Raw genomic sequence first — 57,892 nt, 5'->3', positions numbered from 1 at the left:
GTTATTTATCTTTTCCTATTGTTGTCAGGTCCTTCAAGGCTATGCTTCTGACTTCTGGTATATAATGTAACAAAAAGTCACATTTTCCCTTTATTTCACTTTAATTAGGAGTCTATCCTATTTTATGGGTAACTAGAGTAACAACTTTGTTGATTAGATGACCATTGTATAATAAAAATCAGAAATGGAAATGTAACATCCAAATTCCATACGCATAATAGAAACAGAGATATGTTAAGGAAAATGATTTAAAAAAATAATCATAGGAAACAATAAGATCCTCAGCACAGAAAACAAATATACATAGAGTAAGCATAGCTAGACAAGCATCATAATACAAAAAACTCCATCAGACATGAGAAATAGATACTTGAAGCCAGGTTTTGAAATTTAATCATCACATCCACTCAGTTGTAGCCGGTCCAATAAATGCTCTAGATGCTTTGGGGACTGGCTAAAATAGTTATATTAAAGAACACTAGTTCAGATTCAGCCAATGACTTAAGAACTTGTCCACAGGCTGAAAGTAGAAAAAAAGTCATTTGGGAACTTTTTAACTTGCTTCATCAAAGATGCTTATCTCCAGCTTAAGCTGCCTTTTTTTTTTTTTTAAGGTTTGATATGTTCAACAGGCATTGACTTTTGGTATATGTCATTCTGTTCTACTATACTGACAAGTCCAGGATCCCATTTGATAAGGGCTGAATGGATGGAGAAAATATCTCTTAATGTTTCAGCTTCCTTATAAATCAAATAACTTCCCAGGAGTGAACCATAATAAATCCTAAAGAATGACAAAAACAATTTAAAAACAGCTAGAAGAAAGGTGACAAACTATACTGCAAATATAAAACAGGATATTTTAATGTTCTTAATAAATATTTATAAAAATATGTACATATAATAAACAGGTCATTTTATAATGCTAGTTAAAACAATGAAGAGCTGTGATATCAGGTTTATCAATATCCAGGCTTCAAATTAATTTATAGAAATATTGTCAACTAAATTTTAATAAATACACTGGAGGTATCAAACATAATGAGAAAAACAATAGTTGCAAGTTTTCTTTTTTTATCAACATCATGTTTTATTGGTTAATGATGAACTTACATAATCAGCCAAACTAAATTTAAAAAGGATTTTTGTAAAAAAAAAAAAAAAAGTATTTGTTTTTTGAAAATAAATAAATTCAGATCTGTACAATTAGAAAAACCAGGAAAGCTGCAAATAACAAAATAGGAAGATAATAAATCCTGGGTTCAAAATGAAATCAAAGAAGAAAGTTAAAGATATTTTCAGATTCCTTACTGAGAAGTTATATAATCTACACCACTCTTCAAGGTCTTCAACTGGGCACTAGAATAATATTGATCTAAAATCTTCTCAAATAGTTCCTCTGCTTCACTTTTGCATGAGATGGGAGAACAAAACAAAATAAAAACAAAATTGTAAGCTCCTTCAGATGGAATTAAAACAGTTAAGTCTTTTGGCGTTCTAGCAATCAAACTGAAATCAAGGTTTTTTTTATACAGTATTCTCAGAGCTTTCAAGAATAGAGCCAAGTGGTATTTAAAAATACAAAAACATTTTCTACTTTTTGTAAATACCCAAGAAATTTTAAAAATCAACATCTAGAAAGAAAAAAAAGCAAGACATAAACTGATCAGCACCAAGTAGAAGTGATCTCTAGGAGGAGCAGGTTTCATATTGTGTTGATGAGCAGAAAAATTCACAGTACCAAAGGTTAATACCTTTAAGCAATAGGAACGGTAAAACTCAACAAATTAAATTTTGAATCATCCCAACGAAGATTTCAAGGGTTTGGTGCTACTTTAAACATTTTCCAGAGTAGATATGGTTTCAAATTAAACTGTCTTCCTTCCCTCCTCCATTTGCTAAAGTAGAAAGTATGAAATTTAACTTTATAATTAATAATTCTTTAGCTATAATTCCAAAAGTTGCATTTATTCATAATATAACATTTAACCTTTAAATAAGACTTTGGATATAGTTAAAATTCAAAGGGGATCATTATCAAAATCTTAGTTGTCTTTCTTGCCTATCAAGGTTTATGAATATATTGTTGGTGGCTAGAACTCAAATCACATACAGTCAACCACATTACTGGATCCATGACCCACATCTCGAATTTGGCTAGTTAAACAGGCACACACAGCTACTCCTGCTCCAGCTCGGCAGTGAGACACAGATCCAACAAGTTCCCACCTGAAAAGACAGAGAAAGAATGTTATATTGAAACAAAGTATAATTTTCTTTGTTCAAAATACCAAAGACAAAAACTTCCTATGGGCTGGGGATATAGCTCAGTTGGTAGAGTGCTTGCCTTGCATGTACAAAGCCCTGGGTTCAGTCTCCAGTACCACCACCACCACAACAACAAAAACTTCCTATTGTGGAACTGATTTTAAAAGATAGCAAGCTTCCAGATAAGATATCTCAAAGTTTTGTGTTAACAACTATACCTAGCAGGAAAATAAGTCTCCCCTTATGTGAAGTTTTACTTTCCACTATGGTTACCTACAGTCAACCACAGTCTGAAAATATTAAATGGAAAGTTCCAGAATTAAACAATTCACAAGTTTTAAATTGGACATGTTTTGACTATATAATGAATCTTACATGGTCCCACTCTGTCCTAACTGGGTCATGCATCAGCCCTTTGTCCAGCACATCCTCTATAGACATTACCTATCCATTAGTCACTTAGTAGCTACCTCAGTTATCAGATTAAAATTAAATGTGGTGATATCAAAGTGCTTGTATTTAAGTAACCTTCATTTACTTAATAATGGTCCCAAAGTACAAAAACAGTGGTGCTGGCAATTTTATTATAGAACACTGTTAAAACTGTTCTATTATTATTATTATTATTAGTTATTGTTTGTATTTTCTGTGCCTAGTTTATAAATTAAACTATCATGATATGTTTAGGAGAAAACAATACATATATAGTTTGGTCGTATCTGTGGTTGTAGGCACCCATCTGGAACATTACCCATGTTTCGAGGAAGGACTACACTATAAATGGAGTAGGGAAGGAAGAAAGTTTAACTTGAAACCATACACATTGTTATAACACTACAGTGTTATAACACTCGAGAGTCATCTGTTATTGGACTATACCATTGAGAAAAAAATGTAAATTACCTATTCAGCACTGGATCAAATGCTTCTACTGTATTTAAGTATGCATTGCCATTATGACCACCGACTGCAAAGATTTTTCCCATCACTGTTGCGATCCCCACTCCACCCCTGGGAGTAGTAAGTGCTGCTACATAATCCCACTTGTTGCTTCGAGGGTCATATCGCTCAACTGAACTCAGAGGAGAATTATCATCAAAACCACCTACATAAAAAATATTTTAAAATAGCATTACCATTCATAGAAATTAACTACTAAATCTTAATTCAATAGCTTCTATAGCCCAATCTTTTAAAACTATATAGAATAGTTTAAAGAAAACTAGAAAAAAATTTATCCCAATACCCATTTACCACCAAAAACTATTACTAGACATTTTCTACAAGTCAACTTATAATAATTTAATTAGTATTTTCACCTCAATACTAGAATTAAAAATCTAAAAGTGGGTAAAATTGGAGTCCCCTTATTTAAGCAATTTGGAAATCAAGAAAAAAAGTAATCATTCATATAACTTGTCCTGAGCTTTCTTGAAGCAGGCAAGACTAAGATTCTTTCTCTGTTTATTATATTTTTAAAACAGTAAGAAGGCTTGAGAAGAAATAAACTACATTAGGTCATATGGTTAATCCAGATATAAGCTGAAGTTTTTCAGTTGTTCTCCTACATACTATTATTGCCAGCACAATTAGATGGTAGACTACGAATTCTCACCAATTTATGTCAAAACCACATCTTCCTCCTATATATTCCAAATGATGACTTTTTTTCTATAGATCAGTTTAACAATGTGTTAATATATTTCTGAGGGTTAAATACAGACTATTATTTTAACAGTGTTCTATTTTTTTTGGCTTCCTCTAAATCTAAATGAATAATCTCTCTCTCTGGTGATTCCACCTACTTTCCTGAGAACAGGAGTGTTGATATTATCTTCATAAACAAAGTCAGTTTAAAAAGGAAAAAGAAAAAAATGAAGTGCTCTTCTCTAATAGGTTTTATTAAATCAACTGAATTGAAATAAAATCTTCCAGTTTTTGAGAGTGATCTGACTTTGATCAACATATAATAATATCATTATAAAATTTTCACTGTAATCATTTAGTTTTAATTATTGCTCATGCTAACATAAAAAAGTTTTTAATAGTTATGTTTTCCATAGCCTTCTTTCACTGATTGCATATCATTTCTCTAGATTATGTACATAAATTGATAATAATAAAAAATTCGGGCTGGGGTTATGGCTCAGCGGTAGAGTACTCACCTAGCACATGTGAGGCCCCGGGTTCAATCCTTAGCACCGTGTAAAAATAAATAAAATAAAGGTATTGTGTCCAACTACAACTGAAAAATAAATATTAAAAAAAAATTCAAGGCAGGGCTGGAGATATAGCTCAGTGGTAGAGCACAGGCCTAAAATGCACAAGGCTCTGGGTTTGAGCCCCAGCAATGCCAAAAAAAAAAAAGAAAAAAAAAGTAAAAATAATGTAGAGCAGAAGAAGAGACAAAGCAGAATGCTAAATAGGACATAAGTGATCACTAAGGGTTTTTTTAATGTCCAACCTGAGTAATTCTTAAATGTTTACCATGTCTATTCTAACTATAAAGGCCCAGAAGATTCAGTAAGTAAACATGACAAAATCCTGTTGATGTGTAATGTACCAATATCTAGGGAAACAGGGAGCTGAGGATGGTGGCAACAGTGCAAGAATTTCAGATTCAAACAGAACCAAGTTCAAATTTCATCTCTTGTTTAGCCATGTGACTTTAAATTCGTCACTGTGTTTGAGTCTCTGACTTCCTTATAGAGCCCCTATGATAATCAGGTGAGATCTAAAGGTAAATTGTGCTATTTCCTGTTTCTTGAACACATATGAGCAATTAAAGAGTCAGTATAATGTCTATTTGCATATATTTAAACATTAAGAATATTCCATTCTTTTATTAAGAACTATAAGTTATACTGGGTTCAATAGTCTGTGCCTATAACCCTACCAATTTGGGAGGCTGAGGTACACGGATTGTAAATTCTCACTGTTAGCCTGGGCAACACACAGTGAAACCCCATTTTTAAAAAAGGAAAGAAAACAACACTATAAATTACATAATACAAACAATGCACACAGTTAAGTGTGACATATGTTAGTGATAAACTCTGAACTCATTTCCTCATCTGTAAAGGAAGGGATTACTAATCACAACACAACTACTCATTTGTTGGTAATTACAAAGTGCCAGACAGTTTGAGATACTTAACATACATTGCCTCTAATTCTTAGACTAAAACATATATTACCTTTAATAATTAAAATAATTCTGAAAGATGGGCATTATTATTTCCATTTCATAATCATTTAAAGCCTTGCTACTGAATGTGAATGAAGCTGACCTTCATTTGGGAGCTGTCAGAAATACAGAAACTATAGGACCCCTCATTTCCAGATTACTTGAATGCATAGTAAGTTTTTTTTTTGGGGGGGGGATGGGGACAGATACAGGGGATTGAACTCAGGGGCACTTGATCACTGAGCCACATACCCAGTACCATTTTGTTTTTATTTAGAGATAAGGTCTAATTGAGTTGCTTAGAGCCTCACTTTTGCTAAAGCTGGCTTAGAACTCATGATCCTCCTGCCTTAGCCTCCAGAGCCACTGGGATTACAGGTGTATGCTACTGTGCCTGGCATAGGAGGGTTTAAAAAAGTACTGACTGATATTCTTCCAATTCAGTGTTTTAGTAAGTCAAAAAGCAAAACAAAACATTGCACAGCTGTTATTCATGACATATCTATATGTTTACTTAAAAGTTTCAACATAATTTCCTTTGAAATGCAATAGAGAAAAACAAGCCTTAGAAGTATATATATCTACATATAATCCCCTAGTTTAGGTATATTTCTATTACTAGAAAAAGAAGTTTTAAATGTGAAAGATGAAGATTTACATAAAAAAACATGAATATGAAACTTAAGAATTCAAAAACACATCTCAGGACTGATTCTAAAGGTTAAATATAATTTGTTACTGCATTATTTCATGATATGTGTTGTTGTATATCCTGCTACATTTAGAGAAATACAATCCACTCACCAACAACATATAAGCAACCATGAAGCTCACTAACTCCATTGCCTGCTCTTCGTTGACCCATTTCTTTAACTTCTATCCACTTATCCAGATGTGGATCATATCTCTCTACACTAGATAAAGAAGCCACTCCATCATTGCCTCCTACAGCATAAACATAGTTCTAAATGGAGAAAAACAAATATAACATATGACATTAGATTTGAATTGATTTACATATGGTCCTATAGCAGAACACAATGTGCAAGAAAGAAGTATTTCATAAAATAATATGGCATAAAATCAATAACTGTGTACTAGTGATATGACTGTATCAGACCTTTCTTTATTTGATTATGGATGTGATTCAATGCAATTCAATGGGCAAGTTGCCACATTAACTTACTATTAGAGCCACAGAGCCAACTCCTCCACGGGGAGAGTTCATTGGTGCCACTGTACTCCACTGATCAGATTCTATGTCATATCTCTCCACATCATTGAAGCATGTATTGTCATCTAATCCTCCAATTGCATAAATTGGTCCTCCTAAGGAAGCTAAGGCAATTCCTCGCCTGCAAAAGCAATAAAATATACCTTGGCATCTGGGTTGTTTCCAGGAAAACAAAATAGCAAAAAAAATGTGCTAATGCAAGTCATTTATCAAAAGTATGGTTGTTTCCATTATTTTGATTTATCAAAGCTTCTAAACAGATAGCTCCAGAGTGCAACTCCAAGAATGTGTAGCCTACATAGGCTACTTTAAACTCATATCAAATAATGAAGTAAAACCCAACAAAATAGTATAAAAAGAGTCCAAAATAATCAATTTTTTAGTAAAACATACAATTGTAAAATTGAGGGGCTAATGGGATGACAGAGTTTGCTATGGAGATCAAAAACCAAATTCTCATTTCTGCATCCATGTTATTACAGAGCTCATTTTATTACAGAGTATCATCACACCATCACACAAAATAATATTCATTTTTTATATTACAAGCTTTATGTCACAATGCTCTATCTACTTATTTTATTTTTTTGCAGTACTAGGGACTGAACCCAGGGGCACTCCACCACTGAGCCACATTCCCTAGCCTTTTTTGAGACAGGGTTTCACTAAATTTCCCAGGCTGACCTCAAAATTATGATTCTCCTGCCTCAGCCTCCCAGTCACTGGGATTAAAGGCATGTGTTACTGTGCCTGGCACAATGCTTTATTTTTTTAAGAGCATTCATTCATTCATTCATTCATTTATGGGAAGGAAGAGACTCAGCTCCTTTTAAGACTAATTTATTATAATCATGATCAGAAAAATGTTATTTTCTTTTTGCTATACTGGAGATTGAATCCAGAGATGAACATGATAGGTAAGCACCTTATCACTGAACTATATGCCAAGTTCCCTTTTTAAGAAATATTACTTTGAGGGGCTGGGGATGTGGCTCAAGCGGTAGCGCGCTCGCCTGGCATGCATGCGGCCCGGGTTCGATCCTCAGCACCACATACAAACAAAGATGTTGTGTCCACCAAAAACTAAAAAATAAATATTAAAATTCTCTCTCTCTCTTAAAAAAAAAAACCCTCCAGGTCTTTTTAAAAAAAAAAGAAAGAAATATTACTTTGAGACAGGGTCTCACTAAGTTCATGAGGCTGGCCTGAAATTTCTGATCATCCTGCCTTAGCCACCTGATCTGTTGGTCTTATAAGCCTGAGCCACCATGCCAAGCTTCAATTTCTTAATACACTGTACCAATAAAAAATTGGAATATTCTAAAACTATTATCTGTCACTAAAGCTGAAAATAAAGTAGTGTTGTAATTTATTTATTTGCAGGACTGGGAATTGAACCTAGGGCCTTGCAGATGCTAGGCATGTACTCTAACTCTGAGCTACATCCCCAACAGTAGAGAATTTCATAAACCTCAATTATCTTGCTTCTTTATCTGAGACACATCTGTTATTAATGAATTAATATGGGTAAAGCACTTAGAATACTGCCTGGCCCATTTTTAGTGCTCTGTATTATTACAGGTTGAACACCCCTCATCTGAAATTTGTGAGACCAGAAGTATATCAGCTTTTGGAATATCAACATAGACTTTACAGGTGTAACATCCCTAATATGAAAATTAAAAATAAAATATACCTCAAAATTAAAGACTTTTTGAGTGCTGCTTTAAAAGTCTCAGATTTTAGAGCATATTTAATTTCAGACTTTCAGAACAGCAATGCTCAACCGCACCAAAGTGGCTACTCCAGATTCTAACTCTACGTTTACCAAAGAGTATCCCTAGGAAAGAATTATTAAGGATAATGTTATCTCATTCATTTTTAGTCTCCTTTGCTTCTTTCCACTGAGGTATAATGCTGTGACTTACAAAATACTGCATATCTGTATGAACATGTGCATGTTTACATTATTAAGTTACAAAGTCCATCATTAAGTTAGAAAGTTCCCTAAGGCTCTGGTTCTAAGCCCTCATAGCACCCTATACTACCTTTCCTCAGCAATCTCATTCTTTCCATGGATTATGTTAGATGACTCAATATACATTCAGACATATTTTCACTTTAAACCTCACATCTGTCTTTTTGGCTCTTCAACCTTAACTTTAATCTGAAACGAAACCCACTGTCCATCTCCCTGCTGGAGGCAGAATTTCAAGATGCTCCCCCATGATCTTCAGTTCCTGGTGTTACCCAGTGATTATGCTACATTATATGGCAAAAGGAATATTGCCAGAGTGGGCCTAGTCTTGTGATTATACAAGCCCTTTAAAGCAGAGAGATCCTCCAGTTTGTAGTCAGAAACTCAAGGAACAATGTGGGGTCAGCATGCTGATGCTTTACTGAAGATACAGGGGAACATGTGGGAAAGATCTCCTCACCCTGGCCAACTGCCAGTAAAAATAAGTAGTTCAGTCCTATAACTACCAGAAGTCAAATTCTATCAATAAACTGAATAACCTTGGAAGAAGCTTCTTTCACTTGAGACTCCAGATAAAAGTCTAGCCCCACCAACACATTGGTTTGGTCTTCTAAAAGCCCAAGCAAACCTGCAGGACTTCTGAACTATGAGCTAATAAATGGATGTTATTTAAAGCTAATTTTGTAGTAATTTGTTATATGGCAACAGAAAACTAACATAACTCCATGAAAAGACAAACAAAAATTTTATGTGGTTGACTAACTTGCTTAATCCAGTCAGAAGTAGCACTACTGCCTGTAATCCTAGTGGCTCCGGAGTCTGAAGCAGGAGGATCACAAATTCAAAGCCAGCCTCAGCAACTTAGTGAGACCCTATCTCTTAATAAAATACAAAAAAAGGGCTGGGGAAGTGACTTAGTGGTTGAGTGCCACTGGGTTTGATCCCCAGTACAAAAATTAAATTAAATTAAATTAAATACTAAAAATAGCACCACTGTCTATGTAATTGCTTAAGTCAGAAACTGAATTATTTTTACCTGTTTTTCCCACTGCCATATCTAATTGTCATAAAGTTTGTTGACTGTATACTTTTGAACTATTCTTTCTCAAGCATCCTTTTTTCTGTTTCAATTTTTATCACTTTATTCCAAACTACCATTATTTCTTGACTAAACTGTTACAATAACTCTTTTTTAATCTGTCAGACTCTTTTTACATTAGGCATTCTCATAACCCTTCTCCCTTTTATATGTAGAGAATCTCTGAAAACAGAAATCTATCACTTACCTACTAATTAAATGTATTTTATATAAATTTATATTATAAATATAAGCATACATATATGTTTATCTACTCCCATCCAAAGGTTGAACAGGCTAGAGTACTAAATCATATACCTTTAGACTACTTAATATATTTTAATTTATTGTAGGTGAATCTCATGTTAAAATCAGTAAAGAAAACATACACTGGGGGATATCTTATTAACATGACAAAATATATGTGCCTCAGTTTTAAAGTCAGCATCTTATTTTACAAAGAGAAACACTAAGACATTTCCAGTAAGATAAGGAACAAGATAAAAAATACCTACTGTCTGTTTCTATTCATATTTGTTGAATTATCAGCAAATAAAATGACAAGGAAAATCAATTAGAAGTTTAATCAGGTGTGGACAAAGTTGGCGAAAGCTGAATAGAGTCTGTAGATTAATTAATAGCACTGTATCAATGTTAATTTCAATTATATTGTGGTTGTGTAAGATGTTAACATTATGGAAAGTTTGGTGAAGGGAATACAGTAAGGTGTATCCTCTAACTTTGGCACTACTAGCATTTGGAGCTAGAAAATTCTTTGCTACAGGGGACTACTGAACATTTGTAGGACTGTTAGCAGCATCCCTGACCTATTCCCACTAGATGCTAGTAGCAACTTGCCCACCCTCAAACTAATAACCCAAACTCTGGAGATACTGTCAAGTGTTGCATAGAAGGGGCAAAATTATTTTTAGGTGAGAAACAGTGATACATATAAACTCTACTATTTTTGCATCTTTTCTGAAAAATCTAAAAGTATTTCTAACAAAAATGTTTTTTTTAAAAAAGCAATGTTCAGATATAAGTGAAAACCATGATTATAGTATGCTAAAATGTGAGTTCATTCTTAAAAAATATAAAAGTTATAACAAAGCATCACTTGGGATGCTTTAATAAAATGTATTTAAGAAGGTAAAGTATGTAAAAATAGAAATTTAAAATAGATCTTTCAACTTTAGAAACTTTATTTTCTGTCAATTCAAAGGAAATTTCCATGCTGATCTACCTCTTTGTGTGCATTGATGCCTTCATCATCCATTTATTAGTGAGAGGATCAAACATCTCCATGCTACCTAAATGTTCATTTCCATCATGTCCACCTACTGCATACACTTTACCTGTCAAATAAAGAAGTATTTTCATTTGATTCCAAATAAATAGATATTAATGCTATTTTATATAAACAATATAATTAGAATGTCATAATATATATATTCAACAACTGCGGTTCACATCAACATCATGATCATTATGATCATGTTTCAGTACTCAAATGAAAACTAATGTATACTTTCGCTAAACATGTTATTCTTTATGAAGTTATTAAACACTCAAACACTACCCTCTTGGGTTTAGTAAATGCAATCACTGTCATGCTCTCAAATAATGCTTAATAAAATTAAAAAGCACTCTAAATATGTTGTTTAAAGAAAGTATAAAACTGCCAAAACAATATGATCAATTTTTTTTCCTAAATGAAACACAGAAAAAAGGGAAAGACCATATACTAATATGTTAACTGGTTATGTACAGGTGCTTGGGATGATTACTAATTTTTATTAAATGTTTTTATGTTTTCCCCAAAAAGTATTCATACTATATAATCAGGGGGAAAACTACTTTTTAAAAGTTTGTAACAATTTATCCATGCAATTAATTCATTTTCAGTATGAGTTAAAAAATCTGATTTCAGTAATAATAATTAGTTATGGAAAGAAGCTGATACACATTCATAATTACTTCAATAAACATTTTTCCTTAGTTTAATTTTTTGCAAATATAACTCAGATAGTTTATTTTAATTCATTATCTCCCTTTTCCCAGATATTCATCTCATCTCAACATTATACACCTATATGCAACAGATTTTATACTGAGCATCTGGAACACAAAGTAAACAATCACTACCAAAATATTTTATTGATATATTAAAAATATCTGACAAAAAGAAAGAAGTTCTCAAAGTTCACAAATTTTTAAAAAGAATACTGTGATCCTGTGATGTGATGTTAGGCAATAGTAGGCCCACCTTCCACAGAGATTACACCCACATGTCGCCTTCGGCTATTCATTTCTGGTCCAAAGAACCAACTGTTTTTGTTGATGGAATAGCATTCAATACTTCGAAAGGGGTCACCAGATCCACCTCGACCACCTACACAAAACAGCACACCTACAGATAAAGCCACAAGATAGAGATTAAAATCACAGCTTCCAAATTTTTTTAAATTAGTGTGAGAAAATATTTTAAAAAGTCCAAATTTTGAAGACTGGTTAAAAAAAAAGATGAATTATTTGGATAATATTCAATGTAATGTTACTAGAAATCAAATCTAATTGTCCTCCCTCATTTGAACTTCTGAAAAAATAGGAACATTAGCTATTTCTGCTTACTAACATCCTATTACAGTATGGTTTATACCCTCATCCACTCTGTAAAACTTCTTTCTAAGGTCATAACAAAATCAACCAACTCCTAAGTTAATTTCTTCTTAATGGGCACAAATGCAACATTTGATACACTAATCATCCTATTTTTTAAATTATTTGCTTTCTTGATATCTGTAATACCAAAGTCTCTCTTTGTCTCCTAACTTTTCTTTCCTTCTATTTTCCAGGATCCATCTTGGCCCATTTCTCACATACTTTATGTTCACACAGGAAAAGTTCATCCCTTTAACTTCCAACTGTATCCTAATAACTTCCAATCCACATTTCATTTTTTCTTTTTTCAGTATCGTGGACTGAGACCAGGGGTGCTTTACCACTGAGCAATACATCCCTAGTTCTTCTTTAAAATTGTTTACTTTTATTTTAAGATAGGGTCTTGCTAAATTACTTAGGCCTTACTAAATTGCTGAGGCTGGCTTTGAGTTTAATAATCCTCCTGCCTTGGCCTCCAGAGTCACTGGGATTACAGGCGTGTGCCACCGTGCTCAGCCCAATCCACATTTCTAAGCCACATTTCTGGTTATTGTTCTACAAGAACTTCAAAACCCAGTGTGTTCAAAAGTCTCTCCCCTTTTTGTCTACCTTAACAACTTCTTCCTTGATTAGAATGTCCTACTCCTCTCTCTCTATTCCTTCTGCCACTGTCTTACTTCAGGCCCTCATCAAATACTACCCAATTAGAGAATAATGAAATTCTGTCCTCTCTTACTACTTAAAAGCCATTTTGCTTTCAGATTGTCAGCAGAATAAATAAAAGATTCTTTCAACAACTTCCCATTATCTCCATAAAACTTCAATAAATGCCACTGAATTGTACACTTAATGATGGTTAAAATGACAAATATATGCTATATACCTTCACAATTAAAAAAACAACAACACAAATTTAGTATGAATCACAATCATCTAATGAACTTAAAAAAAGATGGCTAGGCTTGACCACCCCCCAGAGTTTCTGATTCATTAGCCTTGAGGTGGGTTCAAGAGTTTATATTTTTAACAAGTTCCTAACTGACTGCTAATGTTGCTGCTGCACAGTGACCACTTCTTTCACACTTTGAGAAGCACTAACTGCCTTATAGGGTAAAACCTTGGCTCAGCATGAAGGCCCCCCAGGATCAACCCTTTCTCTTCCTTTTTTTTTTTAAATACTTCATGTTCCTGCAACATATTTATACTATCATTACTTAGCATACAATAATTTAAAATAATCTATTATGCCACTAGTCTTAAGATAGGTTAAAGGAGTACATTAAGCATCCCCCCCACCATCACTGTGGTATTGGGGATTAAACACAGAGGTGCTCTACCACTGAAATATATCCTTACCCTTTTTATTTTGATACAGGATCTTACTAAGTTGCTGAGGCTGGCCTTGAACTTGTGATCCTCATGCCTCAGCCTCAGCCTCCCAACTCACTGGGATTATAGTGCCACTGTAACTAAGCATTTATGCACTAACAGGTACTAGCACAATGTGAGGTATAGACCAGGCATTCTGTAAATATAAATGAATTGAACATCTTTTCCTTAACTGGCACCCAGAAGACTATCTATTTATTATTCAAAACCAGGAGTGATATTTACTTTCTCTTTAAAGCCTTTTCTGACCTTTCCAAGGTAAAAATAACCATTCTTTATGTGTCTCACTATACTTTGTGATAATATCAAAGTACTTGTAATACTTTATTGAATTTGTTTATTCAAATGTTTTTTCCCTAGACCAGACCACAGGTTTCCCCAGAAATGAACTGCTTATATTCTATTTGTACTTCTAAAGCCTAAGCACAACCTGCCACATGATAGACAGTCAATGTTTGCTTAATGATTACATAAATGAATGACTAGAACAGCTTGTGCTATCTTTTCCAATTGATGCAACAGTTTACAGAATTGTAATCATTTTGCAGTGCTGGGGATTGAACTCAAGGCTTTGTACATTCAAGGCAAATGCTCTAAACACTGAGCAAGACACCCAGCCCCAATATAATACTTTAAAGTCAGAGAAATTTAAAGTTAGAAGAGACTTTAAAGATCATGGAGTCAAATTGTTTATAAATAAAACTGAAGCCTTGAAAGATTAACAAGTTTGCCCCAGATTACAAATGTTTAATGATATTCCTGGGATTATAAACCCAGAATGTAATTATAATCTTTGTTTTATATTTTCTTGAAGTAGAAACTAGTATTTTAGCTATACAAGTCACCTGAGAACATGACATGAAAGGGGGGAAAAACTAAAATAGAAGTAAAAATATCTATTTTTGTGTGGTCTTAGCATATTTTTAACCTAATTCTTAGTCTTATCCATAAAATGAAATAATACCATCTATCTCATATTTAAAGACTGAATCCTTCACTAAAATCTATGACATAAAGTTTGTGCAATCATGTGAGATCACATATGTGATGTTGAATTCAAACCTAGATTTGAATAGTACTTGCCTAGCATGTACAAGGCCCTGGGTTAGATTCCCAGCAGCATCCCCATCCAAAGAAAAAAAAACTGGATAAGAATTTTATCAACTTGAATTTATGAAATAGGATTGAAAGTAAAACTCTGAAAATTAATTCTCTCCATTAATATATTAAAAAGGAGAATAAATAACAATCCTTTTCATATTAAACTAATTATTTTTAAAATTTTTTAAATACATATATATTTTTAGTTGTAAATGAACACACAGTATCTTTACTGATTTTTTTAAAATATTTATTTATTTTTTAGGTGTAGATGGACACAACACAATGCCTTTATTTTTATGTGGTGCTGAGAATCAAACTCAATGCCTCAAGTATGAGAGGCAAGCACTTTACCACTGAGCTACAGCCCCAGCTCCTAAACTAATTATTTAAAATGGGGCAGGTATATGACTTTCAGCCGTTCTATATACTACCTAGATAAATTCATAATCAAATATTGCCTTTTGCTGTTGTTAGTTAGGTCATCTCATAAGATCTCACTATTTGATAATTCTATATTAGGTAGCAGCAAATACAGTGAAAATCTCTATTCCGGGATCTTCCTGAATAATTAAATTTATAGCTTGGATTTGAAATATGTCCCCCAACTGCTCATGTGCTGAAAGCTTAGTCCCTAGAACAGCAATGTTCAGAGGTGGAGATCTTGGGAAGTGATTGGATAATGAAGGCTCAGGCTCAGTAGATTAATACATTGAGGTATTCATAGCTGGACTACTGGGAGGCGGTGAAAACTGTAGAAAGTGAAACCTAGTTGGAGGGACTGTGTTCTTGTGGGAGGGCCCTTGTGAACTTGTTTTTCTACCCCTCTCACTTCAATAAGGTGAGAGGCTTTCTTCCCCCAAAACAATAGAGCTGGCCAACCATGGACTGAAACCTGAAACCATAAGCCAAGATAAATATTTCCTCCTTTTAAGTTGTTATTCTTTGGTATTTGGTCATAGTGACAAAAAGCTAACACAGTGTACCTCACTTACATTCTCTCATCTCTCAAACAAGCTCCTTTTTATAAAATAAAAAATATAAGGAAACATAAATTATTTTCTTGGGAAAATTTAAAGTCTAAAAGTTGTGGCAAATAAAGGTAAAGTTATATGCCTCCTAAAATGTAAGAGCTTTAGATTTTAATATGGTCCATTACACAAATGTCAGACGTTTAGTGCCTTTCTTTTGATAGAATGCAAAAACAAATATTGAAATACGATACAAACTTAAATAAGATACCCATCTTTGAAGAACTCTAAACATGTCAAATAAATAGATTACAATGCAACATAAAAAAACAAGTTCAAAGTGCTCTAAAGGCCTAGTAAAGTAGCAAATTCTGCCTAGAACAATAAGGGAAGACTTCAAAAACAGAGATATTTTAGTAGATCTTCAGTATGTATAAGACTTGTTATGACTTTTTTTAATGGCTTATTGGTAAAAGTAAATCATGTACCGTAAGAATTATGAAAAAAAAAAATATATATATATAAACGTATTTGCCAATTATTACTTTAAGGCAATCAGATACTAATTATCTTATAGTTAATTTTGAGCACACATAAATAATGCTCAAATACATCAAGGATTTTTCCAGGAAACATGATAAAATAAGGAACTTAATTACCAGCAGTATGCTTCCTTGGGGTAGTCCGAACTGAGTATTCAAAGTCAGGTACTGCTCTGCTACTCAAATGAAGGTGGTAGTTTCTTGCTTCATCCAATAAATCTCTACATTTTAGATTCTGCTTGACAATCTGCTCTTTCGCCACAACACCCATAAGAAAATCAATTGGTAATAATGGCAGACGAACCTAAGATTATGAATAGTTGCAATATAAAATTTAATAGTAATAGAATAACCTTTTCTCTACTTTCTTTAAAATATGTTCTCTTTTTAAAACTTATATAGGGGCTGATGGTGTGCTCAGTGGTACAGTGATTGCATAGCGTGTGCAAGGCCTTGGGTTCAATCCCCAAAACCACAAAAACAAAAACCAAAAAAACAATACTGCCTTAAATGCTTAAAAAACAAAAAAAAAATCAATCTAATTATAATCACACTTTGAAAGGTTTACTTCTCTTCCTATAAATATTTAAACACTGGTAATTATAAGCAATTTTGTTCTTAATATCTGTTAAAATTTTGGGGGGGAGGTGGGACTGGGGATTTACTCAGGGGCGCCGAGCCACATCCCCAGCCCTATTTTGTATTTTATTTAGAGACAGGTTCTCACTGAGTTGCTTAGCATCTCACTTTTTCTGAGACTGGCTTTGAACTTCAGATCCTCCTGCCTCAGCCTTCAGAGTCACTGGGATTACAGGCGTGCGCCACCAGCACTCCGCCTGTTAAAATTTTTGATAATACTAGTAAGAATTTTTTAGTAAAAAGTGGCATAATTATCACAGATAATCTAATATTTTAATCTGGCACAAAATTTTAATAAAGCATCTAACTTTGAAAAAAGTAAATAAAACTATTCCTCTTTTAAAAGCAATATCATTTTACTTCTTAGGAATAAATGAAAGGAGGACTGAAAGAAAGGAAAAAGAGAAGAGGGAGAAAGAATTAGGAAGCAGAGGGAAGGGGACACAGAGAGAGAAAATAAAGGAAAAGACACAGATACCGAAGGGCCTATATATTAGTTCCCTATTTGAATAACCCCTGTTGACAGTTTTTTAAATAACAATAACAACAGACACATTTCTGTGGTGGAAAAAAGTCTCAAAACTGTGGTAAGGAAAGAAAATGGAAAGTGATGTATGATGTTTTTTTCCAGAATAAATATGCATTAGGAATAACTGTATTTTCATCAGTAAAATAAATCATTATAATTTTTGCATTATAATAAGTTATAAATGATATTACTTTAGAGCTATTTCCTCAGAATCATTTTCTATTAACATAAACATATTCATTACTGTGATCTTGAAAGACTGTTTTAAATATTCAGACTACAAATCATTCAAATGTGACAGACTTATCCTAAAACAGTACAGGAAATGAACTGAAAACAAGAGAGTCTGGGCTGGGGTTGTACCTCAGTGGTGGAGTGCTTGCCTCTCAAGCATGAGGTACTGGGTTCAATCCTCAGCACCACATAAAAAAATAAATAAATAAAAGTAAAGATATTGTGTCCATCTACAATTAAAACATTAAAAAACAAGAGAATTGGGCTGCGGATGTGGCTCAAGCGGTAGCGCGCTCGCCTGGCATGCGTGCGGCGCAGGGTTCGATCCTCACCACCACATACAAATAAAGATGTTGTGTCCGCCGAAAACTAAAAAAAATAAATATTAAATTCTCTCTCTCTCTTAAAAAAAACAAACGAGAATTTAAGCTATTTTCATCATTGTATTACATCAGTGGTTTCTGTATTCCCTCAAATAAAGTATATTTTCATAATGAATAAAACCTGTTGATCTGCTTCCATAGTACTTCATTTACATACACAATCAGCCCTACCTGTGCCAGTGTTTCATCCAACCATTTAGAATGATGCTGAGGATTGGCAAGAAGCCACTTGATGGCAGCACTATAAACCTGCTTTTCATTCTCAATATTTAAATCGCTGGAGGACAAAAGCTTATGGAGGTGCTGGGGTGACACACTTACAAAGTCTTCACACTCCACAACTTCAGTAAAATGTTCACAGGCATACTGATCTGCCATATCCATTAAGTCTATTCGATTGTGACTTTCAGCAAAGGCTCTTACTGCCAGGCAATTGGAGGGATGAAAATGTAATTTCATGTATTCACAACAAGCTCTAGCCACCAGTTCCACCTGAAGAATACATGCTGCATATAAGAGAGGCTGGACATTGTCAACAGTCAAAGTGATCCGTGAAGAATAGACAAACTTTACCAAGTCTTCTATTGCATCACCATCAAAATCTCTAATCTCAATCAGAGTTTGTTTGGCTTCAGCCATTTCAGAGAGAAACATGGCTCTGAAATAGGGAATAACACAAGCCAATACCAGCTTGTGACAAGAGATGAGCTTTGAGCCAACCTGTTCAAAACAAATAAAAAAAATTAATCAAAATTAGCTTCAGATAAGCACAGAGCATGTATTATAGTACAAAATCTCCAGACAATTTGGATTATTATATTAATAATGTAATTCTCTGGTCACTTACATTCATTTGAGGCCAATTTCTTAAAGCCAGGCAATTTTCACCTCCCAAATTACCCACTTAAATTGTATCTACAACAAACTGATTTTTTTTTTTCTTTTTTGTGGTGCTAGGGATTGAACCCAGGGCTTGTGCATGCAAGGCAAGCACTCTACCAACTGAGCTATAGCCCCAGCCCCTATATTATCTCATCTTTTAAGAACATTTTGACAAAAAACATCATTTGTCACTTATACCAAGCATTTTTAAAGTGCTTTTCACATATTAACTCACTTAATCGTCCCAACACCAAGATGAGAAGGTACAATTATTGTCCACAACTTATTAATCAGAAAACTGAACCACACAGTAAATAAAGCATATTAAAGTAGTATTTATTATGAGCTCAACTGAGCTCATTTTCTATTTAAATTATTTTGATATGATGTATTTCATATAAAAGCAGTAAAGATAAAATATTGAAATCTTAGTACCTTCTTAAAAATATTAAAGATTGCTTCCAATAGTGTGTCATTACACTTGTAACTGAATCTTTAGTTCACATTCTCTTTATTTCCCACAAAAACTCCTATAAAGAGAAATACTGCTTCAAAGGATAGGTATAATGTGGATACACACCACTAAATTGTACATTTCTGAGCTACTTAAAATATTTGTTCTATATTCTGGGTATTGTTAAGAAATTGTTGCTAATCTGATTACTGAAAATATTACTCATCTCTTTTTATAAGATTAAATTATCAATAAATTTGAGGCTATTTGTATTCTATGAACTATGAATTTTTTTTCTTATTTGTAAGAACTCATACATTTAGAATATTAGGCATTTGTCAAATATATTTCAAATTTTTTCCTTTTACAGATTGTATAAAAATGTATACTGTGGGGACTGGGGTTATGGCTCAGCAATGCTCACCTAGCATTTGTGAGGCGCTAGGTTCAATCCTCAGCACCACATAAAAATAAATAAATAAAATAAAGGTATTGTGTCCAACTACAACTGAAAAAAATATATTAAGTTATAATATCCTGGCACATTATAATAAATAACCAATGAAGAAAATGTAATAACAAAAGCAATTTTCTTTTTTTGTGTTGGTTATTATATCATAAACTTATAGTTTTGTCTCATTTTTTGAAAGTTAATACTAAAATAAGACCTTTTAAGTAAAGAGGCTACAGGAGCATTGTAATGAACAGTTTTGCTTATAAATGTTCCTTGCCCAATCTTTTTTTCACTAATATGAAAACAGAACAAATATCACTTATTTTAACAAATACAAGATGATAATTTCTGTCTGTTATACCATATTTAATTTTTAAACAGAATTCATCAGGCACAATTTAGATTTGGGACTCAAGTTACAACACAGGCTACTACATAAAGTTTAGCATGCTTTCAAATTAAACTCAGCCCTAAAATGGAATCTGAAATCTGATATTTAAAAAAATAGTCTAAAATATCCTTTTAAAAATTATCTGAATATGCCACCACTGAGATTCAGATTCATAGAATAAGTTTTTGTAATATGACATACTTAACTAAATGACTTGCCAACACCTGATTACATGATAGTACTATAAAATAAGATTCTACCATTATTTAAACACTTCCCACCTTACCTGTATAAGTCAATGGTCAAGTTATTTTCATACTAATTTTAGTAAGACCCTGTCCCTTTACAACTCTATTTTAATCTCTTGCTTTAAATAAACAAAAATGTGGCTTTCCCCCCGTACATCTTAATGTATGCTTTTGTAATAAATATCCACTTTACCTTAAAAAAATATGTGAGCTATACATATGAAATATGTACATCTAAGGATGTATGGTTTTTGTTTTTTGCTACCACGGATTGAACTCAGGGGCACTCAACCACTGAGCAACATCTGCAGCCCTATTTTGTATTTTATTTAGAGACAGGGTCTTACTGAGTTGCTTAACACCTCACTTTTGCTCAGGCTGGCTTTGAACTTCAAATCCTCTTGCCTCAGCCTCCCAAGCTGCTAAAGTTACAGGCGTGCACACGGCTGAATTAGTAGTATTTATTGTGAAATATTTATTAGAAATAAATAGTATTTATTAGAAATAAATCAAAATCTAAAGATGAAAAATATACAAACCTGGTGTTTAAAACTAGATGAATAAGAAGCTATAAAATACTACAAATTACTGTATAATTTTAAATTATAATACTATACCTGTATGTGTCCTCAATATGAGTGAATTTCCTAACTTACAATTCTTTTTTCTTGGATCAGTGAAATATGAATAATTCAAGGTAGCTTAAAATTTAAGTAATAAAATGTCGAATATCAACATTAATAACATGATTCCTTATTTTTTTTTAAAAAAAAACTTGAAACATAATAAATCAAAATCCTGAGTAATTTTTCATAATAAAACAAAGACCTTTAGATTATTAAAGCATCCTGCTTTCACCATGGAGATGCAGAGAAAGGAGGAAATTAGGCATCCTTCATTTTTAGTGCTGATTCACATTTAGGTCCAACCAGAAAAATAACATGACAAACTAAGCAGAACTCTGATCAAGATAATTGATCTGCTCAAATATAAAGCGAACTAAAAAGGACATAAAAGAACATTAAAAATTCCATTAACATTGTTCTGACTTACAATATGAACCTACCTATTGGCCTACAGTAAATGTCATTTATTTCTCTTCCTGACTCAAATACATGTTTAACGTGTGAAATCAAGAAAGCACAAAAAAACTCAAGGGAAACTGTCAATCAGTTGGTGTATTTATATCCAACTTTTTCTACACATTTTGAAATGTAACTGAGATTTTCCTGAAATGTGTAATTTTTTCCTAAGTGTCTAATACCTTTTGTAACCCTCCTGTTTATTGGTGTATTTTTTCTATTCAGTGGACATAACATTATTGGTCATGTGGACAACACTAACCATTTTAACCACTACGTTTAATTTTTCCCACATTTTAAACACAAACGTTATCTTAGAAAGTTTTTTTTTTTTTGGGGGGGGGGGGTATATCAGAATATTTCCTTGGGATAAGATATGAAAATCAAAATTTATGAATCAAAGAAATTAGTGTTTTGTAGCTTGATATATGCTGCTAAATTGCTCTGACAAAAATACTGGACCAATTTACACATTCAGCAGCAATATTGGGAAAACCCCATGAAAATTTGAAAAGCAATAAAAACATGTTTTAAAAATTCAATGTTGAAAGTGAATATTTTTTATTTAATTTTATTTCTCAGCTATTCAATACTTTTCAAAAATGTCACTGTGAACTACTCTTTTGTGTTGTGGTTATTCTCACATAGTTCACTTCATTTCTAGGTATCAGTTTTATAATTCCATTAAGATTGTTAAAATCATACACAAACACACTAAAACGTTTAAATCATTGAAAAAACAAAAACAAAGGTATATTATGCTAAAATGTTTATATTATGCTATCTAACAGCCACTGAAGTCACCTGTATTACAGGAACTACATTGAAATGACAGTGTCCTTTTGGTACCAGAAATTTAACCCAAGGGCACTTTACCACTAAGCCACATCCCCAACCCTTTTTATTTTTTTATTTTTGAGACATGGTCTTGCTAAATTTCTTGGGGCCTCGCTAAATTGCTGAGACCTCTACCTTTCGATCCTCCTGCCTCAGTCTCCTGAGTTGCTGGGATTACAGGTATGTTCTACCATGCCAGACAAAGTAGAACAGAAATAAATACTAAAAATAAAATTTAAAAACCCTCTATATCCAAACCTTCTGTATACCATTATAAACTAAACTATATTCTAATCTTTCAATTTAATCCCTAGTAATTTTGCTCTATAACTACTTTTTCCAATAGTACACCAATTGGCCAAATGTGTCTAAATGCCAAGGCCTAAAAGAGAAGGGGTTAAATAATGGTACCAGACTCAAGGTCTTAACTTGTATTACATCACAACATCTAGCTTCTATAACAACTAGCTCTATAACTAACATATACTACATCTTGACTAATCTTATATTGCATTCACTTCTTTATGTTTTTGTCTTTTTGGTTGGTTGTGGGGTTTTTTTTTTTTTTTGGGGGGGGGGGTTACCGTCAACTGACCCCAGGGTCACTTGACCACTGAGCCACATCCTGTCTCAACTTATGCTGTCAAGTGGAAGAAATAAAGAATCTCCACACACTTCTGCTCTTTTCAATGCTTTATTCACGCAAGTCACTCAATACAATTTCACCCTATAGGTTCTTAATCAAGAAAACGACAATCTTTAATTCTAGGCACTGCAATAGACATAATCAATTCACAGCAAAAAAATTTCTAGATTAATTCTAAGCACTGCAAACACATGACAGGCTCATGACAGACATTCCCTCTGCATGCTAAGCTCAAGTGTCAGATCAAAAGTCTCAAGCCTTAGGCTTTAAGTCCAGCAGATGCACACTTGCTCAGACTGGTGATCAGATCAGAAGCCAAGGCAGGTTTCTCCTGGGGTGGAGCTGACCATTGGCAGAGGAGGTGGTCACAGGGAGAAATCCTTTTTCCACCAAAGTCAAGAGGCTGCTATAGAGTTTGAGAGCAGTGAGAACAACGAGGATCAGACAGATGAGAAGAGTTAGGATATCAATTTAGGTTTCATCAGGCTCTCAGGCTTATGTGTGCAGTGTCGGCTAGCTGCATGTCTGTTCATTTGCTCCATCATTTATACTAAATTTGGGGAGCTTCAATCCCTATCAGTGCTACCAGATTTCTCAGTGACGTCACTGTCTTGAAGTTAAAGCATCTGGTCTGGTGGTCCCCACCCTGATTCTTCCTTCTCGCTCTTATCTGGGCAACATGGCAACATGCCAGAGATTTCACTCTGAGTTTGTCAGGCTGGGAAGAAGTGACTTATTTGTGGCTGAGGGTCATACTGGAGGGTTCCGTAGGTGTGCCTGGTGAGACTGCAGGTTTCAAAGTGGAATTTTTAAAATGGAGTTGCTTAGGCTAAGGCCTGAGACCATCCTTACACATCCCCAGAGAAAGGGTCTCACTGAGTTGCTTATCACCTCCCTACAAGGTCCCTGCTTAGCATCTGGATGGCCTTCTTAAGTGCTGGTCACCATTTTAAGGAAAAAGTTTCCCTTTCCTGCTCAAGGGCATTTCTGAGAAAGGCTCACCACTCCCTCATATCACCCCACCCTTAGCCACTAGCATTAGGACCTACCTGGTTCTGATTCCTGAGCCTCCCCCATAAAAGTCCCAGAAATCCTATAGAGAAATGGCCTTTATTTCTCAGCTCTGACAAATAAACTCTCTGCTCTCTGCGTCTTTCAGTCTTTCATTTCTTGTTCCTCCCTTTCCCTTCACTCCCTAAATTGCTAAGGCTGGCTTTGAACTTGTGATCCTCTTGCCTCTGCCGCCCTAGTTGCTGGGATCACAGGGTGTGCACCACTGTGCCCAGCCTTCCTTATGTTTTAAAACCTACATAATGGTCCTGGCATGATGGCACACTGTGCATGCCTTTAAACCCTGGAAATATGTGCATGCCTATAATCCTGGGATTGGGAGGCTGAGGCAGGATGATCACAAATTTGAGGCCAGCCTGAACAACCTTGCAAGACCCTGTTTCCCAAATAAAAAGGGCAATGAATATAGCTCAGTGGCAGAGCTGTTCAACTCCCAGTACGGGGTGGTCAGGTGGTCATAAACCTACATTTACATAATGGAAATGCGCTTAGATAGCATTTGGGAGATCAAATAAACAAGGATCTAGGAATATTAATATTTAAATACACTCAACCTGCATAATAAAAACAGCAATTTAGGTAGCATTTGAATGTCAAACAAATAAGGACCTAGAAATATTTAAATATCCCCTTTTGAGAAAAATGAAAAGTTAAAAATACTTATTTAATAAATGAATGGACAAAAGTAAAGGTTAACACAGAACATTAAAAACTTACCATTTTTAAGGACTTCTTAACAGTTAATGCTTAAATGTTAAAAACAGGATCACTTTACATTACATTATTATTTCTATTTTATTAGATTGTATCTGTGCTGAGGTCTGAAAGATCCCCAGTATTCATGTATTAAAACTTAATAATCCCCATTGTGGTAGTATTAAGAGGTGGGACCTTTGGGAAAGTGATAAGATGACAAGGGCTCTGCAGTCAAGAATGGATCAGTGTCAACAAAGGGGCTAGAGGAAACTAAGTTAGGCCCTTTCCACCCTTCTGCCTTCTACTATGTGAGGACAGAGCATTCATCCCCATAAGAGGTGCAGCAGCAAGACGTCATCTTGGAAGCAGAGAATAGACCTCACTAGACACTAATGTGGCTTCATCTTGGACTTTCCAGTCTTCAGAACTGTGGGAAATAAATTTCTAATTTTTATAAATTACATGACCTATGGATTAAGGACTCCTGCTTTTGGGTCAGGAGTTACGAGTTAATAATTTCATCCATTTTATTTTGTTTCCCTGCACTCTGAATTTCAGAATACTTATTCTTACCTGGTCAGTTACAAGCTTAATTCCCTCAAGGAAAATACAGTATAATTTACATTAGAATTAAGAAAAAAGTTAAACAACAGACCTGTTGAATAATTAAACTGTAATTCTTTTTTTCTAATGAATAGGAACAGACTGAGCAACAGCAGAATTACTTAATACTCTCGAAATAATTAATTATATATATAAAATGATCATAATAATAACTGATATTATTAAATCTATGCCAAGAACTGTTGTAAATACTCTACATACATTAATTTATTTATTTCTCACAGAAATCTAATCATACTTCTCATTTTGCAGCTGTGGATATAAAAATGATGGTCAATCTCTAGTGAAGCATTTCTCATTTCTAAATAACTTCTGTCACTACTTCAAATACAGTATACTCAAGTCTTCCACTAGATTCTCCTGAAGTATACATGTTAGCCTATTACTGACACTACTACCCAACTGTCCCCTAAACTGCTATTCCTTATTTTTCACTTAAAAGTTTATGTACAGTAATTTGTAAGACTATTCTAAAACCAAGCTGGGTGAAGTGGTGTACACCTGTACACCAATAATTCAAGAGGCTGAGGCAGAAGAATCTCAAATTCAGGACCAGCCTTGGCAACTTAGTGAGACTCTGTCTCAAAATAAATAAAAAGGGGTGGGAACGTAGCTCAATGCTCCTGAATTCAATCCCACAACCAGAAAAAGATTATTCTAAAGCCCAATTTTAAAAGATATTTTTTAAAAAATCAATATTTTATTTAAATGTTTCCATGCCATCACGGACATGTTGAACTAATAACTGATTATATTCAAATAATCTATTTTGATTCTTTTATTTTTGCCAAAGCCAGTGTAGGTTACTGAATTTCACATTAGAGTTGAAAATCAGAAAAATGACATGAGAATAAACATAATGTATCATGTGGATCAAAAAGCTTAAATGGGGGCTGGGCTTATGGCTAGGTAGTAAAGCGCTTCCCCAGCATGTTATGAGGCACTGGGTTCAATTCTCAGCACTGCATGTAAATAAATAAAATAAAGGTCCATTGACAGCTAAAAAAAAATAAAAAATAAAAAGTTTGAATTTTCCTCCATTAAAATATATACATAATTAAATTTTATATAGAACTAGTAGAATTATCTAATTTTTTTCTTCTCTTTATCTTTGAACCTAGAAATATTTAGGGACACTGAGAACCTAAGGAAAAAAGACTATAGATCAGTTATATCCACAGTGTAACATTACATTCCTTCATATTCTGAGCCTGAAACTCAAAGCCTGTATTCTCAGTTTATGGATTTTTGCTGAAATTTGATCTGATTCAAATTATACTCAACTAATTACTATACCACTCTGAGTTCTAACAACTTGTGTGATCAGGAGCAGAAAGCAAAATCTAAAAGATCTCAAAGTGGTAAATCTCACATAGAAAATGCTGCTTGAATATACATGAATCATAAAGCAAAAATTAATATCAGACAGAGATAAGAATAATTAAGTACTTTAAATGTGTAATGAAGGGGGGACTAAGGGTATAGCTGACTAGTAAAGCAATTGCCTAACATGCATGAGGCCCCGGGTAAGATTTCCCAGCACTGAAAAGAAAAAACAAAATTATGACATGTGTAACAGGAAACAATCCAAACATAATGCTTTATCACTTTCCTAATTTTATTAAGACTATTTAGCAAAACAACATGATCCTATAGAACATAGACTTAAAAGTCACTCAAGATTCTTCATCAAAGTCTAAATAAACTCTATTTCATTATCAGAAAGAGTTAATTTCACTTAGCAGATGTTAAGAGTAAAGTCCAGGTTAAATTATTAGAATAGGAACATACAGTGTAGTGCAGCTCAGTGAACAACCAAGAATTGACTTTTTAAAAAATAATTTGTGGGGCTGGGGATGTGGCTCAAGCGGTAGCGGGCTCGCCTGGCATGCGTGCGGCCCGGGTTCAGTCCTCAGCACCACATACAAAGATGTTGTGTCCGCCGAAAACTAAAAAATAAATATTAAAATTCTCTCTCTAAAAAAAAAAAATAAATAAATAAATAATTTGTTCCAATTAGTTATAAATGACAGCAGAATGCATTTTGACACATTGTATACAAATGAAGCACAACTTCTCATTCCTCTGGTTGTACACAATGCAGAATCACACCATTCATGCAATCATACATGTACACAGGGTAATGATGGCCGAAGAGCTGACTTTTAATCAAGTAAAAAAAAAAAATCAAGATGTTCAAATTCATAAATTAAAAGTTCATCTGGTGGGGCTGACCTGGTGGCTCAGTGGTGGAGTGCTCACCTGGCATCCTTAAGGCACTGAGTTCAATCGTCAGTACCACGTAAAATGTAAAATAAAGATATTGTGTCCTCTTAAAACTAAAAAATAAATATTAAAAAAAAGTTCATCTGGTAACCAGGGACAGTGGCACATGCCTGTAATTCCAGTGACTTGGTTGGTTGAGGTAGGATAGCAAGTTCAAGGCAAGCCTCAGCAACTTAGTGACAGCCTGTCTGAAAATAAAAGGAACTGGGGATGTAGCTCAGTGGTGGAGTACCCCTGGTTCAATCCCCAGCACTATTTAAAAAAAAAAAAAAAAAAAAAAAAAAGCTTACCTGGAAAATATTAATTTCACCAATAACTATTTGCTATTCTAAGGTTTCAGAACTCTCAGCAAGTAAATTAACTAAGAATCAATGAATATAAATGTTAAATTAAAATAATAATTTCATCTTTATGCTAACTTTCTTCATTTACACTCCCTTATGGCCTTTTTACTTCAATTAAAAAAAATGGCTGAGATTAAAATCATTTTACTCATAACATAAAGTATAGAACCAAAAGTCTGCCTTGTACAATTATAGAAACCCTCATTTTTCAGAATGCAACAAAAAGGTTGAATAAAGAAAGAACAAAGGCAGTCAGTCTCACCTTTAGTGTTACATCACAGAGTTCTCCATTTTCATAAAATTGAAGGAGAGAACCATGAAAATCTTTCCAAGCTTCATTTGCTTCAAAGATAAAGGAGTCTTCTCCATCACAATCACTAATTGAAGATCTATTCTTCATTTGCTGGTGCTGCTGCCTTTTCCCCTTAGTGAAGTGATTCTTAGTTTGCTTCCCATTCATAGATTCTGAAGCCATTTGCAACACTCTTTTAATATAGCTCTCTTCTCAAACGTGTCATTTATCTTTTTTTTTTTTAAGGTAAGAAGACAGACAATAGATGCAGCCACTAAACTTCAAACATTTTCCAAAATTTACTCAATTGCCGTTGTACGGTTTGCTGAGATTGGGAAAAAAGAGGAAGACAAACCAAAAGGAAAAAACCTTAAATTAGTAACTATAATTAAAACTATATATAAAATAACCATATCAATCATTACTAAAACAGTAACATTGAAGTTTTTATGCTAAATGGCATGAGGCCCTGGGTTTGATCTCAGCACCATATACACAAAAAAATTTAATAAAAAAATTCAAGGGCTGGGAATATAGCTCAGTTGGTAGAGTGCTTGTCTCACATGCACAAATCCCTGGGGTTCAATCCCCAGCACCACAAAAAAAAAAAAAAAAAGAGAGAGAGAGAATATTCAAAAGCGCATGACTTTGAGATGTGGAAAGTATCATCTTCAAAGGGAGAGACCATGAACTAAAAATTTTAAGTTTAGAAATTGCTCAGGGATGCAAGGAGAAAAAAAACAGATGGCTGTTTTGATTCAATAAGGTTCATCCTAGATTCTGAGGTCAGACCATGGTTTTACCACTTACCAACTATCTAACCCTGGGAAACTGACAACCTGCTTAAACCTCAGTTATCTTTTCTGTGAAATGGAAATACCACTTGCAGGAATATCTTGAGGATTAGTGATATTAAGTGGCCAGGTGTTAGAAACTGCTACATTATAATATAAAGACTTCATTTTATTCCTATGTAAAATGTATTAGTATTCACATGTAAAATCAAACTTACCTATCACCAAAGTATGTTTAATGAGTATTCACAAGATCAGCAGTACTATGCCCTAATTCTATTTTGGTGACAAAAACAAAGCAACTATTCAACCACTTATGGGTTGGCATGATCATTTTTGAAGGCTTTATCTAATCCTCAGTTTTTTCATCTATAAGCAAAGATACCTACCCATTCACAGGATTATCCTAAGAATTACTTGAAATGCAATAATAGATTTACAAGTGCATATAATCTATAAATCATGGTACAAATATTCATATTATTAGAGTGGAAAACTTTAGATATTATGAAACTTCAGAAAATTATAAATACTTTAACCAAAACTTTAGTTGCATCAGCTTCTTTATTGTTAATCTCTCAGTTTCCAGCTTTTGAAGAAACCAAAATAGTCTATGCTAAATTACAGACTGTAGTTCTTAAAGTTTTTGTGGTAGACCCCAATGAGTCATGTCTTCATGTAATCCTGCTGCATGCCGGAAGAACCTATGACTTGCTTCTAATTAGTGGAATATGGGAAAGTGATGAAATATCATGCTCTTAATTATTGTTAGTCACCTTTTCACTGCTGTGTCTGAAATACCTGACAAGAACAACTTAGAGGAGGAAAGGTTTATTTTGGGTTCACAGGTTCAGTCCTTGGTGGGCCAACTCCACTGCTGTAGGCCCAAGAAGTGGCAGAACATAATGACAGAAGGGTGTAACAGAGAAAAGTGGCTCTGTTCATGGAAGCCAAGAAAGAGAGAGGGAGTAGGAAAAGAGAGAAAAGCACTAGGGACAAAATAAAATTCCCAGGACACCGCCCCTGCCCCAGTGATCCACTTCTTCCAGCTATATCTCACCTGCCTACAATTATTACCTAGTAATCCATTCAAATTATTAATCCTTCAAGTGGATCAACCCATTGATTAGGTGATAGCTTTGATAATCTGATCATTTCACCTCTGAACATTCCTGCATTGTTACATGAGCTTTTGGGGAGATACCTCATATCCAAACCATAACAGTTATACTACATTATATAATAGCTGTATGAGCAGACTGGAGTGAGAGGCTCTCTGGCAGGCCTCAAAAAGCGAACTACTATGTGGAGAGCCATATAAGCAGTAAACTACAGGCATTCCCAGGACCTGAAGGAGGCCTCTACCTTAGTAAAAAGTTAAGGACTCATTCATTCAGCTCTGAAGAAATAAATTCTACCAATGACTAGAATGAGAGTCAAAGAAGATTTTCCCATAGTTGAGCATCAACATGGAATGCAGCCTAACACTTCACTGCAGATTTGTGAAATGCTAAGCATAAAAAACAACTAAACTATACCAAGAATTCTGGCCCACAGAAAGTTGGAGATATTAATTGTGCATTAAGTCACACTAAGTTTTGTGTAATTTTTTACACACCATAGATAGTGCTACAGTTTGGATCTTGAATGTTTACCCAAAGGCCCTTAAAGACTTGGCCAACAGCCTGTGGCACTACTGAGAAGTGATGAAACCTTTCAAAGGTGGGTCCCTACTGGGAGGAAGTTAGGTTTCTTGGGGCATGCTCTTAAAATGGATATCAGGACTCCAGTCCTTCCTTTCTCCCTTTTTGCTTCCGGGCTACCATGAGGTGAAGGGCTTCCTCTATTATGCTCTTTCACCATGATTAACTGCCTCTTCACAGGCCCAAAAGCAACAGGACCAAGTGAACCACAGATAAAACTATGAGTCGAAATATGTTTCCTCTTATAAGTGGATCCTCTTGGGTATTTCATTACAGTGAAGTAAAGCTATGGTTTGGATATGAGGTATCCACCCCAAAAGGTCATGTGAGAATGCCAGAATGTTCAGATTAAATGATTCAATTATGGGAGCTATAAACTAATTAGTAGATTAATTAATTTGATCTATTAGCAATTTGAATGGATAAACTAGATGGTTAACTAGGCAGGTGTGTCATGGCTGAAGGAGGTGGACTAGTGGGACATGCTCTTGGGAATTATATCTTGTTCCCCTGGCTCTGCCTGCGCTCTCTCTCTCTCTCTCTCTCTCTCTCTCTCGCTCTCTCTCTCTCTCTCTCTCCTTCCTGGATGCCACAAACAGCTTTCCTCTGCCATACCCTTCTGTCATGATGTTCTGCAGCACCTCAGGTCCACAGCAATGGAGTCTGCCAACACAGGCTGAACCTCTGAAACTATGAGCCAAAATAAACTCTTCCTCCTCTAAGTTGTTCATGCTATGTATTTTGGTGCATTGATGAAAAGCTAAGGCCCTAACTAAAACATCTGTTAGGTCTAATATTTTATCTGACAAAGGCATTTATAGATATTCTAATAGCCATCAACTACCATAACAAGTGTTTAAAGTTCACATTTCTGCTTCAAAATTAAGAGCTTGGGGGTGCAGCTCAGTGATAAAGCATTAGTGTAGCATGTACTAAGACTTGGGTTCAGTCTCCAATACCACACACACATACACAAAAGATACAGACTGGCTAAATGGACTAAAAAATATGCTTCCTATAAGAAACAAATTTCTAGTAAAGATACTGATTAAAAGAATGGAAAGGTAATATCCAAAGCAAATGGCAGAATAGCTATATTGATATCTGATAACAGAATAAACTTCAATATAAATGATAAGTCACTTCATAATGGTTAGGGGATCAATTTTAAAAGAGGATATAATGACTATTTGATTTATATACCCAACAATAGTGTTGTTACAAAACAAACACTGTTATGTCTGGGGACTAGGAGTGTAGTTCAGTGGTAGAACACTTGCTTGCCTGACATTGATGTGTATATGAGACACTGGGTTCAAGCCCCAGTGTCACACACATAAAGTCTCCCAACAAAGAAAAGCAATGCAGGACCAGATGACTTTGCTGATGAATTTTACCAAAGACTGTAGAGAAAAACTAACACTAATTTTTCTCAAACTATTCCATGGAATTCAGAGAGAACACACTTCCAAACTCATTATTTAACGGACAGTATTACCCAATTACCAAAATCAGACAAGGACATAACCAACAAACAAAACAAACAATTACAGAATAATACTTCTGAGCAACACAGATGAAAAAACTCAATAAAACACCAGCAAATAGAATTCAACAGCACATCAAAAATACCATTTACCATGACCAAGTTTGTTTTATTCCAGTTAGTCAGCTTTCCATCACTTTGACAAAACACTTAAGAAAATCAAATTAAAGAGAAAAGATTTATTTTGGCTCACAGTTTCAAAGATTTCTGTACAAGTTTGTCTGGCTCCTTGTCTTGGACCTGAGACACAGAATATCATGGCAGTGGAAGTATGTGGCAGAGAAGGCTGTTCATTCCATCCTAGCAGGAAGCAAAGAGAGAGGAAGTATCCAGGGGCAAAATATAGCCTTCAAAGGCATGCCCTCAATGACCCACCTCTTCCAAGGAACGAGGCTCCATCTATTAAAGTTTCTATTACTTCCCAACAACATTGTCAACTGGGAGCCAAGCCTTCAATACATGATCCTTTGAGTAACATTGAAAATACAAATCATAATACCAGAGACGCAAGGATGGTTCAACATTGCAAATCAATAAACATAATACACCACTTCAACAGAATGAAGAATAAAAACCTTGATAGAAGCCAAGAAAGCATTTGATAAAATTCAACATCCCTTCATGCTAAAAGACCTGAACAATTAGATATGGAAGGATTATATAGTGGGTTATGAATGCAGATCAATGGTAGAGTGCTTGAGTGGCATCTTTGAGGCCCTGGGTTAAGTCCCCAGTATCTCTCTCTCTCTCTCTCTCTCTCTCTCTCTCTCTCTCTCTCTCTCTCACACACACACACACACACACACAGGCAGCTGTATATGGCAAACCCATAGCCAACATCATACTTTATGGGGAAAAGCTGAAAACATTTCCTCTAAGATCAAGATGAAAACAAGGGTGTCCACTCTCTCACCACTATTATTCAATATAGTACCGGAAGTTTTAGACAAAGCAATTATGCAAAGTAAAGAAACAAAAGGTATTCCAATAATACAGGAAGAAGTCAAACTATCCCAGAAAAATCTAAAAAGAGTTCACCAAAAAATTATTAGAACTAACAGTTCAGTTAAGTAGCAGGATACAAAATCAACATACAAAAATCTGTAGGTTTGGCTGGGAATGTAGCTCAATGGTAGAATGTTTGGCTGGGAATGTAGGCTCTGGATTTAAATCTCCAACAAAGAAGAAAACAAAATCAGTAGCTTTTAAAAATGAATTTGCTAAGATAGAAATCATGAAAGCAATCCCACTTATAATAGCTAACATAATTGTATATACATATAATTATATATACATATATATTGTATTTTTATATTTATATGTAAGTTATTTTATCTTATAAATTATTATTTATATATCTAAATTATTACATATAAAATATTATATATACATATACACGGGTCTCTGTATAAAGATATACACATATACACACACATATACATACATGAATAAACTTAAACAAAGAAGTGAAAGATCTCTACAATGAAAATCAAAAAACACTGATGAAACAAAGACACAAAAAGATGGAAAGACCTTCCACGTTCATGGGGTGGAAAATAGTTAATATTTTACACAATGCCCATTAAATACCCATGACATTCTTCATACAACCAGAAAAAATAATCCTAAAATTCATATGGAAGCAAAAAGACCCTAAATAGTCAAAACAATCTTGAGCAAAAAGAACAAAGCTGAAGGAATCACAATACCCGATTAGAAGGAGGTATACCACAGAACCATAATAACCCAAACAATACATTAGCATAAAATTAGACACATGGGCCAACAGAACAGAGATTCCAACACACACACACACACACACACACACACACACACACACACCTATAGCCAATTGCTTCTTTACAAAAGTGACAAAAACGTGCCGGAGAAACGCCAGCCTCTTCAATAATGGATATCCACACATAGAAGACTAAAATTTGACCCCTATCTCTCACCTTGTACAAAAGTGAACTTAAGTTGGGCATGATGCTACACACTTTATTCCCAGCTACTCAGGAGGCTGAGGCAAGAGGACTGCAAGTTCAAGGTCTTCCTGGGCTACTGAGCAAGATCCTGTCTTATTATTAATTAAATAATAATAATAATTATTATTATTATTGGCAGGAGACACAGCTCAATGGTACACACCAATGGGTTCAATTCCTAGGACTACAAAACTTTAAAAAAGTCAATTCAAAATTGATCAAAGACCTAACTATAAGACCTGAAACACTCAACAGAGTGAAGACACCATGTACAAAATGGGTGAAGATATTTGGTAACTATTCATCTGAGAGAGGGTTAATATTAATATCTAGAATATAGAGCGGGGAGCAGTGGTGCATGCCTGTAATCCCAGCGGCTAAGGAGGATGAGACAGGAGGATCTTGAGTTTGAAGCCAGCCTCAGCAAAGGCAAGGTGTTAAACAACTCAATGAGACCCTGTCTCTAAATAAAATATAAAATAGCCCTGGGGATGTGGTTTAGTAGCCAAGTGCTCCTGAGTTCAATCTCCAGCAACCACCCACCCCCCCAAAAAAAGAAAAAGGAAAACCAGAACATATAAGGAATTTAAAAAATGTTTAACAAGAAAAACCCAAATAATCCAATTAAAAATAGAAAATGATCTAAGCAGACAATTCTCTAAAGAATACAGATAGAGTGGCTGTGGCTGTGGCTGTGGCTCAGCAGTAGTGCACTTACCTGGTATGTGTGAGGCACTGGGTTCGATTCTCAGCACCACATATAATAAAATGAAGGTCTATCAACAATAAAAAAAAAATACAGATGGACAACAAATAAAGAAAAAATGTTCACTAGCCATCAGGGAAACGAAAATCAAAACTACAATGAAATAAAGAAAAAGGGGGGGAAAAGCATAATGAGATATTCCCTCACCCCAGTTGTAAGAGCTATTATCAAAAATACAAAAAATAATATGCTAGCAAAGGCATGGAGAAAATGGTGGAAATGTAGTGAGTGGATCCATTATGAAGGACAGTATGGAGGTTCCCAAATAACTAAAAATAAATTTTTTTAAGTTAAAAAAAAGGAAAATAGATTTAATCATATAATCCAGCTATTCCACGTCTGAGTATACACCCAAAGGAAATGAAGTCAACATACCAAAGAGATAACTGCACTATTCTCAATACCTAAGATAAGGAACCAGCCAAGGTGCCCATCAACAGTTGAGTGGACAAAGAAAATGTGGTACATACACATAATGAAGTATTATTTAGCCATAAAATCATGTCATTTGCAGCTTTGAAACCTATGCATACAAAAAAACTATATAATGTTACCTCTACTAAAGAGATAAACAAAGTATTAAAAAATACTAGCAAATATAATTCAGCAGAATACAGACAATTATCACAATAACCAAGTAGATCTTATCTTATCAAAGAGAGTTGATCCTGAGACTGCATGGCTGCTTCAATATTAAAAAATAAATAACATCTATTCACAGCATATTAAACCCATAACAACCATAACTACACCACTATAACAACACACTGATAACAACATATTGAAGAAGAAAAATACCACATAAAAAATGTAAGATCTCTCCAGTCAACAATGCATAAAAAGAAGAAAAAAGCACACACTGGAAAGAATTAAAATTTTACCTTTTTGTAGACATAATTATCTATGTAAAACATTCCCAAGGAACACAAGAGAACTAATAAATTTAGATAGGTCATAAAATATAAGGAAAACATACAAAACTATTATATTATTATATTATATTATATTATTATATTATATTTCTAAATGCTTAAATTGCATAATTGAAAACTGAAATTTAAAAATTCACCATTTCCAGTGGTTCAAGAAAATAAAACATACAGGTATAAATCTAACAAGACATATAGAACCTGTATGTTGAAAAGTATTGTTAAAACAAATCAGAGAAAACTAAATAAATGGACATCTACAGGTTCATAGCCTATTAGAAAACATAATAAACGTTAATTTTCTGAAAACTGAAGTTCTGATGTAAAACAATTAAAACCAAAATCACAAAAAGTTTTTTTCTGAGACACAGATGAGCTAAGTCTAAAATTTACAATAGAAAGTAACCAAAATACATAAAACAATTTTAAGCTGGGCAAGGTGGTGCACGCCTATAATTCCAGTATCTCGGGAGGCTAAGAAAGGAGAATAGAGTGTTCAAAACCAGCCCCAGCAACTTAGTGAGGCTCTAAGCAACGCAAACCCTGTCTCAAAACAACATATAGGGGCTAGGGTTGTGGTTCACAACGTCGCATGTGCGAGGCCCTGGGTTTTATCATCAGTACTACATATAAATAAATAAATAAAGGTATTGTGTCCAACTACAACAAATAAATAAATAGATAAATAAATTTTTAAAAAGGGCTGAGCGTGTGTCTCAGTGGTTAAGCACCCCTGGGTTCAATCCCTAGTATAAATAAATAAATAATAATTTTAAAACAGAATAAAATGTAAGAAATCACACCTGATTTTAAAACAACATATATGCCTTCAGCAACATAAATATAATAGTATTGGGTTATCAAAGTATAAGAGAAATATAATTTAGTCCATGCCATACTGCTATAAATAAATGATGGAATTAGTAAATAAATAGGAAAGAACAAATTTCCCATGAAAAAGAATCTCAAGGGTGTAGCTCAGTAGTAGAACACTGGCCTGACATGAATGAGGACCTGGGTTTAATTCATAGCATCACAGGGAGAAAAAGCAGGATTCCAAGTAAATTATGTAGATACTTAACACTTGAGATGTGGTCTGCATATTATGACATTCTTCTAAGGAATACAGTGTGAAAAGAAGCAAAAAAAGACTAACTTTATAGTGAAGAAACTTGACAAGCACTACCACAGACAAGTGATTAAGGTTAGCATTAACATTAGTATGTCACACTGATAATATGTAGCCTTGATTTAATATAATGTGATGAGAATGGCATTTTATCTCTATGGTATCTACCTCTTCAAAGTGCATAACGGCAGTCTAATCATGAGAAAAAAATCAGACAAATCCTACTTAAGAGGCACTCTATAAAACATCTGACAAGGTGATGAAAAACAAGGGAAAATCTGATTATTGAGAGTCAAGAGGAATCCAAAGAGAAATGACAACTAACTTAAAAACAGCATACTCCAGAGACACAGCCACATCAATGTTTATAGCAGCACAATTCACAATAGCTAAACTGTAGAACCAACATAGATGCCTTTCAATAGATGGATGGATTAAAAAAAATGTGGTATATATATACACAATGGAATATTACTCAGCAATAAAAGAGAATAAAATCATGGCATTTGCAGGTAAATGGATGGAGATAGAGAAGATAATGCTAAATGAAGTTAGTCAATCCCAGAAAACCAAATGCCAAAAGTTTTCTCTGATAGAAGGAGGATGATTCATAGTGGGATAGGGAAAGGTAGCAGGGGAGGAATAGACGAACTCTAGATAGGGCAGACGGGTTGGAGGGGAATGGAATGGGATTAGAAATGATGGTGGAATGTGATGGTCATTATTATTCAAAGTACATGTATGAAGACATGAATTGTTTTGAATATACTTTGTATACAAGCAGAGATATGAAAAATTGTGCTCTATGTGTAATAAGAATTGTAATGCATTCAGCTGTCATATATAAATAAAAAAGTGGCCTTTAGTTAATAAAAATGCATTAGTATTAGCTCCTTAATTGGTACAAATGTATCATCTAATGTAAGATGTTAATACTAGGAGAAAAGTAGTTGAGGGGGTAAATGGCAATTCTCTGTGCTAGCTTCACAATTTTTCTCTAATTCTAAAATCATTCTAAAATATGGGCTGGGGGTGTAGCTCAGTTGTAGAACACTTTCCTAGCATAGAGGAACAAACTATTTTAAAATTTAAAGAAGCTTATTTTTTTTTAAAAAAGACAAGATAAGAATGATAAGCAGAGATATATCAATTACTCAGAAGGGAAAGTTCTGAAATAGACCTAAAGAAATATGGCTAACTGATTTTTGACAAAGTCCAAAGCAATTCAATGGGGTAAAGAATTCTTTCAACAAATGATATTAGAATAAGAGGGTGAACATCCATTTTTTAAAAAAATCAGACTCTTGGCAATTAACTTAAATGAAAATTTAGGTTTGCACAAAAACTTGTATATAAAAATTTATAGTAGCTCTACTCAAAATTGATAAAACCTGGGCACAATCTGTTATGGTTTGGATGTGAGGTGGCCCCCAAAAGCTCATGTGTGAGACAATGCATGTGTGAGAAATGATTGGGGTATGAGAGCCTTAACCCAAACAGTGAAATAATCACCTGATAAACTGGGTCTGACATGGAGTCTAATAGAGAAAAATGGAGTTGAGTCTAATAAAGAAAATGGAGTCTGATCTGAGTCTGGGAAATCAGAAACTACACCTAGGAGATTGAAATGTTAAGGTTCCCAAGGTCCCGGCCCATCCTAAAGAACTATTAATGAAGCAGCTCCCAAGCAGATAGGGAGGTGCTAATCAATTCACCCTAGGCCTTTATGACCTGGATCACTCTTCCCCTGTCCCAATGGCCCATGTTTTCCACCTTTTCCTTTTCGCAAACCCACTTGCATCCCCCATCACATGCAGGATAAAAGGGTAATGCCAGATTCATGGGACCCCAATAGAGCTGCAGAAGCCAAATCCGATGCAATCACACAAGAGTCTTTATTGCAAGCTCGAGCTTTTTACCCCTTTTTAAATAAATCCTGCTTTATATGCTTGCCTCACGTGCTTCTGGAACATTATACTTCAACATGTGAGGAAGCAGAACTCTCATCACTGGTAACCGGTGGTATCAACATTTCCAGTAAAGCCCCTCAGAACAGAGAAAATAGACTTAAAAAAAAATCTAATGGATCATATTTTATTGTAGACATATCTTGACATGAGTAAACAAAAGTTAATAAATTTAAAATATTTGATTTCCTCTTGCTTCACTGGTTAACATAAAACACATGTTTTTTTCCCAGAAAGTATTATTATGCTAGTATGGAGATTCCTCAAAAAACTAAGATGGAACCACATGACCTAGCTAGACCAAAAGACATACTATAGCATACTATAGGGATGCACCCACAGCAATGTTTATAGCAACACAACTCACAATAGCCAAGCTAAGGAACCAAACAATGTGCCCTTCAACAGATGAACAGATAAAGAAAATGTGGTAAACATATACAATAGAGTATTAGTCATAATTTGTTAGTAAATGGATGGAACTGAAGACCACCATACTAAATAGAAAGAAAAAAAGGACCCAGAAAGTCAAAGCCCAAATGTTTTATCTGATATGCAGAAGCTAATCCAAAATAAGAAAGGGGGATGGTCCATCAAAATAGAAAAAAAGATAAGGGGAGTAAAGAGGATTCAAAGGGGAAGGAGGAGGGACAGGGATAAGGGAATAAATCTGACCTAAATTTCTTGTGTGTGTGTGTGTGTGTGTGTGTGTGTCTGTGTGTGTGAGAGAGAGAGAGAGAAAGAATATATATCACATGAATCTCACCATTTTGTATATCCACAAGGCCTAATTTTTTAAAAAGATTATTGTGTTAGTGAGTTTTAGCACTGAAAAATGACATTTTGTTATTCCATGAAACATTTCCTTTCCCTCATCTTTTTAGGATTTTTTGTTTGATGGGGATTAAATCCAGGAATTCCTGTACTCTAGGCAAGTGCTCTATCTCTGAGAGACACCTTCAACCCTACTTTTAAATTTTATTTTGAGAGAAGATCTCACTAAATTGCCCTGCTTGCCTTCAACTTGTGATCCTTTTGCCTGAACCTCCTGAGTAGCTGGGATTATAGTCATGCTCAATAACATACCTGGCTACTACCCCCCCACACACACATTTTTAATTGGTGCATTACAGTTAGTTGTACATAATGATGGGATTTGTAGTTACATATTCATACATGCACACAACATAACAGTATCATTTGACCAATATCACTCTCCAGACTTTTTTTAAAATATTTTTTTAATTGTCAATAGACCTTTATTTTTTTACTTATTTATATGTAATGCTGAGGACTGAACCCAGTGCCTATCCTGTGCCAGGCAAGCACTCTGCCACTGAGCTATAGTCCCAGCACCCCCCCACACACACTTCTTAATATACAAAAATAAATGATTCTGTGTTGAAAATTCAAAATAAGAAACCAAAAGTGATTTTTAAAACATGGAAGCTACTTGAAATTAAGACATTAAAATACTCCATTTATTTATTTTTAATTACAGTGCCGGGGGTTAACACAGGGCCTCTGGCTTGCTCTACTGAGCTACAACCCTAGCCTTCTTTAATCTTTTTTTTTTTTTTAAGTTGTAGATGGACACAATACCTTTATTTATTTATTTATTTATTTATGTGGTGCTGAGGATCAAATCCAGTGCCTCACACTAGCACTCCATCACTGAGCTATAACCCAGGCCCTCCTTTAATCTTTTGTTAAATGGCAATACCCATTTTAGTTCTCTACATCTCTCAAAAGTTCTTGATAAAACACAAAAGTCATTTGTCAAAACCCACAGAAAGTCTAACACCCAGAGTGAACCCAATGTAAACTATGGACTTTAGAAGATAATAATGTCAATATAAGTTCATCAATTGTAACAAATGTTACAACTGATAAGGGCTTCTGACTTAGGGAAAAGTTGTTTCTGTGGTGGCAGTAGGCATATGGGAAATTATAATTTCTGCTCAACTTTGCTGTGAACTTATAACTGCTCTAAAAATAAAATGTAATTTTAAAAAGGGTGGTGGATCAAAATTTATCTACTCCTCATTTTTTTTTTTTTTTTCCCAGTGCTAGGGACCAAACCCTAGCCACCCACATTCCTCTCGAAAAGTTTTATTTGAATTTCTGACTGTGAATTGAGTTTTCTATTACAGAATTCGCAATTATTACAAAATATATTTAAAAACCAGTATCAATATGTTAATCAAATGCTAAAAAGAATTAGTAGCCTTAAATGTAAAAATTAGGGCTTGAGATGTAGCTCAGTGGGAAGAGCACTTGTCTAGCATGCACAGGCCCTAGGGTCCATCCCAAGCACTGCATAAAAAATGAAAATGATAAGTGTGTAGAGTTAAATACTGCATCTTGAGATTTCTTTTTATATTTAAGTTTACATCATTTGGTATTTTAAAGGTAATGTATAAAGTGACAACAAGTTTTAAGTGGGTCATTCAGATTGACTGACAAACTAAAGGTGACAGGAGGCAGTAGGAAGAAAAGCAGTAGCTAATGCCAAAACTAACTCCGAAAAACTTTCCAGGCACCAGCAATAAAAGCAGCTTACCCAAGTGTACCCACCCTGTGGCAGAAGCAGGATACCGAGAAGGAGGAGGAAGAGAGCAAAGATGATGAACACAAGAGTCAAGCAATTATCAATTTATATAGGAGAAAGACAATGCAAAGGGGGAAAAGCGCATCCAACAGATAAAATATTTATCAACCTGGTTCGAAGGACTTTTCCCCAAAGTATTTTCCTGAAGTTAGTTGTAAGTAATATTAGCTTAAGGGAAGAGCTCAAACCTAAAGAAATGCAATCAAAACAGTTTAAAAGAAATACTGCAAAGTCTTTCTCATAAAAATCAGAAATAAACACTGACAAAAGAAACAATATAAAAAGCTTTCCAAACCCGAGACGCTAGGACTGTGCAAGTCCAGTAAGGACGAGGCTCGGGTTAGTAAATACAAACTGGGTGGAGAAGTCGCTCTCCTTGAAGAAACCAGCAAGCTAATTATAAAACCAGAACTGAGGGATAAAGAGCTGTCATCCGTGGGAGTCAAACAACAAGGAGCTGTGACGTGCTTTGAAACAGCCTGCAGTTTCTGGTGTCACACCAGGAGGCACTCTTCCATAGGGTCTGCACCACCGCGATGGAGAAGATACCCCTAGCGCAGGAGCCGGCACCTTCTGAAGGCAAGTCGCCAACCGGTGGCTACGACCCCGCACCGGGGCGCGCGGCGAACACCGGGGGGCCGGCGAGTCCCGGACTACCCGGGTGGGCTGCAAGTCCCCGCGCCGCGTGGCCCCGAGCCCGCCCCCTCTCGCCCACCCCCGCAGGCCGCTAACCCCGCGCCTGCCCCCGCCCTGGACCCGCAAAGCACCTGCCTGCCCTCTGTTCTACCAAGGAAAGAAGCCCCCCCGCGAGGCTGACCAAACCAGAGGCTGGGGTTCCCCAGAGGAGAACAGCAGGATCCCGTTCCTCCCGCCAACGAGGGCGACAGAAGCAGCACTGGGAAGCAATAGGAGCGGGAGTTCTCGCCGCCCGGGCCCCAAACCCTCTCAGCTGTGGAGTTTTGGTTGCTGCTTGAGGGCTCGAGTTTCGAGCTGCGCGACGACTAGAAGGGAGCGCTCGAAGTAAGCGGACGGCATCGCACGAAGGAAGAGGGGCGTGAGGGAAGCCGCGTGTCGGTTACCTCAGTCGTCGTTCCTCCACTCCGGTCTCCCCGATACCGCCGAGGCTGCAGCCACGGCACCCAGCTCCGGAGCCTGGCGCCTCCCGGCCGCCCCCGGCGGCGTGCTCCAGTCCCGCCCGAGCACTCAGCGGACGCGCGCCTCTCCTGCGCGGCCCCGCGGAGCCCCAGCCGGCGCCTGGCGTCCTCTCGCTTCAGCCTTTAAGAGCCCCGGCCGACGAGGCGGGGCGCGCGAGGGCTGCGCGCGGCACGCTGGGAAGTGTGGTTTTCGGTTACCCCTCGCGGAGTCCATCCCCGCCTCCTGGCCACTGCGGCTGGGTCCCCCCCACCGCGGCCACGCGCTGCTGGGGGCCGGCGCTGATGCCCTGCGGGGGGGAAGCACCCCTGGGCCCAGAGGACGTGCCCCCAACACGTTCTTAGATAGGACACTTAGTACCGCTGCAGTTATCCACTGTTTCTCTTCGATGGCAGTAGAAAATTTGATTTTTTTATGTGTCCAACAAATCCCTTCCTGAACGATATGAATGTTCTTAGGATTTATATCTTTAAAAATGAGAAGGGTAAAAAGGCTTGTTGCTTCTATTTCTATCTCACTTTCACACATTTTCTCAAAGGATATACAAAACAGCTTATGTTTGTAAATAATAACCACAGTTTATAGTAAGGAAGCAGTTGACTGAATTAAGCACTAGCTGCTAAAACCATTAAGTGTAAAAAAAAAAAAAAAAAAAAAGAAAAAGAAAAAACGATGTTGAAATGTTTTTCAATTAAGTGGATTGTCGAGGGGGGATCAAGAAAGCAAACAATTTTTAGAAAGATATTCTAAAAAACAACTTTTAGAAGGACAGAACAACCTCATGTTTCACAATCCTAGAAATTTATTTCATGATAAATTTAATCCCAGGACATTTATCAGTGTTAGCATATAACTTTGCATTGAGTTTTCTAGGAACACACACATTTTGCAGCGTATGTAAAAAAACCCCAAAGGACGATTTGAATTTGAAATTTCACTTCTAGAAAAATACTGCTTTTTCTTTTCACATAGAAGCAATTCTTAATGTTTCCAGGTATTCCTCTTCGGAGCAAATTTTACAAATTTACTGTAAATGCCCTTAGAAAAAAAGAGGAAGATCAGTTTTAAAGAAGTGTGCACTGAAGAAAAAAAATTTGTTTATGTGATATAATAATCTATATTTAATAAGACCGTATTTTAATAGAGAACTGCCTTTTTCTCTGTTTTTTATTATTATTATTATTATTATTATTGGTTGTTCAAAACATTACAAAGCTCATGACATATCATCTTTCATACATTTGACTCAAATGGGTTATGAACTCCCATTTTTACCCTAAATACAAATTGCAGAATCACATCGGTTACACATTCACATTTTTACAAAATGGCATATTAGTGACTGTTGTATTCTGCTACCTTTCCTATCCCCTACTATCCCCCCTCCCCTCCCCTCCCATCTTCCCTCTCTACCTCATCTGCTGTAGTTCAATTCTCTCCCTTCCCCCCCTTTTCCCCTCACAACCTCTTATATGTAATTTTGTGTAACACTGAGGGTCTCCTACCATTTCCATATGATTTCCCTTCTCTCTCCCTTTCTCTCCCCCCACTCATCTCTGTTTAATGTTAATCTTTTCCTCATGCTCTTCCTCCCTTTTCTGTTCTTAGTTGCTCTCTTTATATCAAGGAAGACATTTGGCACTTGTTTTTTAAGGATTGGCTAGCTTCACTTAGCATAATCTGCTCTAATGCCATCAATTTCCCTGCAAATTCCATAATTTTGTAATTTTTAAGTGCTGCGTAATACTCCATTGTGTATAAATGCCACTTTTTTTATCCATTCATCTATTAACGGGCATCTAGGTTGGTTCCACAGTCTAGCTATTGTGAATTGTGCTGCTATGATCATTGATGTGGCAGTATCCCTATAGTACGCTCTTTTAAGATCCTCAGGGAATAGTCCGAGAAGGGCGATAGCTGGGTCAAATGGTAGATCCATTCCCAGCCTTGCCAGGAATCTCCATACTGCTTTCCAAATTGGCCTCCCCAATTTGCAGTCCCACCAGCAATGTACAAGTGTACCCTTTTCCCCACATCCTCGCCAGCACTTATTGTTGTTTGACTTCATAATGGCTGCCAATCTTACTGGAATGAGATGGTATCTTAGGGTGGTTTTGATTTGCATTTCTCTGACTGCTAGAGATGGTGAGCATTTTTTCATGTACTTGTTGATTGATTGTATGTCCTCCTCTGAGAAGTGTCTGTTCAGGTCCTTGGCCCATTTGTTGATTGGGTTATTTGTTTTCTTATTGTTTAATTTTTTGAGTTCTTTGTATATTCTGGATATTAGGGCTCTATCTGAAGTGTGAGGGGTAAAAATTTGTTCCCAGGATGTAGGCTCTCTATTTACCTCTCTTATTGTTTCTCTTGCTGAGAAAAAACTTTTTAGTTTAAGTAAGTCCCATTTGTTTATTCTTGTTATTAACTCTTGGGCTATGGGCGTCCTATTAAGGAATTTGGAGCCCGACCCCACAATATGTAGATCAGAGCCAACTTTTTCTTCTATCAGGTGCAGAGTCTCTGATTTGATATCAAGCTCTTTGATCCATTTTGAGTTAACTTTTGTGCACGGCGAGAGAAAGGGGTTCAGCTTCATTTTGTTGCATATGGATTTCCAGTTTTCCCAGCACCATTTGTTGAAGATGCTATCCTTCCTCTATTGCATGCTTTTAGCCCCTTTATCAAATATAAGATAGTTGTAATTTTGTGGATTGGTCTCTGTGTCCTCTATTCTGTACCATTGGTCCACCCTCCTGTTTTGGTACCAGTACCATGCTGTTTTTGTTACTATTGCTCTGTAGTACAGTTTGAAATCTGGTATCGCTATAACTCCAGATTCACACTTCCTGCTTAGAATTGCTTTTGCTATTCTGGGTCTTTTGTTTTTCCACATGAATTTCATGATTGCTTTATCTATTTCTACAAGAAATGCCATTGGGATTTTGATTGGCATCACATTCAACATGTAGAGAACTTTGGGTAATATCACCATTTTGATGATGTTAGTTCTGCCTATCCATGAACAGGGTACATTTTTCCATCTTCTAAGATCTTCTTCTATCTCTCTCTTTAGGGTTCTGTAGTTTTCATTGTATAAATCTTTCACCTCTTTTGTTAGGTTGATTCCCAAGTATCTTATTTTCTTTGAGGATATTGTGAATGGAGTGGTTTTCCTCATTTCCATTTCAGAAGTTTTGTTGCTGATATACAGGAATGCCTTTGATTTATGCATGTTGATTTTATATCCTGCCACTTTGCTGAATTCATTTATTAACTCTAGCAGTTTCTTTGTGGACCCTTTTGGGTCTGTTAGATATATTATCATATCATCTGCAAATAGTGATAATTTAAGTTCTTCTTTTCCTATTTTTATGCCTTTAATTTCTTTTGTCTGTCTAATTGCTCTGGCTAGTATTTCAAGAACTAAATTGAATAGAAGTGGTGAGAGAGGGCATCTCTGTCTTTTCCAGATTTTAGAGGGAATGCCTTCAGTTTTTCTCCATTTAGGATGATGCTAGCCTGAGGTTTAGCATATATATCTTTTACAATGTTGAGGTAAGTTCCTGTTATCCCTAGTTTTTCTAGTGTTTTGAACATAAACGGATGCTGTACTTTGTCGAATGCTTTTTCTGCATCTATCGAGATGATCATATGGTTCTTATCTTTAAGTCTATTGATGTGGTGAATAGCATTTATTGATTTCCGTATATTGAACCAACCTTGCATCCCAGGGAAGAATCCTACTTGATCATGGTGCACAATTTTTTTGATATGCTTTTGTATTCGATTCGCCAGGATTTTATTGAGAATTTTTGCATCCAAGTTCATTAGAGATATTGGTCTGTAGTTTTCTTTCTTTGAAGTCTCTTTTTCTGGTTTCGGGATCAGGGTGATGTTGGCCTCATAGAATGAATTTGGAAGAGCTCCTTCCTTCTTTTTCTATTTCTTGAAATAGCTTGAAAAGTATTGGTATTAATTCTTCTTTGAAGGTTTTGTAAAACTCCGCTGTATACCCATCCGGTCCAGGGCTTTTCTTGGTTGGTAGTCTTTTGATGGCTTCTTCTATTTCTTCCTTTGTTATTGGTCTGTTTAAATTGTGTGTGTGTCTTCCTGACTCAATCTGGGCAGATCGTATGACTTAAGAAATTTATTGATATCTTCACTATCATCTATTTTATTGGAAGATAGGGTTTCAAATACTTTCTAATTATCTTCTGTATTTCTGTAGTGTCTGTTGTGATATTGCCTTTTTCATCCCATATGTTAGTAATTTGAGTTCTCTCTCTTCTTCTCTTCATTAGCATGGCTAAGGGCCTGTCGATCTTATTTATTTTTTCAAAGAACCAACTTTTAGTTTTATCAATTTTTTCAATGGTTTTTTTTGTTTCAATTTCGTTGATTTCTGCTCTGATTTTAATTATTTCTTGTCTTCTACTACATTTGCTGTTGTTTTGCTCTTCCTTTTCTAGGGTTTTGAGGTGTAGTGTGAGTTCATTTATTTGTTGGTTGTTTTTTTTTTTTTTTTGAGGAAAGAACTCCAGGAAATGAATTTCCCTCTTAAAACTGCTTTCATTGTGTCCCATAGATTCCGGTATGTTGTGTCTGTATTGTCATTTATCTCTAAGAATTTTTTTATTTCCTCCTTTATGTCTTCTGTAACCCATTGAACATTCAGTAACATATTGTTAATTTTCCAGGTGATGCAGGATTTTTCCTTCCTTCTTTTATCATTGATTTCCAGTTTCATTCCATTATGATCAGATATGGTGCATGGTATTATCTCCACACCTTTATATTTACTAAGAGTTACCCTATGGCATAATATATGGTCTATCTTTGAGTAGGATCTATGTACTGCTGAGAAGAATGTGTATCCACTTGATGACGGTTGATATAGTCTATATATGTCGGTTAAGTCTAGGTTATTGATTGTGTTATTGAGTTCTATAGTTTCTTTATTCAGCTTTTGTCTGGAGGATCTGTCCAATGGAGAGAGCGGTGTGTTGAAGTCACCCATAATTATTGTGTTGTGGTCTATTTGACTCTTGAACTTGAGGAGAGTTTGTTTTATGAACGTTGCAGCACCATTGTTTGGTGCATACAAATTGATAATTGTTATGTCTTGTTGGTGGATGGTTCCTTCTAACAGTATATAGTGTCCTTCTTTATTCCTTTTGATTAACTTAGGTTTGAAGTTGATTTTATTCGATATGAGTATGGCCACTCCTGCTTGCTTCCGAGGGCTATGTGAGTGGTATGATTTTTCCCAACCTTTCACCTTCAGCCTGTGTGTGTCTTTTCCTATAATATGCGTCTCCTGAAGGCAGCATATTGTTGGATTTGTTTTTTTAATCCAGGTTACTAGCCTATGTCTCTTGATTGGTGAATTTAGGCCATTAATATTTAAGGTTACAATTGAAATATGGTTTGTACTTCCAGCCATGTTTATTTATTTATTTATTTTAGTTTGGCTAGTTTTTTCTCTTTGGTTATTTTTCTCCCCCTTTACTGAGATACCTCCCACTGTTAGTTTTGGGCGCTATTTTTCAATTCCTCTTCTTGTAGTATTTTGCTCAAAATGCTTTGCAGTGCTGGTTTTCTGGCTGCGAATTCTTTTAGCTTTTGTTTATCGTGAAATATTTTAATTTCATTGTCAAATCTGAAGCTTAATTTTGCTGGATACAGTATTCTTGGTTGGAATCCTTTATTTTTCAGTGTTTGAAATACATTGTTCCAGGATCTTCTCGCTTTCAAAGTCTGTGATGAAAAATCAGTCGTTAACCTAATTGGTTTACCCCTGAATGTAATCTGCCTCCTTTCTCTCGTAGCTTTTAATATTCTCTCCTTGTTCTGTATGTTGGCTATCTTCATAATTATATGTCTTGGAGTTGGTCTATTACGGTTTTGAATGTTTGGGGTCCTGTAAGCTTCCAGGATTTGGCAATCCATTCCATCTTTCATCTCTGGGAAGTTTTCTAGAATTATTTCATTTAATAGGTTGTCCATTCCTTTGGTTTGAACCTCTATACCTTCTTCTATCCTGATGACTCTCAAGTTTGTTTTTTTATGACATCCCATATCTCTTGAATAGATTGCTCGTGAGATTTAAGCATCCTTTCTGTGTTGACTATATTCTTTTCAAGTTGATAAACTTTGTCTTCATTATCTGATGTTCTGACTTCTACTTGATCTAGTCTATTTGTAATATTCTCGTTTGAGTTTTTAATTTGGTTTATGGTTTCCTGCATTTCTAGGATTACTGTTTGATTTTTTTTTTTAATCTCTATCTCCTGGTAAAGCTCGTTCTTTTCCATTTGAATTTGTTTGTTTAATTGGTTTTCAAAATATACTTTCATTGTTTGGACTTGCTGTCTCATGTCTTCTCTAATATTCCGTTCCATCTGAGTTAGGTATGCCTTGAGTTCTTTCCCTATCCATGTTTCTGATGCTTCTAGGTCCTCCTGTAGATTTAAGTTGTCCTGCATTGTTTGTAATCCTTTTTTCCCTTGTTTTTTCATGTTGTTCACGTTACTTTCCAGCTCTGTTTGATTGCTGTGTTTCTGCTCTCTCCTGCTAAAGTGGATTCCGCTGGGAAGGAATTCCATCGGCCAAACTCCAGTGACGTCACCTCTCTGCTATGGCGGGCCCCAGGCTCCTTGCCAGGGTGTCCGAAGGGAGGGGTGGGACTGGTCTGTCTCTGGTTGGTTTCAGCTCCCGGTTGTCTACTTCATGAAGGCCTGGCTATAGACCTCTTCCTAGAGTCTCTGCACCGTACCTGCTGGGCCGCACCTCAGGGTCTAGTCACCCGTTTGCCAGCAGACGGGCGCTCGGTCTCCAGCCGCCAGGTCTCCAGCCGCCCAGTCGCGGGGGCTGCCGGCGGGCGGGCGGGCGGGCGGTCTCTAGCCGCCCAGTGGCATGGGCCTGTTCTCTAGTCCCCTGGCTTCTCCTGCTAGCCCAGCCTTCCCCTATGTGATACCTCTCGGCAGTTCAAACTGTACTCTGGGCCTGTTGTTTGCTGGGTGTGGAGGGTGGCTATTGGGAATCGGCACCCTATTGTTTTGATTTTTTTCTGCTTGCCCCTCCCCCAGAGCTGGCAAGACAGGTTTCGTTTTCGCCACTGATGGGAGGGGGAGTTGGAGGTCAGGTGTCTCTACCTTTTCCCGCATCTCTATGCAGGCTCATTCTGATAATCTCTCCCGCGGAAAGCCTGGGAGAGATTTTATGCGAATTCCCCGCTGTATGGGAGATGGGCTGAGTAACACACACCTGTTTTATTGTTGCAATCTGTCAGAAACTGGCGGTGGTGATGTCAGCTCTCCAAGATGGTGGCCGCTGGCTTCCTTGGTGGACTTTCCATTGTGGGGGATAGAACTGGACCGCTTCCTTCCCTGTCTCAAACCCCAAACTCAGCCCGGAGCTCAGTGATGGCACAGCCGGCAGGATTCCACAGAATCCGTAGCACTGTTTCTCTCTGCTTGCTTGTCGCTTCTTGGCGGCGCCCCGCCGTCTATAGCCGCGTGGCGGACCGCGTGGCGGGCCGCGGATCAGTCAGCCTGGATCTCCGGTCGCACAGTTGGCTCGCGTTTGAGACTCAATAACCGGTCCTCGGTGATGGAAATCCTTCCTCTAGGTTTCGGTGCACCCCGATTTTGCTGTAAATTCCTGACAAGATAGCTTTTTGTTGTTCTAACTCATTATTCACCTGCGCAGTGTCGCGGTACACGGGATGTGATGCACTCTATTCACGGCCATCTTGGAATCTCCCCTTTTTTCTCTGTTAAGTGGCCTACAAAATAAATGCTTGTAGTTACTAACAAATCAAAAATATATTCACAGTATTTCAATATTATCACTTATTTGCTCAAGAATATTTGTTGAGCCTCTACTGCATGCCAGGCACTGAACTGGAACTTGAAAAATAAACAATGAACAAAATTGACTAAGCCCTGTTCTTGTGGAGACTTAACATCTAGCAGGGAAGTCAGAGACTAAATAGACAATGAGTGATGAAAATGTATACATAGGAACGTCAGGGGTATGGAGAATACATAAGATATACCCAATCTAGAGCATTCTGCTGGGGTAGGAAAAAAAATTAGAAAAATGATCACACCAAATGGAAAAAAGCCTTTCCCTAAAATGTGATACATTCATAACAATGTTCTTATTTATTTTAAATATACCATATAAACCAGAATATATTTAAACTAACACACTTGTTCTAAATCTAAGGAATATTTTCTTAGCTTTTATTCATTTCTCCCTAGCTTTATTTGAGGATGCTTTTGTCAGTTTTTTCCACTGCTGTGTCTAAAGGACAGGAGCAGCACAATTATAAGAGGAAGTAAAGTTTATTGGGGGTTCATGGTTTCAGAGGTCTTAGTCCATAAAAGGCTGGCTCCATTCCTCAAGGCTTGAGATGAAGCTGGACATCATGGCTGGAGAGGGTGGCAGAGGGAAGCAGCTCATATCACTGGTGATCAGAAAGCAGAGAGAGAGAGAGAGAGAGAACTCCACTTGCCACTTACAAATATATACCCCAAAGCTACGCCCCCAATTCCTACCTGCTCCAGACATGTTCTACCACTTCAGTTACCATTTACTTAATCCCTATCAAGGGATTAATTGGCTCGTTGGGTTAAGACTCTCACAAATTAATCATTTCTCCCCTGAACCATCTTGCATTGTCTCACATGGGAGCTTTTGGGGGATACCTCACATCCAAACCATAAAAGAGGATAAATGAGTCTGCCCTATAGTAAGAAAGAATGTTAGAAAATTCTTCCCCAAAGACCCATAAATTAAAACTGGAAAGGATATGATGATATCTGCTGGCTCATTGTCTGAATGCACTTCAGTCAGAATAAATTGCATGTTTTAACCTCAATCGTTGTTTGAATTTTACAATTTAAGTCTTTATCTCTAATCCTGGAATAAAAAGCTTTATAACCTCCAAAAGAGTCTCAGATGCTGCCTGCAAAAGGATTTGGAAAGACTAATTAAGAAGGCAGTTTTATCTTTATTTATTGTAGAGGCAAAGTTTTTCAGGAAGAGGATAGATCCTGGAAGAGCTGCTAAGGATGTTTTTCTATGAAAATGGACATAAAGAGCTTGAACAACACCAACAAGCTGCCTCCCTGTCCAGGTCAAATCACTGGCTTACACTGATTTTTCATCCCACTCCTTTTTATTATCACCCTCCTCCACAGCCAATATATATTTTTTAATTTTTTATAGTTGTAGATGGACAGAATGTCTTTATTTTATTTATTTTTATGTGGTGCCAAGGATCAAACCCAGTGCCTCACACATGCTAGGCAAGCACTCTGCTACTGAGCTACAGCCCCAGCCCTCCATAGCCACTCTTTACTGTGGTGCTTCAGCTTAACAATTTCTTCCTGTCTTCTGCCACAAGATATACTGGATGGCTATCTTTTCTGCCCTTGCACCATTGACCCATCTTATGCTATTTTAATAAATAATGACAGTTCTTCCATCCATTGTCCATGCAATCTATCTGACAAAATTATCTCTAAACCTTTGGTGACCTTTTTTTCACTCATCTCTGAAATATTTGAATTTCCCTCTTTTCTCTCTGGGCCTTTATAATTGGTGTTCCTTCTAACACTTTACCTGGCTAACTCCTACTCACTATCCAGTACCAATTCAGTACTGTATTAATCAGAGTTCCAGTGTTGTGGTCATCATTCTGGGCTAGTGCCCCCCATATACACATATTGCAACTTATTTTAGACCCTTATTTTATCTTGCCAATAAGTGTTACCCTTATTTTAGAGTAACACTTATTGGCAAGCATATTAATTGGTTATCTGTCTTCCATTTGCTTGAAAGTTCATATAGAAAATAGGAGCACAGTAGTTGATATATAGTAGGTGCTTAATAATACTTGGGCAATAAGTGAATGCATACCAGCTTCATGCAATAAAGAGTTCAGCAGGCTGGGGTTATAGCTCACTGGTGGAGAGCTTGCCTGCCACATGTGAGGCATTAGGTGTGATCCTTAGCACCATATAAAAATAAAATATTGTGTCCATCTACAAATAAAAATATTTTCTTTAAAAAAGAAAGAGTTCACCATATATTTTCTGTCAAGGGACAGATGTTAAATATTTTAGGGTTACAGGCCCAAAAGTCTCTGTTCCAGCAATTCAACTCTGCTTCCTGAAGGACAATAGCTAATTCTCACTGGTGGCTCCAGAATGTATAAGACAAAATTTGAGTTAAAATTTTAAATGAAAGTTGTGACAGTACATCTCCTGGCTAAAGGACATTGTATGAAAATATATTTACACAACAGGCACTTTGTTCTTGTTTCCACTGAATATTTATTTTGGGTAGTTTGAGCTTGTGGGTGGAGCTAAAAGAGAAGGCATCCTTGGTGTGGCTATTGCTAGTTCCTTTTGTGCTCTTTTGAAAATCCCTAATATTGGTAAGTTAAAACTTGCTATTAATCTGTTGTTGATTTAGGCTTCTTTTTCTTTTTTAATTTTTAGTATTTCACTTTTGCTGCTCTATCATGCCCACGTCAAATCACTTTCCATTTCCCATGAATCTGTCTAGATATGATTGAGTTTTCAGATATAGGAAACTAGAATTCTCTCTAAAGCAATATGTGAAATGGGCAAGACAAGAGCAATTTGTCTCTATCCCTACTATGCTCAAAAATAACTGTGACTTGGGTTGGGCATATAGCTCAGTGGTAGGATATCTGCCTAATAGTCACGAGGCCCTGGATTTGATCACCAACACTGCAAAACAAAACAACTGTGTCTTTAGTTACCAGGAAAACATATTTAGAAAAACCTTTTTTTTCATAACTATTTTTGAAATATACAAAACTCTAAGCAAAACTGTATTCCATATGAATGATTAGACATGGCAAAGTGAAACAAATATAATTGTGTTTCAGTTCCAATGTGTATTCTGAATGTGTGATTGTCATGAGGACTTTTTTCATTAAATTAAAATATAGCACTATATTACATTAGCTTTCAGATATCATCTTCACATTTTCATAGTGGTGTTTATCTCTGAAAATTTTTTTAATTAAAATAAATGCCACGTGGAAGGCACTGCTAGCTGCTTAACGGCATCTTCATGCCTTCTTCCTTTGTACAAGTGCTCCAGTATATTTAAAGGGATGTCTACATACCTAGCTGAAAGATTATTTTTCAGTCTCTCTTACAGGTAGCCTAAGTTCTAACCTTGAGATGTAAGTATTGCAATGCTCTTAAAAGGAAATTGCAACTGGAACTTCCAGCTTGTGTCTGGGTTGTGGCTCAGTGGTAGAGTGCCTGCCTATCATGTGTGAGGCACTGAGTTTGATCCTCAGCAAAAAATAAAAATAAAATAAAGATATTGTGTCCATCTACAACTTAAATTTTTTTTTAATTCTTTAAAAAAAGGAAATTGGTCCAGCTGAGGATGATGGAGGGTACCTCTCATTCTTGTTCTTTCTTTCTCAAAGTGATGATTTGAGTTTTTACAGCTGTTTTGGAGTATAAAGGTATTTGAGGATGAAGGACATGGATAGGATGGTGGAAGAATGATAGAAGGAAGTTGAGTCCCTAAGGATTATTAACCATCATTTCAGCCTTGGATTGCCTACCTTTGTGCAATAAAAACTAACTTTTATTTTGTTTCAGTCATTGAATTAGGGGTTTTTGTTTAAGCCAGACCTATCCCTGGCTTATGACTGTACAGAGGTATATATGAAAAAAACATAGCTAATGGAGATCTTTTGGATATTAAGTTATGGTAAATTAGATAGCTTTCTAGATTCTCTGCCACATGGTATCAACTTGACCTCCTGACCTCTGGGGAAGGGAGAGATTAGAGTTTCAGTTCAATCACACGTCCAAAGATTCAATCATGTGTACCTAAGGAAATCCCAATAAACCCCATGTATGCTGAGGCTCAGTGGAGCTTCCTGGTTAAGGAACACATTGATGTGCTAAGAGGGTGACACATCCTAACTCCATGAGGAAAAGTTATGGAAACTGTGCATTTGGAACCCTCTTGGACCTTACCTTATGTCTCTTCATTTGGCTGGTCCTGATTTGTATCATTCATAATGAAACTAATCATAAATACAGTGCTTTCCTGAATTTTGTAAGTCATTCTAACCAATTACTGAACCTGAGGGAGCATGAAATCCTCTGAACTTGTAGTCAGTTGGTCAGAAGCACAGGTGGTCTGAGGCCCCCTGAACTTACTGCTGGCTGGTAAAGTAAAAACAGTTTTCTTGAGTACTGTACCCTTAACCTGTGGGTTCTACGCTAAGTTTATGTAGTTAACTTCAGATTCCATTGTAGTATTATACCTGGGTGGTGCCTTCCACCAAAACCTTTTTTCTAAAAACTTTGAGGTGCTGGAAGTTCCAATTGCAAAAATGACAATATTTGCATCTGATAAACAAAATATGGCTGCTTCCAAATTGCCAAGTGGCCTGCTAGGCTTCCAGGCTTTCTTTCCTTTTTAATTAGTAATTTAGGATTGCTCTTTACTGGATCCATAGAAAAAGAAGGTAAGACAGTAGGGGGACCATAAAGAGGACAACAAATGAAAATCACTTGAGTGATAAGCCAGCATTGAGTAATCCAAGAGAGTGCGTGAATTTACTTCATGAGCTCTTGACCATTTTGCATAGAAACTTCAAGATAATACTTTGACACTCTCATATTGCGTCCTTTTGTAGATGATGTAATTCTTTCCCTTCAGTGGCTGCTAGTACCCATGAAGCCACAATCTAGAAGTCATGCACCCATGACTTTTGCATGAATGATAACCTTAGAAAGGAGCTCAAATCTTCTAAGTTATTTCCGTTGGGAGTGTACAAGTCAACATCAAAAAAAGGAATTTGATATAATTGTAGTTCTTTTTCAAGGAAGCAGAACCAGAAGAAAACCATTCAGGCTATTTCTCAGAAGTAAAACTGAACTATTAGAATAAAGTAGTCTGTTCAGCCTATTTGGAAGGCTCCACTTGCTCCTTTTATAATCATGGAGACTTGAATTACAGAAGCCCAGAGGGTAATTGGATATATGCCTCCCTGGTGAAGGTACCACACAGACTGCTCCTTCATGCTTTCAGCTGTCAAGCAGAAAACAGATGAGGGCAAGGAGAGAGTCAATAGAGAAAACAGATTGCTTTTTCTATTTCTATAAGGAATGAGGAAAAGACTTTATTTGGAATCATATTGAATCTGTATAGTGCTTTGGATAGTATGGCTATTTTGACAATATTAATTTTGCCTATCCAAGAGCATGGAAGATCTTTACATCTTCTAAAGTCATCTTCAATTTCTTTCTTTAGTGTTCTGTAGTTGTCATTGTAGAGGTCTTTCATCTCTTTTGTTGATTCCCTAGTTTTTTCTTTTTTTCTTTTTTTTTTTTGAGGCTATTGTGAATGGAGTATTGAAAGGAAAGCTAGGAACTGGGAGATGGGTGAGAAATGAAAGAGACCAGGCAGAGATACACATGAGAGTTTATTTATTACACCTGACAAATAAAGGCCATCTCTCCATAGATGAAGAGAGGCAACACAGGCTTGGGTTTTGGGACTTTTATGGGGCAAGCTCAAGGATTAGAGCCCAGTGGGTCCTAATGCGGGTGGTTAAGGGTGAGGTTGGTATGAGCGAGTGATGAGCCTTTCTCAGAAATGCCCTTGGGAGGGAAAGTGAAACTTTTTCTTAAAAATGGCGGCTGTGACTTAAGATAGCTGTCCGATGCTAAGCAAGGACCTTACAGGTAGTTTTCTTAATTTCTATTCCAGAGTATTCATCACAGATGTATAGAAATACATTTGATTAATAGGTATTGATTTTATATCCTACTACTTTTCTGAATTCATTAATTCTAGAAGTATTTTGGATCCTCTAAGTTTAGAATCATGTCATCAGCAAATAATGATGGTTTTAAGTTCTTCTTTTCCTATTTGTATTCCTTTAATTTCTTTCATCTGACTAATTGCTCTGGTTAGAGTTTCAAGGACTGTGTTAAATAAAAGTGGTGAAAGAGGGCATCCTTGTCTTGTTCCAGTTTTTAAAAGGAATGCTTCCAATTTTTCTCCATTTAGAATGATGTCAGTCTTGGGTTTAGCATAGATAGCTTTTACAATGTTGAGGTATGTCCCTAGTTTCTCTAATGTTATGAACATGAAAGAGTGCTATATTTTGTCAAATGCTTTCTCTGCATTAATTGATATAATCATATGAAATTCATTTGGAAAAATAAGAAATCCAGAATAGCCAAAGCAATTCTTAGCAAAAAAAGTAAAGCAGGAGGTATCACAATACCAGGCCTTAAACTATACTACAAAGTTATAGTAACAAAACAGTGTGGTATTGGTACCAAAATAGACTTGTAGACCAACGGTACAGAATACACAGAGACAAACCCACATAAATAGTTATCTCATACTAGACAAAGGCACCAGAAACATACATTGGAGAAAAAATAGCCTCTTCAACAAATGGTACTGGGAGAACTGGAAATCCATATGTAGCAAAATGAAAATAAACCCCTATCTCTCACCCACACACACAATTTAACTCAAAGTGGATCAAGGACCTAGGAATTAGACCAGAGACCCTGCGCCAAAAAGAGAAAGGAGTAGGCCCAAATCTTCATCATGTTGGATTAGGCCCTGACTTCCTTAACAAGACCCTTTTTTTAATATTTAAAAATATTTTTTTGAATTTTTTTTTTTAGTTGTCGATAGACTTTTATTTTATTTATTTATATGTGGTGTTGTGAATCGAACCCAGTGCCTCACACATGCCTGGCAA

At 35.9% G+C, this 57,892-nt stretch overlaps 1 protein-coding gene across 5 annotated transcripts; it reads right to left on the bottom strand.

Moving 5' to 3' along the window:
* Positions 1–848: 848 nt before the first annotated feature.
* On the bottom strand, positions 849–43,194 carry Klhl8 (kelch like family member 8). 5 transcript variants are annotated; one of them, XM_046457654.2, is made up of 10 exons: positions 43,011–43,193; positions 28,472–28,826; positions 18,366–18,914; positions 16,527–16,713; positions 12,012–12,155; positions 10,989–11,100; positions 6,642–6,810; positions 6,260–6,419; positions 3,172–3,373; positions 849–2,229 (listed from the first exon to the last, which is right to left on the bottom strand). In XM_046457654.2, the coding sequence occupies exons 2-10, from the start codon at positions 28,682–28,684 to the stop codon at positions 2,106–2,108; spliced, it is 1,860 nt and encodes a 619-aa protein (XP_046313610.1). In that variant the 5' UTR covers positions 28,685–28,826; positions 43,011–43,193; the 3' UTR covers positions 849–2,105. The 5 variants fall into 5 exon arrangements, with proteins under 5 accessions (XP_046313610.1, XP_046313611.1, XP_058439385.1 ...); XM_046457655.2 differs by having other exon boundaries at positions 18,516–18,914; XM_058583402.1 differs by lacking the exon at positions 43,011–43,193 and adding an exon at positions 29,829–29,849.
* Between the last annotated feature and the right edge of the window lie 14,698 nt (positions 43,195–57,892).

This window comes from Marmota monax, unplaced genomic scaffold (assembly GCF_021218885.2).
Source record: "Marmota monax isolate L192 unplaced genomic scaffold, Marmota_monax_Labrador192_F-V1.1 WCK01_AAM20220418_F8-fsc00128, whole genome shotgun sequence".
NCBI lineage: Eukaryota > Metazoa > Chordata > Mammalia > Rodentia > Sciuridae > Marmota > Marmota monax.
Note: the sequence above shows the minus strand (reverse complement) of the source record. Positions and strands in the feature narration are given on the sequence as shown.

Excerpts from the sequence above, each read along its gene's own strand:
- Klhl8 (XM_046457654.2), bottom strand. The coding sequence starts at position 28,684 with ATGGCTTCAGAATCTATGAATGGGAAGCAAACTAAGAATCACTTCACT. Across the intron at positions 18,915-28,471 it reads TCTGTGATGTAACACTAAAG|GTTGGCTCAAAGCTCATCTC; the intron begins GTGAGACTGACT and ends TGTTTTGAACAG. Across the intron at positions 6,811-10,988 it reads GCATCAATGCACACAAAGAG|GCGAGGAATTGCCTTAGCTT; the intron begins GTAGATCAGCAT and ends TTGCTTTTGCAG.